The sequence below is a fragment of the Nicotiana tomentosiformis genome, chromosome 8 (assembly GCF_000390325.3).
Source record: "Nicotiana tomentosiformis chromosome 8, ASM39032v3, whole genome shotgun sequence".
Taxonomy (NCBI): domain Eukaryota; kingdom Viridiplantae; phylum Streptophyta; class Magnoliopsida; order Solanales; family Solanaceae; genus Nicotiana; species Nicotiana tomentosiformis.
In genome coordinates this window covers 24,886,086-24,958,174 of record NC_090819.1, presented here as the reverse complement: position 1 = coordinate 24,958,174, position 72,089 = coordinate 24,886,086, and the positions used below count along the sequence as shown (strand labels likewise).

Genomic DNA, 72,089 nt, shown 5'->3' with positions numbered 1-72,089 from the left:
GAGATACGAGCAGGAACTATGAACATAAAAGCGTTCGATGGGTCTCAAAGGGCCACAATCGGAGAAACTAACCTTTGCTTACAAATGGGTCCAACTTAGTTTGATGTTGAATTCCAAGTGCTCGACATATCTGCCTCATACAATCTGCTATTGGGACGACCTTGGATACACGCTGCTGGGGCTGTAGCGTCTACTCTGCATCAGATTGTGAAGTTCGAATGGAATCATCAGGAGGTGATCATTCATGGAGACGGGAGTAACCCTATTTACACCAACCAGATTGTCCCGGTTGTGGAGAATAGAAGGAAGTTAGGGGGAGAGACTTACCATCGCATTGAGCGTGTTAACGCGATCGAGAAGGACAAATGGTAGAGTAGAAAAATAGAAAGCATATTGGCATGGACAGGGTATGAACCCGGCAAGGGTCTCGGCAAGAATTGCCAAGGGATCACCAAACTAATACAGTTAAAACATCACGGCACGACCTTTGGACTGGGATATCAATACACCTAGTACGAGTATCAAAATTGGTCACCACCATGGCGTGGTCCTTATTACCCTCTCGAGCAGCCGATACCACATTTGAGCCAATCCTTCCATTAGGCTGATATGATGTGAGGATCCAAAAAAGATGAAGCACTAGCTAATTTAAGTAATCTATTCTTGGAAGATGAAGACATGGACTACAGTGTAATAGTTGAGGAGGAGGAGGAAGAAGGCCTCGTCATCCAGATAGTGGAGAAGGGATTTGTTCTCAAGAACTGGACTGCCACACCATCAAGGGCCCGCCGAGTTCCGGGGTTTCCTGGCTGCTAGTGTCATTTATTTTGAAAACAATTCTTATGAGCATTTTTCAGTATTTTGTTTTGAAACATTTGTTTGAATCATTAAAAATCGCCTTTGTTTGACATCTTGATAATTATCAATGGTTTGCTATTTTATTATTATTACTATTCTCTACATTTTTCTCTCTACAACATTACTATTTCTTATCATGATGAACCAACAACTGTGACATGTAATGAGACAACGCAACATAAGGATAGTGACTCGAAAGAAATATAAGAAGAGGATATAATGCCTGAGGAAATTGTTAGAGAAGTTGAAGATTTTGAGAACAAGCCTAAGTCCATCCTGGACGAAACTGAGATAGTCAACTTGGGAGATTCCGAAACAGTCAAAGAAACTCGCATAAGCATTCACCTGTCACCATCACAGAAAGAAGAATACACCTATTTCTTGAAAGAATATGAAGACATTTTTGCATGGTCTTATGATGATATGACTGGTTTGAGCACGTCCATAGTGGCTCATAAACTACCCACCAACCCAATGTGTCCACCAGTAAAGCAGAAGCTCAGAAAGTTCAAGCCAGATATGAGTCTAAAAATCAAAGAAGAAGTCACCAAGCAGATCAAAGCTAAGGTTTTCAGAGTGGTTGAATATCCAACTTGGTTGGCTAACATCGTGCCAGTTCCGAAGAAGGATGGGAAAGTCAGAGTATGAGTCGATTATCGGGACCTAAACAGAGCAAGTACCAAAGATGATTTCTCGTTACCCAACATACACATACTGATCGACAACTGCGCCAAGCATGAACTCCAATCCTTTGTGGATTGCTTCGCGGGATATCATCAGATCTGGATGGATGAAGAGGATGCAGAAAAGGCAGCTTTTATTACACCGTGGGGGGTGTACTGCTATAAAATGATGTCATTTGGTCTGAAGAATGCTGGTGCCACTTATATGAGGGCCATGACAACTATTTTCCACGACATGATACCCAAGGAGATAGAGGTATATGTGGATGACGTCATCATCAAATCCAAGAAGAGTATAGATCACATAGCAAACTTGAGGAAATTCTTTGATCGGCTTCGGAGGTATAATTTAAAATTGAATCCCGCAAAATGTGCCTTCGGGGTCCCCGCAGGAAAGTTGTTAGGATTCATCGTCAGCCGTTGAGGAATTGAGCTAGACCCATCAAAGGTCAAGGCTATCCAGGATTTGCCATCTCCAAAGAACAAGAAATATGGGATGAGCTTCTTAGGACGTCTTAATTACATCAGCCGCTTCATAGCACAATCAACCATGATCTGTGAGCCGATTTTCAAAATGTTAAAGAAGGATGCCGCAACCAGTTGGACTGAAGACTACCAGAAAGCTTTTGACAGAATCAAAGAATATTTGTCCACACCGCCAGTCCCTGTTCCGCCAGAATCTGGTAGACCACTGCTACTCTATCTCTCTGTATTAGATGGGGCGTTCAGTTGTGTCTTGGGACAACACGATGAGACGGAAAGGAAAGAACAGGCCATATTCTATCTGAGTAAGAAGTTCACACCCTCCGAAGTACGGTATTCTTTGCTGGAACACACCTGCTGTGCTTTGACCTGGATAGCCCAAAAACTGAGGCATTACTTCTGTGCCTATACCACATATCTCATATCAAGGATGGATCCTCTGAGTACATCTTCCAGAAACCTATGCCTACAGGGAAGCTGGCAAAATGACAGATATTGTTGAGTGAATTCGACATCGTCTATGTGACTTAGAAGGCGGTTAAGGGACAAGCATTAACGGATTATCTTACGAAAATTCTTGTAGGAGGAGAATACGAACCACTAAAAATGTATTTTCCTAGTGAAGAAGTATCATTCGTAGGAAAAGATATCGTCGAAGCCTACGACGGATGGAGAATATTTTTCGATGGAGCCGCAAACTTCAAAGAGTGGGTATTGGAGACGTTTTGGTGTTAGAAACATGTCAACATTATCCGGTATCTGCGAAACTCAAATTTTCGTGCACCAATAATATGGCAAAATGTGAGGCTTGCATATTGGGGCTCAATTTTGCCGTTGACATGAATATCCAGGAATTATTGGTAATTGGTGATTCAGATCTTTTGGTACATTAGGTGAAGGGAGAATGGGCTATAAAGAATACCAAGATATTACCATATCTATATCATGTGCAAGAGATGATGAAGTGGTTCACGAAGATAGAGTTTAGACATGTCCCGAGAATCCAGTATGAGTTCGCAGATGCATTGGCCACTTTGTTCTCCATGATATAGCATCCGGACAAGAATTTCATCGACCCCATTCCGGTAAGGAATCATAATCAGCCAGCTTACTGCGCTCATGTTGAAGAAGAAGCAGACGGAAATCCATGGTTCCATGATATCAAGGAGTACATGGCAAAAGGAGAGTACCCAGAGCATGCAAATTATACTAAAAAACACACGCTCCGAAGATTGTCCAACAATTTCATCCAAAGTGGAGGAATTCTGTACAGAAGGACTCCAGACCTAGGGTTGTTACAGTGTGTTGACGCCAAAGAAGCTTCCAAACTGCTAGAAGAGATACACTCTGGAACTTGCGGACCACACATGAATGGTTTCGTTTTAGCCAAGAAGATATTGAGGGCAGGTTATTTTTGGATGACTATAGAAACAAACTATATCAGGTATGTCCAGAAATGTCATCAGTGTCAAATACACACAGATATGATACGGGTGCCGCCAAATGAACTCAATGCAATGAGTGCACCTTGGCCTTTTGCCGCTTGGGGAATAGACGTCATTGGACCAATCGATCCCGCCGCTTCAAATGGTCACAGGTTCATTTTAGTGGCCATACACTACTTCACAAAATGGGTCGAAGTTGCATCCTACAAAGCTATAATAAAGAAAGTCGTCGCAGATTTTGTTAGAGATCGCATTGTTTGCCGATTTGGGGTTCCAGAGTCCATCATCACCGACAACACTGCCAATCTCAACAGTGACCTAATGAAAGCTATGCGCGAGACCTTCAAAATCAAGCACAAGAATTCCACAGCATACATGCCTCAAATGAATGGAGTCGTGGAGGCCGCAAACAAAAATATCAACAAAATACTGAGGAAGATAGTAGACAACCACAAGCAATGGCACGAGAAGTTACTATTTGCCTTATTAGGGTACCGTACCACAGTCCGCACATCAACCGGGGCAACTCCCTATTTGCTGGTCTACGGTACCGAAGTTGTCATTCCTGCCGAGGTTGAAATTCCTTCTTTAAGAATTATACAAGAAGCTGAACTCAGTGATGCAGAATGGATAAGAAGCCGCTATGAACAATTAGCTCTCATTGACGGGAAAAGAATGAATGCAGTGTGTCATGGTCAACTCTATCAGAATAGGATGTCTAGATCTTTCAACAAAATGGTCAAACCTAGACAGCTCGCACCGGGGCAGCTGGTACTGAAGCGGATCTTCCCGCATCGAGATGAAGAAAGGGAAATTTTTGCCCAATTGGCAAGGGCCCTACATGGTCCACAGAGTACTAACAGGAGGAACACTCATACTCACAGAAATGGACGGAGAGGTTTGGCCAAAGCCTATCAATTCAGACGCAGTCAAAATATATTATGTTTAGAATGTTCGCATTTCTTCATCTAATGTAATTGAACTACGCTTGACCTGATTCCCGTTTAAGAGGGGATACGTAGGCAGCCCTGTGGGTTCGGTCACAATTCAATAAAATTTTCATTTTCCTCAAATCCAGAAATTGGGGCAGAATTTTGAGGAGGACCCTCAAAATTCCGGAGCAAGTCCAACCAACGTCATCATATGCAGAACGGTCAGAGAATCGCCTAAGTAAACTGGGGCAGAATTTTGAGGAGGACCCTCAAAGTTCTAAGGAAGTCGCAATGTCTCTAAAGTATCACAGTCATTGGTTCATCTAATTTATCCGATATTACAGACTAATGTATTTTAAATAACTACATTCATCATATGCATGCACGTTTTCGAAAACTTTATTTTTATGAAACATCCAGAGGCTACCCATGGTAACTCAAGCAGGACTTCGATACAGAGCAAAGCAAAGCAGGCAGGCGGAGGCACGAACCAACCATCCCCCGTAAAACTCACGATTGTCCTTTGGATGCAGGAATAAGAAATATTCTCAAATTCGTGCACACCTCAGAATCACTATCTTCATAACGACAAAGCTGCCAAGCGCAAACACATTTCCAGCTAAGAAATACTCTGCTACCACTTATTATCTATTCATTGCATCAGACTAAGCATTGTCTCCCTCTTTCATGAGGCTAAGCCCCGCCTCCTTAATTACATAAGGCTAAGCACTGCCTTTCCCTGCATGAGACTAAGCATTGTCTCTATTTTGCATAAGGCTAAGCCATGCCTCCTTAATTGCATAAGGCTAAGCACTTCCTTCCCCTGCATGAGATTAAGCATTGTCTCTATTTTGCATTAGGCTAAGCCCTGCCTCCTTAATTGCATAAGGCTAAGCACTGTCTTCCCCTACATGAGACTAAGCATTGTCTCCACCTTTACATGAGGTTAAGCCCAGCCTCCTCAATTGCATAAGGTTAAGCAATGCCTTCCCCTGCATGAGACTAAGCATTGTCTCTATTTTGCATGAGGCTAACCCTGCCTCCTCAATTGCATAAGGCTAAGCACTGTCTTCCCCTGCACGAGACTAAGCATTGTCTCCACCTTTGCATGAGGTTAAGCCATGCCTCCTCAATTGCATAAGGCTAAGCACTGCCTTCCCCTGCATGAGGCTAAGCATTGTCTTTATTTTGCATGAGGCTAAACCTTGCCTCCTCAATTACATAAGGCTAAGCACTGCCTTCCCCTGCATGAGACTAAGAATTGTCTCCACCTTTGCATGAGGCTAAGCCATGCCTCCTCAATTGCATAAGACTAAGCATTGCCTTCCCCTGCATAAGACTAAGCATTGTCTCCCGCTTGCATGAGGCTAAGCCCTGCCTCCACAATTGCATAAGGCTAAGCATTGCCTTCCCCTGCACGATACTAAGCATTATCTCCCACTTGCATGAGGCTAAGCCATGCCTCCTCTTGCATGAGACTAAGCATTGTCTCCCATCTTACATAAGGCTAAGCCTTGCTTCCTCCTTGCATGAGACTAAGCATTGTCTCCCATTTCGCATGAGGCTAAGCAATTGCCTCCCTAGTCGCATAAAGCTAAGCATTGCCTCCCTAGTCGCATAAGGCTAAGCTCTGCCTTTCTTTGCGTAATCCCAAATGCTATGCTACTTGAAATCTAGCACTATTCTCCACCTCGGGGCTAAGCTCTTCCCCTGATCTTACACAAGACTAAGCTCTGTCTTGTTTTGTTTCGCATAACCAAACGTCATGTCTTTGCATCTCATGGGCTGAAATACCGCCATTTTTGTCAGAAGGCGTCATAGTCCGAAGGCATTATCCTCATAGACGGAAAACACCATGCCATGGCCTAAGGATCTCTTAATATCGCACATCATTATTCAAAGGTGCCATAGTTCAGAGGCACCATTGTCATGGCCCGAGAACATCATTTCATGGCCTGCGAATCCCTTATCACGCAATTCATGGCCCAGGGCATCATGGTCTAAGGACATCATTCCAATCGTCCAAAAACAACTTTCATGGTCCAAAGGGAATTTGCATCATGTTTAAATTATCACAATATACACCTGCATGCATTGTATTTAAGTTTTGCAGGTAATCCAGGAGGTAACCGTTCTCCCAACGGGAGCAATCTTCGCTCCAGTTTCTATTCAATATTCACACCCTGTAACTAACCTCAAATACATCCAACCACCATCTGTTACCCATTTTCACTTGATGACCGTTCAAATACCTATAACCGTTCCAAGGTACATTCATTCACATCTCCGATATTGTCCTATCTAGAAGAACATGTCCATTCCTACAACAACTCCATCGACTCAGTTCATCGCTAGATCCAGTACTACACACGGCCTGATTCCCGTAAAACTAGGAATATGTAGGCAACTCAGAAATCGGAGTTCGGCCTCCATTTTTTAAATCACCCCATTTGGTCAAAATCGGTCATCATTTCTTTACCCGACAACTCTTTCATCATTCCCGGGTAAAGAGAGGCAGTTGTTGATACCCAATTTTTCTCTCATATTTTTAAAATATATATATACTTTCAAAATAGTATATTTGTATTATAATTTAGTTTATAAACCTATAAAAGCATTTTTTTCATAATTTTCCATAATTTTTAAAGGCTTTAAATCAATTTTTTCTGTATTTTATTGTATAAATATCCAATAATTATCCTTCAAATTATTTTTATGATGATTAAATCATCCAAACTTATCATTTACACCAACATGTATGTTTTTAAATATTTTACTACATTTTTTATAATTATATTTACATTTTTAGGCTAATTGCACATTTTTGCAATAATAGCCCATATTCATGTATAATTACATTATTTACGCAAAAAATAACTTTTTATATTTTTATAATGTAAGTTATTATTTTTAATCATTTTAGTGCAAAATTAATATTTTTGTTATTTATTAATTACTTTTATAAATTATATGTTTGTTAAAATATTGGGTATTTAAAAACTAGCCCACTCTTGAACTTATTTTCGGACCAAACAAAGGCCCAAAGCCTAATACACTCTACCAAACAATCCCCAGCCCAAACCAAATTAACCCAACCCCTAACCCGGTCGCGACCCATTTCTAATAACCTGACCCAACTACCATTTAATCGTGGTCGTTGATCTTTGAGATCAACGGCCCATATCAAACCCTCCCCTTTAAACTAACCCAAACCCCAACCCTAATCCTATCCTCCCCTGTCCGCCTCCCTAATATCCCCCACCTCCCTTCTCCCTTCTAAGAACCCTAGCCGTCGCCCCTAAATCCTCTCATAATCCCGTCTAATATGGGATTCTATGGCTACTACTTGCCATATATGACCCCCTCCGGGTATTGGTTACTCTCCTATACTTCTTGCCTAAACATGGTAAGCATATCTCCACAAGATCGAACCAAAATAGGTTCAAATCACTGATCTTTCTGCTATTCTGTCTACGTTCATCCTTTTGTTCTATTGTGAGTACGAATATTTGTGCATTTTTTGTTGATTATTACTTACCCTAAAACTAGGCTTTATTTGTGTCTATACTCGTCCTATGCTACCGTTTCTGTGTATGTTCCGTTGATATTTATTTTTTTCCTAAAAAACTAGGGTTTACAAATCTCTTCAAATCGAACCAAAATTGGTTCGATTCTCTGATTTTGAGTATTATTTGTGTCTATATTTGTCATATGCTACCGTTTCTGTATATATTCCGTTGATATTTATTTTTTCTAAAAAAACTAGGGTTTACCGGCTTATTCTCCTAATTTGATTTTAAATTGATTTATGTGTTCTTCTTTCCTTTTATGGTCTGATTGTTTGTATTTCCTTACTTATGTGCTGATTTTTACCACTATATAAACCCATTCTCTTTCCCCTTTTTGGACAGACAAAAAAGTCACAAAAAACGCTTACTAAAAATTGAGGTTTCTACTTTGTATTTGTTTACTATTATGTTCTGTTTGGCTCTTGGCCGGCTGAAAGCCAAGGCCACCAGATTTCTACTTTTCTGACCATCTCTTGGGTGTGAGAACTGCCCTGGGTTCTTGAAACCCTTGGGAACTTGATACATTTGAGACTCTGGGTCCTTACTGTTGTTCTTTTCTTGTTTATTGAACAATCACCGGTTAGTTTCTAAACCCTCGCAATGTTTATTCTCTTATGTTAGCATGTTCTTTGAAACTGCACGACTTAATGTATTCCCTTGACTCTCTTTATGTGTGATTCTACCTATAATCACTAGCCTAATAATGCTTTTGCACCTAACTTAGTTAATTTAGACAGAATGAAGCATGTTTAGTTTGGTGTTATTGATAATTCGAATGTTCTGCCTTGATTAGATTGTTTAATCCATGTTCTCTCCCTAATTCTGAACTTCTAGTGATTAATTGATATTATTAGCATGCCTTAACTTGTTTAAGACATTTACTCTAAGTGTAGTATGCTCCTATGACTATGGTTGCCACGCTATGTGTTCTTGCCATGTCCAATTCTGCACCTCTAACAACATGTTATCCTTTAAACTAATCCTCCTTGACTGATGCCCTCTATTATATCTAATCATGTTTGTATTATACTGTTTAATCTTGAGTTTGGTATAATCTGATCCTTTAAGTTCTACACTGGTTGCATTACTTGGTTTTACTAGTCTTATGCCCTTGCCTATTGACTTGCAATCCCAGGCTCTTTGTTTCTTATCATATGTCACCCTGCCCAATGTGTTAGTTTGCTTCTTGAGTTCATTATGTGATTATCTTATAGTATTTGCAAATGCTTTTCCAAACCTATTACTATTTTTCATTGATTGTTTCTTGTTATGAGTCTAATTCTGGGCCGGCTGAAAGCCAAGCCCCCCTCTCCCCTAAATCTTCTCTATCAACCTCCCTAGTGTGAGCACTGCTCGGGGTCCATTTTGATACCCTTGTGAACTCTGACAAACTAGGGTCTAAGGTTCTTTGGACCACTTTGTCCTAATTGCTCAACTTTGCCCCCATTCCCTCCCCCCCCCCCCCCATCTCACCTACTGGATGAACGAGTTAGTTTGTGTAAATGGCTATACCTCTAGGACTTTTGATGGCTACTAGATGTGGGCTATTTTGTGTGAATGGAGATTGTTTCTGGGCTGTTGTGAAACTGTGTTAAAGGCCTAGCTAGGCTAGGTATACATTGGGCCTGCTTCAGGCCTACTATAGCTATTCTGTAATTCTGTAATTTATTTCACTCATTGGGCTTGTAATAATGTTATAATAACAATTGGGGTGTTAGTAAAATTGGGAAAAGGGATTTATTTTAATATTTGCATGAAACGGGTAGAAATCCTGCCTATAGATGTTTACTTTGCTCGAATATGTTCTGCTATTGTATGTGTTAGATAACCTGCCTATAGGTATTTAATTCGTTTAACATATTTTGTTTCTACATTCTAGATGCCATGCTTATAGAAAATAAAATGACCAATGTCTCAATGTGCATTACAGCATATTCATTAGGTGCTACAACCATAGGGTTCTGTTAATTTATGTTCTACCAAATCTGCATTTTAGAAATCATGCCTATAAAGTTTAATTGGTTAATGTGTTGTTGTTATAATTGCTCATTTAGGAAACATGCCTATAGGAGCTAAAATCTGTTTCAATCGCTAATTGTAGAAATCTTGCTTTAAGTGCTAAAATTAAACTTTCAACACTGTTTCATTGCTTAACTCTTTTGCTATTAGAAAGCATACCTATACGATCAAACTGGGTAATTCTGAATATCTCCTGTTATTATCACTGCCAATTAGTGTGTAAATCATCTAGATAGCATGTCTATAGGTTTAATCACATATAACCTGTAATTAGTAGGCAACTGTGTAGTCACTTAGAAATTATACTTTGCATACAAAACTGTCTGCACGTTCTAAATCCAGGTCACATAGAAACCATATCTATAGGGCCTAATGGCTTTAATTTGCCTCAATCCTAAAATTGTCTAACGCTTAATGTGAAAATTCATTTGCGTGCATTTGTTGTCTAAGTGTGGAAGCTAACTTGAGCCCTTAATTGCTTTTACATGAAGTCCAACTTATTTTGTATGTCGCCTAATTTTATCATTTCTGAGCAGCCTAAGCTAAGTCTAGAAACCATCCAAAATAGAGGTCCAAACGCCTCCTGGGGCCATAGACATGGGACGGGTAGTACACGCATAGGGCATGGTTTAGAATCAACTAGTGCGCTTTAGGTAAAAACTTAAAGATAGTAATCGGGTAGCAGGAGATGATAGTCTGTGCCCGCTGAATAATACGAGTAACACCGCACCTCGAGGGAGTTATGAAGTATTATTTATGTTGCACGGGGTGATCCTTTAGGCTAAAAAACTTAGGACCCCCCATCTTGTCTTTAAACCAATTATCTGTGTTTACTCAAGGACTTTCTAATAATGATTTTGTTTCAAACTTTTTGTTTTTCTCTCTGACTATTTGACTAATTCATATAATTCAAGTTCGGCAGGGACCCACAGTTGTGAACCTCGAAGAGTGCCTAACACCTTATCTTCGAGGTAATTTGAGCCTTTACCCGATCTTTGGTGATGCAAACTGGTTAAACCAGATTTATTTGCAAATAGGTGCCCTAACGCACCTCAAACTCGTTAGGTGGGGACTATCTCTTTTAACACCTTCCTTTAAAAGAATTGTCACGTATCGAAACCCGATTTCGCGAGAAAGAGGGGTGCGACAATCAATATCAATCCTCTCTTATTACACCTATTACGGCGTGCAACCCGATCTATAAGCACAGATCAATAAATGAAAGCAATTTAACAACTCAAATCACAAGAATCTCTACGATCAACGAATATGAAAGCAGAACCATAAAGGAAATCTCGTACCAAATCAAGAATTTGCTATAATTAATATTAAGCAGCAAGACAAGTCAAATAAATGACAATTAAAGGGTACAAGTAAGTCAATTAAGACAAGTAGCAGTTAATCATGGAAGTATGGAAGAAACTAGCATTTCATTGCGAGAACAATAAATGACAAGTAACCAATTAAGGCATAGGAAGCAATTAAAAGCATGAAATAGTTAAGACATGGAATAAAATAATTAATAAAATACGAAAAAGTATGGAAACAAGTATTTTGACGGCATATATACACTCGTCACCTCGCATATACACCGCTATATATGAATTTCATATAGCACATAACTCAAGGGTTCCTAATTCCTTCAAATCAAGGTTAGACCCAACACTTACCTCACTCCGCAATCAACTCAATGTTGAACCACGGCCTTGCCTTTCGAACAAGCCTCCAAACCAGCCAAATCTAGCAAATTATTGACCAAACGATTCAAAATAAGCTTTAGAAACTACTCACAAATGAAAGAGGTTAAATTTAGGTCATTATTGAAAAAGTTAACCCCGGACCCGCTTGATCAAAACTCGAGATTCAGATCAAAACTCGATTACTCATTCACCCCCGAGCCCGGTTATGTCATTAGTTTCGAAAGTCGACCTCAATTTGAGGTCTAAATCTCTAATTCTACCCAAATCCCTAATTTCTACCATGAAAATCCTAGATTTGACGTTGAAAACACTTAAAAAGTAATGGATAATTGAAAAGAAGTAGATTAAAGTCACTTACTAATGAATTTAGAAAGAAAATCTCTTGGGAAAATCGCCTCTAAGGTGTTTAGGGTTGAGAGTTTGAAAGAAATGAGCTAAATCCCATTTCCCCCCTCTTTTGTCTAGGCGCAGATGTCGCAATTGCAACTAGGGGTTCGCAATTGCGAACCTCGCAAATGCGAGAAAATCATCGCAATTGTGAAGGACTCCCATCTCTGCTTTTATCGCATTTGCGATAAATTGTTTGCAAATGCGAACTTGGACATGTCGCAAAAGTGACCCACTGATCGCAATTGCGACCAACTCCCAGGCCAGGCCAGGCCATCATCGCAAATGTGATGGGGAGTTCACAAATACGAACTCTTCATGCCACTGTGCTCTTCGAAAATGCGAGCATGAAGATCGCAAATGCGACTGTCGCAAATGCGATCAATGTCTCGCAAATGCGAGACCTGAGCACCACCAAAAATCTGATCTCTCTTGAATTCTCCGAAACGCGTCCGTAACTCACCCAAGCCCTCGGAGCTCCAAACCAAACATGCACACAAGTGTAACAATATCATACGAACTCGCTTGCGCGATCAAAATATTAAAATAACACCTAGAACTACGAATCGGACACCAAAACGAATGAAATTTTTAATGAAACTTAAGAACATAAAATTTCTCAACCGGACGTCCGAATCACGTCAAATCAACTCCGTTTTGCACCAAATTTTGCAGACAAGTCATAATTACTGAAACGAACCTATACCAAGTTCCGAAATCGAAATCCGAATTTGGTAACAACAAAGTCAACTCACGGTCAAATTTATGAATCCCTTAAACCTTTAAATTGCTAGTTTTCAGAAAACTGCGTTAATTCAAGTTAGGGACTTTCGAATTCGATTTCGGACATACGCCCAAGCCCCAAATCACGATACGGACCCACGGGACCGTCAAAATACTGATCCAGGTACGTTTACACAAAATATTGACCGTAGTTAATTCAAATGAGTTTTAAGGCACGATTTCACATTTTTGTCAATTTTCTCATAAAAACCTTCCGAAAAAAGGCCACAGATTGTGCACGCAAATCGAGGAAGGCTAAACGGAGCTATTCGAGATCTCGAAAACTATAAATGACCTATCGGGTCATCACAATGTATGTGAGTGTATTTACTGAAATTGTTTTCATGAAAAATAACTTTCATTGTACGCTCATTCAGCCCTGAAATCCTATAAAGTACATGTTTATGCCCAGGTTTTATGTTGATATTCTTCCTATTATATATGCTAGCACGTTAACAGCGCCTGCGACATTTTATATTTGTTGCCGTTTGACAAAAATAAAAGATAATATGGTTAAATTGAATAAGCTCTGAAAAGTCAAATTTGGACTGCAGGAATATATATCTTCCAATTTTTCATAGATCATAAGCTGGAATTTGATGACTGCTAGGCTGTTATTCAACACAATAAAGAGAATGGACCATATTCTGTCACTTCTGTTCTTGTATGGTGGAATGAATTTGGTAATTTTATTTAACGTATGATTGTTGAAGTACATATTTAATTACGTAAATTAGAGTTAAATGTAGTGATTGTTTTGGTTAACATTTCATGTTAGTTAGTTGGCTATGAGTTTTTGATTGTACTCATAATAGGAGGGGGTTTCTACATTTTTATTTTTACTTTCTTTTATGAATCTTAGTACCTAGTACTCCTTTATTATCAAGGTTGATCTTTGTGACATTTTGGTGGTAAAATAATATTTTGTGTGCTAAAAGTCAAAATACAGCTAGAAAGGAATGAAAAATATACTTCCATACTCAAAAAGTATATATATATATATATATATATATATATATATATATATATATATATATATATATATATATATATATATACCTCTCCCAAAAATAATAGCCGGCAAATATATTTTTTTGTTTATTAATGTATAATATACATATTTTATATATATATATATATATTTGACTAACATATCGGTCAATCCATATTCTACATCATGCAACAAGGGCATGGCTGGTCAATCCATATTTTACATCTTTGCATGACACCCATTACTCTTAAATTTAATTTTTACTATTTAATAAATACAAATTATATATATCGACAGCGTAGAAAAATTTATATATCATAGTGTAATTTAACCTACTACATAAAATATTTTTTACACTATTGCATTTATGAAAAGAATTTAAACTTGTACAGTTAATTTCTACTATCAATGAGCTTTGCAAAGAGCCAGAGTGGGGGCAAGGGAGCAAGTTAGACCGGCTAATAAATGTTTTAGCAGACTTTTATCCAAAAAGATCCCATGAATTTTTCTTTCTCCAATTGACAATACTCTTCAAATTACATAAGGTTGAGGTTTGTGAACGTCGTACCATTTTCAAAAAAATAAAATAAAAAATGCACCTGTATCTTGTACTGATTTAACTCTTTCCCCATGATAATTGTATACTATATTTTTGGTCTACAAGGTCAAGGACTGGATAACTGGATATCGAACATTACATTTATAAGATACAAAGCAACAGTTCTGTCAATGAGTTATCATTCAATTTTCAAAACTTATATTTAATTTTCGGCCCTTTTGTTGTACTCAGTTAAATGGTTAGCTTTCAACGTAGGACTTTTTTATAGTCAATGACTATAGAAATTTTTAATTTTAATTTTAGTATACACAATTTAAGTATACACAAGAATATACTAATTTAGATTTTGTATACGATAAAAATTGGTCTGAAGTTGGGTAAATTAGGAAGCAATACGTGTTAAGGATGACCATTAGTAATTCAACGATGGTGAACCGGACACAAACCTGTGGTCGGATAAGAAGCAATTCAAGATGTGACCGTTACAGAAGACCACAAGATTCCTCCGGCTGTTATTAGCCTTTATTACCCCTTATTATTCTTTATCATCTTTTAATTATCTTTTATTATATTATTAATATTGGTAGTTAAGGGGGTATGGTTTATAATCATAGCTCTAGTATAAATAGAGACTTTAATTCTACCGTAAGGAGATCAAGAAAGACAGATAGTAAAAAATTAGTATTTTTTCTCTGTTCTTTGAAGCTTTATCCAAGTATTATCAAGATTTTCCATTTTTTCTTGATCTCGGTGGAGGCATTCTGAAGCTTAGGCTTGCCTTTTCTTCAATCATCTTTATTCACCTGTTTGCGTTTTACTATTTTATTTTTTCGGATTAATTTAATTCACGTATTTATAAAACTATATTATAAATTCAACTGTACCGTTTTATCGATTAACAGTAGTAAAAATTCTTCATTGCTTGAACATGAGTACCGGTGAAGTTTCCTTATTTGATTTTTAAACGCGCTCCTTCTTGTAAATTCTGCAGCTAAATGAAAAAAGAAAAGGAAGAAAAATCTAATGTATATAAAGAGATTTAGAGTAATAATTAAGAAAATATCCTTTTCATGTATTTATTGACTTAGTAGCAACTAGGTGTCAACCCCACGTTAGCCCCACAACTACCATACGAGAAAAATCAAACCCCATTATTATTTTCATAGACAGTTGAAATATCCCAACTACTACTGCTTACCCGCCATTTCTACCTCTTCATTTGGCATGAAAAGTCCAAATTCTCTATTTTCCGGTCGCCGGAGATCTAGTTCCGGCACCGGATCTATCTTCTCCAGCTCCATGACCCATTCACGTAGTACATCCACATACTCCTCCACTACTACATCTTCAAACAAGTCAACTTCCGGTAAAAATCCGGTCAAAATCGCCGCCAAAACCGTCGCTGAAGCTTTCGTTTCATGTTTCACTCCGCCTGAGACTAAATCTTCGAATAACAACTTTGGTGATTCCTCTGATTCATTTAAAGCTCCTTCAGGTATGTTGAAAAAGGATTTAAGCTATATATAATGAATTGTTTACACCATCGATGTAATTTAACATGTATAGCAAGTTACTTACGATTTATTTTAGGTTACTAATCGATGAACCCGAAATTACCTTTTAACTTAACTGATTGGTGTAAAAAAATTTTGCACTCTATGAGTTTGATTTTTATACACAACATAAAAGAATATTTTTGACACAATCGGCTCACCTGAAAGATAATTACATGTAACTGTTCGATGTCCATAGTGATCCGGAATATAAGGCAGAGTAGCCAGCTATAACATGTTAAAATGCATCGCTAGTGTAAAAGAAATTTTTTACACAATTAGGTCACCTGAAACATAACTATATATAACTGTCGAGTTATCCATAATTACCTTGAAAATGAGACAGGTAGTCTGGTACAACAGGTAAAAATACATTGGTATTGTGAAAACCTTTTTACTCTGCCAATGTATGTAATTTAAATTTGTCTTCGGTTTGCATGTTAATTAGTCTCTACATCTGTGTGCTTTTGAGGTTGATCAACCCAGTAATTTCATCATTTTGGCATTTGGGTTTGCCCATGAACAAAGAAAGATCCAGCATGTAAGCAGCGGGTGCACGTGAATCCGTTATTCTGCCCATGAACTAAACAATGCATGCAGAAAATTTATCGAAAATTTCATTATGTACCTTGTATATGCATAAAAATTTACACCTCTGACTATCCAACAAGAATACCATACACATGGTTTTTATCATATGGATGTTGAGGCTATGCTTTGAGTGAAAGGAAAATAATGCATTTGACATATTTGACATTCTATATTACTAATACAACAATTTTAGATGGATTCTACAAGAATGTGTTTGACTTCCAAGTTCTATTCCACATTATTGGTTATGGAAAGTTTATGTGTTTCTTATAATAAGAGTGTAAGAAAAGTATAAAATTTAACTTCCTAATATTCAATTTAAAGGTTAATATTATGGAACTCTGCATAGATCAGAACAGGCCATAGGGCATCTCGAGAAGTGAAGAAGTGAAACATTTTGCTTGATGATGTTAAAGAATTTTCTTGTTTTAGGAAGTTAAAAACCAACCTAAGTTCGAAATTGGATGCTTAGTTTCAAATGGAAGAAGAAATAAGCCAATTCCTTGATGCATTGAGGAGGACTGAGAGTTTAATGATGTTGTAATAGATTGCAAATCATGTGATGCCTTTACTGGATAAGGCCTTAGGGGCAGGGGTTGATAGCTTTTCGATCATCAGGGTATACGCACCTAAGGCGCTAGAAAAATTTAGCCAACAATTTGTAAAGGTTCTCAGCCATGATTTCTGTAGTTTATTAATTGGTGTAATTTGCCCACTATGACTTAAGTTATATATACTAATACTGTAAAAGAATTTTACACCAAGTTAAATTCTTTGCCACTATGGAATCATTTGCTTTCCTCTATTGCTTCCCTCGCAATCTCCATTTCAATTTGGCGATTTAAAAATCCAAGAATAGCTTAATAATCGATTTCAAAACTTCATCTGGAGGCATTAAGTAATTACATTTTTTTGTCCTTCCCTTTCTTTTTTTGCCTTGAATTAGGGTCCTTATAAGTAGCTGACTCATCGGGCAGTTGGAGCGGACTTTTTTGGGAAAAAGAACTTGAATAAGTTTGTTTTTATGAAGTAGTTGTCATTTTCTATCAGGAACGCTATTCAGCTGGATTTATTGCTGCAGAAGTTTTTCTGGTTTCATGTTTAAAATTCTCTGTTGCTGCAACCCTTCTTGTTATCCCGTTGACATGATTTTTTATCAAACCCTGATTGGGCACTTATATTGCACACAAAAAATTACAACAGGAGCAGGATATGGCATTGTCTCCCTTATACACATCAATTTGTTTCATTTAACGAAAATTGAATGACAGAATTTGTGTACAGTCGTGAGTTAAGAATTAGCTAGTTTGTTTGAATCCAGGAGCTGAAAGACTGCTGAAACTCCACTTAGTTTGTTTTTATTCAGTAGGAAAAGGAATTTCACTAATTACTGCAGAAAGATTCTTCACAATTTCGTTGGTTGGAAAATTTTCAGTTGCATCAGATGGCAGAAATGAGAGAAGACGCAGTAGAGGTCGAAGCATCTATGCTAGTGAAAATAATTCAATCCACGCAAAAGTGGCAGGAAGTGTTAAATTCACCATGGAAGAAATCTACAAGGCCACAAGGAACTTTTCCCCAAGCCTTAAAATTGGTCAAGGTGGTTTTGGGATAGTTTACAAGGGTCGCCTTGAGGATGGAACAGTTGTTGCAATCAAACGTGCCAAAAATGTGAGCTTACTATTAATTGTAAGCTTGTTCCTGTATATGTTCAAGAGCTTGAATATTGTCAAGAGTACTTAATTGCCTTGTATTTGCAGACCATACATGATAAACATTTGGGAGTTGAATTTCAAAGCGAGGTTCAAACTTTGGAAAAAATAGAACATCTGAATTTAGTAAAGTTTTATGGGTACTTGGAGCGTGGAGAAGAAAGGATTATCGTGGTTGAGTATGTTCCTAATGGAACTCTTAGAGAACACTTGGACTGTGAGTTCTTGGTCTTACTTCTGCAATTCGCAATTCCATCAATGTTTGGCTCCGGCATTTTTAATACTTATCCTTCATATTGATGACATTTAATGATGCAGGTGGTCCTGGAAATGTTCTTGATTTTGCATCAAGACTAGACATTGGAATAGATGTTGGACATGCAATTACATATTTGCATATGTATACTGGTAAATTTGTGTTATGAGCTTTCAGGTTTTCTTGATTCTTGGCTCAGATTTTCTATTCTTCCAGTATATCATAAAATAAAGATCGCTTTGGATGCAGATCACCCTATTATCCATCGAGATATCAAGTCTTCTAATATTCTGCTCACTGAAAACCTTCGAGCTAAGGTGGCTGACTTTGGCTTTGCAAGGCTAGCAGCTGACACTGAATCCGGAGCCACGCATGTCTCTACCCAAGTTAAAGGGACTGCCGGCTATCTAGATCCTGAATACCTCAGTACCTATCAACTTACTGAGAAGAGTGATGTCTATTCATTTGGTGTTTTACTTGTGGAACTTGTAACTGGAAGGCGTCCTATTGAGCCAAAAAGGGAAATCAAAGAGCGAATTACTGCAAGATGGGTATGCTTTTTTCCTAAGTTCATTGCAAAAAAGAGAAGTTTATTTAGTTATGATAATTCTTAATTGTTGGTTGAATGAAATTTTAATGGATATGAATTGACGTAGATGCTTATGTTGGACCATTCTCATTTCTTTTTTCGTCGAAAGAGTAGTTTAAACCTATCTACTTTTGATTTTTTTGGGGTCCTTCCTCTCTTCAAACAAACGAAAAGGGATAGAATCTGGCCGATTCCCAAAATGTCTTTCTGGCTATTTCTCAATGTCCCTGCTATTTATGGAACGTGAGAAGCAGATGATCAAACTATTGCCTTCCTGCTAATCGCTTTGAAGAGAAAAGGAAACAAAACAATAAATGTTCACTTTCATTGGTGCTTCCCCCTACACATATGTTGGAGTGAGGGCAGGAGCTAGCTTTTGGGGACAAGATTGATTGACTCACTCACTGGAATTGGTCTAGAATAGTTTGGAGGGGAGGTTACATCACTTCTTTTCTTTTCCGGCTAAATTAAAGGGACATACTTTCCACAGATGATTGATCATCTGTTTTCAGAGGTAAGCATCCCGTAGTAAGAGTAGTAGTTTCTGAACCCTGTAGACCAGCCCGCATGGCGGAGGTGAAGGTAGAACCAAATTGGCAGTAAACAACCCACAACCCCTTTGGGAAGATGCTAGCATTGTATCTTTGATTCAATCATCCCAATTCCTATCTCATGCAATTTTGGATTGATAGGTGAAATCACAAGTTATATCTTATAGCAAAAAATCTCTCAAGACCCTTTTTAACTGTATTTTCTTTTAGCTAGATAGGTTTATAAAGTATGTTTTTACACCATTTGTTCACCAATGAAGTGTTTGACAAAAGTTGGTTGATAAACAGGCAATGAAGAAGTTCACAAATGGAGATGCAATCTTAACTTTGGATCCAAGGCTAGAAAGATCTTCTGCAAATAGTTTGGCCATGGAAAAAATTTATGAACTAGCTTTGCAATGTTTGGCTCCTCATCGACACAATCGGCCTACTATGAGGAAGTGTGCTGAGATTCTATGGAGCATCCGCAAAGATTACAGAGAATTAGCAGGATGAAATACGCGCTCACTCTCTCTCGACTTGCAGAGCAGCCTATCAATTATAGAAGAATGAACGGAATGTATATGGTGAGAAAGATATCAATCAAAAGAAGACAAGATATATTTTGTGTCTGGTGTGATAGTTGCATAAACATTGGAATATAAAGATAGCTACTAATACATTTGAGGAAGAGATAAGTACATTGCAATTAAAGGAAGTTTGGGATTTTGGCAAAGACTGTGAAGGGGCAACTCCATACCATTGGCTTGTATATAGTAGTAATCTATTTAAGAAGGAAACTCAACAATTTTTTGGTATCTTTCTAGGGACTATATTTGAGTACATGCTTCGAAAATTTCATCCCAAGGAAAATATCATTTCCTCCCTTTTTCTTCTGATACAAAATTGTCATGGTTTCAACCACAAGGGTACAATATCTCTAGGTCGCAAGTTCAAATCCCGGTGTAGTTTTTTTTTTTTCCTTTTTTAAATAAAATTTCCCTTGTTAAAATTTCTGGTGTCGCCGTTGCTTGTCACATAAAATATTTGGGAGGATGAGTGAAAATATTCTCTATCAAAGCTGTGCTAAGTCTAGTAATTTTAACTTGCTTATAGTTTAAAGCTAATTGCAGCCAATGCTAATGCAATGGATCCTGCAAGTAGATATCTCAATTGAAAATATTCCTCCCTAAATGCCTTTGACAAAATTATGAGTCCATGCTTTATGCTCTTTATAAATATTCGCTGCGTCCAATTGTCATGCTTAGATTATAAGAAATAGATTTGAACAAGTAATGGAATAGAAAGTTATTACCAATAATCTCTGGGAATGAGGATGGAGGAATCTGTTTTTGATATTTCTCAAATTTTCAGGTGGGGAAGGGGGAAGAATATCGGAAACAGCCTCTTTACCTTCAAGGTGGGGCAAGGTCTGCGTACATATTACCCTTTTCAGACTCCACTTATGGAATTATACTGGGTTTTTTGTTGTTGTTGTTGTTGTTGTTGTTGAAAAGGAGAACTGAGAAGAACGGGGGATGATATTTGCTATTAATTCATCCAAACTCAGTATTGACTTAAATTTTATATATGTATGAAAAATCACTAGATAAGCATAAGTAGAAGTAATAATTTTGAGCCTAGTAAACTAGACGGAATGAGGTAGAATTAAGTTCAAATCATGAATAGAATTTTGACACAATATAGTCGCCCAAAAGAATAGTCGGTAAATATATATATACACACAAAAATATTATTGTATATATTTTTTAGATATAGCTAGAGGTGTTTAACGGGCGGGTTGGGACGGGCTGTACACAAAAAAAATTAGCCTGTTCGTTTAACGTTCCGGGTTGTTAGCGGGTTGAATTAGCGGGTTGTTAGCAGGTTGTACTTTTTCGGGGGTTTTTTGGTCCGTCCGGATTCGGGCTGGGACCGACCGAGCGATTTTTTTTTTTTAATTTTTAAAGTAAATTTTATTTTTCTTATTCAATGTTATTGATACTTAAGTGTTTGCAAACTTTTAAGGCTCAAATTTAAAACTAATTTTAAAATTCAAATTTGAAAGTAAGTGGCTATAAAACATTATTTAATAAGACCAATAGGCAATATGTAAGAATCAAGCTCTGAAGGCTTTCATTTGATATTTTTATTGAATAATATATAATACTTCAAATTAAGTTGCAAGTTCTTTTTTGATTTTTTTATTTTTGAACTTGCAAATTAAAAGTTTACAACAATTATAAAAAATAAGAAATAGTACATCAGAAACTGAACTTGAAGGAATATTTGCATCTACAGCAGAAGAAGCATCAACAATGTTAGCATAATAATTATATAATGTTTTTAAATGTTTGTGTAGATCATAAATACAAGTGTCAATATTAGGAGTTTCCGTTGGTCCAATATCCATATAAGAATGTAAAGCACTGATTAATTAGCGATAAGTGGCCATTTTGATAGAAGAGTTTAAAATAGCACCAATTAGGTAAATAGGGGAAATTGGGTAGAAATATTTTTTAAACTTTTCTAGCATAGATTCAACAACAGAAGTATATCCTTCTTTCTTCTTCAAATTATGTAGTAAAAGAGAAATTTCAGCAATATGAATTAAACCATTTGCAATAGTAGGATAATAAGCTCCAGAAAACTCAAGTGTAGCCACATAAAATTTTTGTAAAAATTTTACAACATCTTCAATGACATCCCAAGTTCTAGATGTTAACAAACGGCTAGGATCGGTACAATGAGAATTAGCAACTTCAGTTATAGGCATTCTATATTTATAATAATATTTTAAGAATAAATAAGTATAATTCCACCTAGTAACTATTTCTTCAGGCATGAGTCTTGGTTTTAGTCCATATTGTACACATTTTTCTTTAAATGCATTTAATTTAGCACTTCTATTATCTCCTTGATACCGGGTTGAACCGGACTATAGCCCGTTAAAAACTCGTTAGCGGGCTTAGCGGGTTCCGGTGCATCGGTATGAAAAAACTATTCGTTTAAAACCCGCTCCCCGCCCAACCAGTCCCAGCCCGCCCCAATGCTACAGTACCGGCTGACCCGGGTTGTAAACGGGTCAGCCCGGTCCGATTAACAGGTATAGATATAGCAAGTGTTTGTAATTATTTTTGACTCACCAATCAAATGTGTTAAAAGCCCAATCCTGAATCTACCTCCGTGGAAAAGAAGAACAGTAAGGGGTGGGGGAAGAGGGGAAGGGGAAGGAGGGGAAGAAAATATTTAATTTGTTATATTTTTTTTCCTATTTTTCTTTTCTAATTACATGTGATAATTTTTAAATTTACATGTCTCAGTATTTTATTTGTTCACTGAACACGTCAACATCAATTATTTTTTTTCAATCTTCTAATGTCAACTTTCTAGTAGGCCAATGGGTCTCTACTTGATTGGTCATAATTGTATGAGCGATCTAACGAAGACTCATATGTAAATCTATGAAACTACAGCCGAATCAAATAGAAATTCTAGGTATAGGAAAAGGTTGTGGAGGGATGAGAGAGTAAATGCCAAACCAATGTGTTCATGTGATACTAAATAGTCACTACGAAAGTGGAAGTGTCTATCTGATGGTTCATGTCAAGTTTGAGGAGCTATCTAGTAATTTAGCCTTATTTAATCAATATAAAGTTGAAATCAGGTAGAGAAAAACTCAAAAAGGATATGTATCACACGTGCATTTCTTGTGAAAGACCAAAAATGCAAACAATCCTAAAAATACAAAAAAGAGTCAAAACTTTGTGCCAAGAACAAAAAAGGGGATAATATGTATTGGGAGGAAAATGATGGGTCTATCTCATTCAAAAGCTAAAGTAATAGGCATGTGCCTAAAGAAAATTTGTTAAATTGTCAACATTGAAGAAAAAGAAGGAAAAGTGTGTGCAAATTATCAAATATAGTAGGTTTTAGAGAGTGAGACTTCGGCTATAAAAGGAGAGCTTCAGCTCTCATTTCTATACACTAACAAAGAGAGAAAGAAAGAGTGAGGTTTCACAGACAAGGTATAAGAAAATAGTCTGTGAGAAAAATAAAGAGTGAGCGATATTATAGTGAGGTGGGAATATCAAAAAAGAGTTATTTCTTTTGAGTGTTGAAGTGGTCTTTGGAGTATTTTACTCGGACCTACAAAGTATAAAATTTCTTGTTATAGTGATATCAGTTGCTCGTCTCGGGGCCGTGATTGTTTTCCTTATTCAAAAGGATTTTTCACGTAAAATCTTTGTGTCGTAATCACTCTTTTATTCTTGTTAATTATCATATCTCGGTGCTACGTTATTATTTCGCTTTTATTACTGTGAATATTATTTCTGTAGGGGATTTATTCCCAACAACCGGTATCATAGCACAGGTTCTGCTCGGCTCACAGAAGTACTATTCACTGTCGGTCGTACTATACTCGGTGGAAAAAAAAAGTCCGGAGTAAAGTACGAGGTAGCAAAATTCAACAGAGATAACGGTTTCTCAACATGGCAAAGAAGGATGAGGGATCTGTTCATCCAACAAGGATTACACAAGGTACTAAATGGTGATGCCAAAAAGCCTGATACCATGAAAGTTGAGGATTGGGCTGACTTAGATGAAAGGGCTGCTAGTACAATCAGGTTGCACTTATCAGATGATGTGGTAAATAACATCATTGATGAAGACACCGCACGTGGCATTTGGATAAGGTTGGAAAGCCTATACATGTCCAAAATACTAACAAATAAATTGTACCTGAAGAAGCAGCTATACGCCCAACACACGGGTGAAGGTACAAATTTTTGTTTCACATTTAAATATGTTTAACGGACTAATCACACAGCTCGCTAATCTCGGAGTGAAAATCAAGGACGAAGATAAAGCCATCTTACTATTGAACTCGTTGCCATCTTCGTACGATAATTTGGCAACAACTATCCTGCACGGTAAGACTACCATTGAGTTGAAAGACGTCATGTAGGCTCTTTACTCAATGAGAAGATGAGAAAGAAGCCTGAAAATCAAGGACATGCTCTCATCACAAAAGGTAGAGGCAGGAGTTATCAAAGGAGTTCGAGCAACTATGGTAGATCCGGAGCTATTGGGAAGTCTAAGAACCGATCCAAATCAAGAGCTAGAAATGGCTATAATTGTGATCAACCAGGTCACTTCAAAAGAGATTGCCCAAATTCAAGGAAGGGCAAAGGTGAAACTAGTGGCCAGAAGAATGACGACAACACAACCGCCATGATGCAAAACAATGATAATGTTGTATCTTTATAAACGAGGAAGATGAATGCATGCACTTATCAGGTCCAGAGTCGGAATGGGTGATTGATACATCAACATCTTACCATGCCACATCGGTAAGAGATCTTTTTTGCAAATATGTAGCAGGTAATTTCGGCCTTGTGAGAATGGGTAAGACAAGTTACTCAAAGATTGTGGGAATTGGTGACATTTGTATCAAGACAAATGTCGGATGCACATTGGTTCTGAAGGACGTGCGACATGTACCTGATTTGCGGATGAACTTGATCTCGGAAATTGCTTTAGACCGAGATGGATACGAGAATTATTTTGCATATCAAAAGTGGAGACTTGCCAATGGATCATTGGTGATTGCAAAGGGAGTTGCTCGTGGCACGTTATACAGGACAAATGCAGAAATATGCCAAGGTGAATTTAATGCGGCACAAGATAAGATTTCTACAGATTTGTGGCACAAAAGAATGGGTCATATGAGCGAGAAGGGATTGCAAATTCTTTCCAAGAAATCACTCATTTCTTATGCCAAAGGTACAACGGTAAAACCTTATGACTACTGTTTATTTGGTAACCAGCATAGAGTCTCACTTCAGACATCATCTGAAAGAAAATTGAATATACTTGATTTGGTATATTCTGATATTTGTGGTCTAATAAAAATTGAATCGATGGGCGGTAACAAATATTTTGTACTTTTATTGATGATGCTTCACGAAAATTATGGGTTTATATTTTGAAAACCAAAGATCAAGTGTTTCAAGTTTTCCAGAAGTTTCATGCTCTGGTAGAATAAGAGAAAGGCCAAAAGCTAAAGCATCTCCGAAGTGACAATTGAGGTGAGTACACTTCAAGGGAATTTGAAGAGTATTGTTCGAGCCATGGGATCAGGCATGAAAAGACAGTTCCTGGAACCCCACAATACAATGGCGTAGCCGAAAGGATGAACTGCACCATTGTGGAGAAGGTGAGAAGCATGCTAAGAATGGATAAACTACCTAAGTCATTATGGGGTGAAGTAATTCATACAACCTGTTACCTGATCAATAGGAGTCCATCAGTTTCGTTGGCGCTTGATATCCCAGAGGGAGTTTGGACCAACAAGGAGGTGTCCTACTCGCATCTGAAGGTGTTCGGTTGCAGAGCTTTTGCACATGTACCAAAGGAGCAGAAAATAAAGCTGGATGATAAATTTATTCCCTGCATATTCATCGGATATGAATATGAAGAGTTCGGATACAGATTGTGGGATCCTGTAAAGAAGAAGGTCATCAGAAGCAGAGAAGTAGTCTTCCAAGAAAGTGAAGTTGGAACTGCTGATGATATGCCAGAGAAGGCCAAGAATGGTATAATTCCTAACCTTGTTACTATTCCTTCTACTTCTAACAATCCCATAAGTATAGTAGGACCAACGAGGTTTTTGAGCAGTGGGAGCAACCTGGTGGGGTTATTGAGCAGGGGGAGCAACTTGATGATGATATCAAGCAAGTGGAGTACCCCACTCAGGAAGAAGAACAACCTCAACCTCTGAGGAGATCAGAGAGGCCAAGGGTAGAGTCGTGCAGGTACCCTGCCACAGAGTATGTCCTCATCAGTGATGAGGGGGAGCCAGAAAGCTTAAAGAGGTGTTGTCCCATACAGAAAAGAATCAGTGATGAAAGCCATACAAGAAGAGATGGAATTCTGCAGAAAAATAGCACGTACAAGTTGGTTGAACTTCCAACGGGTAAAAGACCACTCAAATCTAAGTGGGTCTTTAAACTCGAGAAAGATGGAAATGGCAAGCTGGTCAGATACAAAGCTTGATTGGTGGTTAAAGGCTTCGAACAGAAGAAAGGTATTGATTTTGACAAAATTTTCTCGCTTGTTGTCAAAATGACTTCTATTCGAACAATCTTGAGCTTAGCAGCTAGCCTAGATCTTGAAGTGGAGCAGTTGGATGTGAAAAATGCATTCTTCATGGAAATTTGGAAGAGGAGATTTATATGGAGCAGCTAAAAGGATTTGAAATAGCTAAAAAGAAACACATGGTGTGCAAATTGAATAAGAGTCTTTATGGATTGAAGCAGACACCAAGGCAGTGGTACATTGAGTTTGACTCATTCATGAAAGTCAAACATACATAAAAACCTATTCTGATCCATGTGTATACTTCAAAAGATTTTCTGAGAATAACTTTATTATATTGTTGTTGTATGTCGATGACATATTAAATGTAGGAAAAGACAAGGGGCTGATCGCAAAGTTGAAGGGAAATTTGTCCAAGTCATTTGATATGAAGGACTTGGGCCCAACACAACAAATTCTGGGTATGAAGATAGTTCGAGAGTGAACAAGCAGAAAGTTGTGGTTGTCTTAGGAGAAGTATATTGAAAGTGTACTGGAACGCTTCAACATGAAGAATGCTAAGCCAGTCAGCACACCTCTTGTTAGTCATCTGAAGTTAAGCAAGAAGATGTGTCCTACAACAATGGAGGAAAAGGAAAGCATGACCAAAGTTCCTTATTCCTCTGCCGTCGGAAGTTTGATGTATTCAATGGTATGCACTAGACCTAATATTGCTCACGCAGTTGGTGTTGTCAGTAGGTTTCTTGAAAATCCTGAAAAAGAACACTGGGATGCAGTCAAGTGGATATTTAGGTACCTGAGAGGTACCACGGGAGATTATTTGTGCTTTGGAGGATCTGATCCAATCTTGAAGGGCTATACAAATGCTGATATGGCAGGTGACATTGATAACAGAAAATCCACTACTGAATATTTATTTACATTTTCAGGGGGAGCTATATCATGGCAGTCGAAGTTGCAGAAGTGTGTCACACTCTCTACAACTGAAGCGGAGTATATTGTCGCTACTGAAGCTCGCAAGGAGATGATATAGTTGAAACAATTCCTTCAAGAGCTTGGATTACATCAGAAGGAGTATGTCGTCTATTGTGACAGTCAAAGTGCAATAGACCTTAGCAATAACTCCATGTACCATGCAAGGACCAAACACATCGACGTAAGATATCATTGGATTTGAGAAATGGTAGAGAATGATTCTCTAAAAGTCTTGAAGATTTCTACAGGTGAGAATCCCGCAGATATGCTGACCAAAGTAGTACCAAGAGACAAGTTCGAGCTATGCAAAGAACTTGTCAGTATGCACTCAAACTAGAAGACAGTGCTACCTCATCTAGATGAATGAGACTGGAGGGGGAGATTGATGTGGTCCATCTCATTCAAAAGCCAAAGTAATAGGCATGTGCCTAAGGAAAATTTCTTTGGTTTGGTAGCCAAGTTTATTGAATTTCTTAGTTTGGTAGCCAACTTTGTTGAATTTCTTTGGTTTGGTAGCCAACTTTGTTGAATTGTCAATATTGAAGAAAAAGAAGAAAAAGTTTGTGCAAATATCAAATATAGTAGGCTTTAGAGAGTGAGGCTTCGGCTATAAAAGGAGAGCTTTAGCTTTCATTTCTATACACCAACAAAGAGAGAAAGAAAGAGTGAGATTTCACAGACAAGGTATAAGAAAATACTCTGTGAGAAAAATAGAGAGTGAGCGATATTGTAGTGAGGTGGGAATATCAAAAGAGGGTGTAAGCACGTAATTTTTGACCCGTCACGTTTTTGAGCTATTTTTAAGTGTTTAAAATATTTATTTAACTTAGCTTTAATTTTTATGGAGTTTTAGTCAATTTTTACTTCAAATTACAATTTAAAAACACAAAAAATATTTTCATCTTTAGTTTAAGGTCAATAAGTATATTTATATTTATAGTACTTTAATTTTTGCCATGACTTTAGCCTATTTTCTTTACTTTTACTTTGTTATAACATCTAAAAATACAAAAATAGTCTTGTTTTAGTATGTAGTATTATTTTAATAGTTTACTCTACTTAAATAAGACTAATTAATATTTTGTAGTATTTTAGTAGTTTAGGCTCAATTCGGAATGGCCCACAAGATCTGAGCCCAATACCCCACCAAAATCCTAATCCCATAACTAGAGTCTCACCCGAGTTCCCTAAAAAAGGAAGCGGAGCTAAAAGAAGGACCCTAGAGTAAGAAGGAAAAAGCTGCGCAGCAGCCGGAAAAGGGGAGAGTAACAAAATAGAGCACGAAGAGAGAGGACAAAAATAGAGCGCAACTTAGGACAGAGAGAGGGAAACAACCAGATTTAGATTCCAAAAATGAGTGGTTTCTGGAGGAAAAATCGGACAGAAAATTGAGAGGAAACTAAGGTTTCAAAAATTCTTCAAGCTCCTTTCCTTAGTTTCCGATTCTTTTAAAAATTTCAGAAAACAACAAAAATATTTCTGCTTCTTCACTTTTAATTTCGGATTTCTGTTGCAAAAATGGGGTTTGATTGAGTCCAGCTTGTCGTTGTTTTCGCTCACCGTTCGAGTTCTCCGGTCGGGGTTCTGCTGCTTTTGTTCGGAGGTTTTGTTGAATATTTTGTTCGAGGCTTATTCACTGCTCGATTTTGTTCGACTTAGTTACTGTAATTGCTGAGGTTCATTAACTAAAAGACTATCTCATGTTCATTTCTCCCACTCTCATTTTATTCTATTATCGTGTTTATTAATACATGCTTTCAGTTGTGAAATTCATGTCAATAAATATGGGATCTTACTGTTTGTTGAGTTTTCTTCTTAATTGATTGATTTCTTGATTAGTTAGAAAATTTCTCTCATGTGCTTGTGTTATTCTCTCTTAAGAAGTACATGTAAATGTTAATTTAAAGTTTGTTACATAATTTGCTGGGTTAATTTAATTGGATTTAAGAAAGAAAAATTGAGCCAGGGAATTGGATTGTATTACTGTAGAGGTATCCATGTAATAAACTCTAGATTTAGATTAGAATATTTTTGTTTTCTTTCTTAGTTGATTATTTGATTGGTCTACTGTGATGATGGGGAAGATGGGGTTTGCACTTTAGTTGTCCATTTAAAGTTAATTTTAATTTGTTTTGGTGTAATAAGTGTAACTAAGGCAGAGCATGAATGTCTTACTATTAAATAATAGCCTTTGCACTTTTATCCCTAAATAAGTTACATGGTTTTTAACTTTCACGCTTGATTCCAAACGTAGCAAGATAATAATCTTATTGAATATCGTAGTTCGCTTTAGGCGCGATTAATAAATTATCGTGGTCATGGGTACGGTTCTCGTGGCATGGTCACGAGACGTAAATTCCAATTTGAGTGTGCATTTCATGCAACTCGACCACAACTTCAAATAGTAATAAAAATAAACATATCGTAAATCGCGGGTGCATTTCATGTGGCGCGGTTTGCAATGTGTACCAAAACGACACGTGTACGACATCATGACTTGTTCCAGAAATAATTCCGTAAATACTAAATGCGGTTCAAAAATAAAAAAAAATGCACAATAGGTTTCAAACATGCACTAAATCAGATAATTAGGCCAGTTATTAACAGTTGGGCGACCGTGCTAAAACCACGGAACTCGGGAGTGGCTCACACCTTCTCCCGAATTAACAAAATTCCTTACCTGGTCTTCTGTATTCGCAAACCATAAATATAAGTCAATTTTCGCGATTTGGGATTTAAAATAAATCGGTGACTTGAGACACCATAAATGATTCCAAGTGGCGACTCTGAAATAAATAAATAATCTCATTTCGATTCATGTCACTTAAATTGGAAAAACTCCCTATCCCCCTCGAAAAAAAGGAGGTGTGACAGAGGGTTATTTCTTTTGAGTGTTGTAGTGGTCTTTGGAGTATTTTACTCGGATTTACAAAGTGCAAAATTCCTTGCTATATTGATATAAGTTGCTCGTCTCGGGGCCGTGGTTTTTTTCCTTATTTCAAAGGGTTTTCCACGTAAAATCTTGGTGTCGTAGTCACTCTTTTATTCTTGTTAATTACTGTCTCTCGGTGCTACGTTATTATTCCGTTTTTATTAATGTGAATATTATTTCTATAGGGGGTTTACTCTGAACAGAAAAAAAGTGCAAACAATAATAACCATTTACTCTTTGAAAAACTCATTCCATATTATAGATCATTATTCGGAAACAACATACTAGATATACTTCATTAGATCTACTATATTGAAGTTTCCATTTAGAGACTTAACCAATTAGATGGTAAAGTCGAAGAACTAGTCACATTCATTTCAGGTGCAAAGTTTGGATCTTCTGCGTCAATCACAAACTGCAACTGAGCAATTTCCTCAATCAAATAATCTAAAAGTTTTTCGATTTTTTGATCTAATTTTTCAAACATTTCCAAATCAGTCAGATTGAAATCTTCTGATGGACAGTGTGTGAAAATACTTTCAAGAGCTTCTTCTTTGTCCTTATTTTCTTCTACCTTCTTTTTCTTCTTGTACATTTCCTCCTTTCTTTTGCGACCACTAGTCTTTTGATATGATATATAACCACTTGAGAGGGCTGCAATTGGCTGCTTGGCCTTCAAAAATCGTCGGACAACCGATTCAACATTTGGAATTCCAAATAAAAATGGTTGACCTACAATTGAAAAAATAATGATAGCGATCTCAATGCCGCATAAGGTAGATATCTCCTTTGCTTTCTTACAAAAAGCTTTCTGTATATTGGAGATTGCAGCCTCTTCAGCACGTTTGTCTTTGATAAACTCCCTCTCAATATTCTTTCTTATTTGAGAACTCTTTTTTTCCATGATTATAACAAGAGGAGATGGAAAGAAACGATTTCTTTCCCAAAGGGTGTTTGGTAACTCGAATTAGAATGAGTACATGCTCGAGCCAAACGTGCAAATTTATTGGACAAAAATGATTTCCTATGCCCTCTTCCGTCATAACCCTTTTCATTTTTGAAATTTATTCATTGGCCGATTCAAGTTTTACTATTTACAAAAGCATCCCCCATAATTTGGTAAAGATGAATCTATGTCTTCTCTTTTATGAAATTACTTACAATAATTATATCATTCTATAATCATTAAAAATGACTACCGATTACCTTGAATTTCTTTAAGAAAGGTCAGTTTGTATTATTCTGAAAAATAAAATTTGATTAATTCAAAGGTATATGTGTCATCTTGCAACCAATCATCTTCTTGTGAGTGGATTTTGGTAATTAACCTAAAAGAAAGGGGAGGTCAGTATAAATTTTAAAGCTAGAGAGGGAGATGAGTGTAATTATGTATAACCAGAAGTGTGCCAAGAAAGCAAGGAAAAGGTTGGAATAACCAATGTAAATTACCTTCATCCTCATTTTTAAGTTGATTACCAATATTAAAAAAAAGAATCGAAGCAATTGTAATCCACATAATAATAATAATAATAACATAAAAAAGCTACTGTAATGACAATCCTTTTAAATTAGAATTTAAGTTATCGGATTCAAATTCTAGCAAACGCAACATAGAAAAAGTTAGATTATTTTTTTCCTCTATTTAAACTTTGGTGAATAAAGTTATTCGTTAATTGTACCGGTGAAAAATAATATATATCCAATATAAATGCATAAATTAGCCCAAATATCATTGGTATAAAAGAAAAAACTACACACATTTACTACATTAATGATCCAAGATGATCCTTAAGAATTACCACAATTTGGAGTAAATATTTTCAGAAATCACTATTGTTTAGTGGCTATTAACTTTCTATAACTACCATATATATAATTACTTCCTATAGCTACTATTCAGTTGTTACGGTAGTGTATTCACACGTATTCGCACTGCTGTATTCATGAATACGGCAGCAAAAAGCGCCTAAAATCAGGGCAATCCAACTGTACGCGCATGTATTCACATGTATTCGTGCTATGTATTCATGAATACAACAGTAAAGCGCGCCTAAAATCAGGGCAGTCCAGCTGTACACGCATGTATTCACATGTATTCGCGTTGCTGTATTCATGAATACAACAGTAAAAAATGCCTAAAATCAGGGCAGTCCAGTTGTACGCGCATGTATTCACATATATTCGCGTTATGTATTCATGAATAAATCAGCCAACAACGCCTAAAATCAGGGCAGTCCAGCTGTACGCGCATGTATTAACTTGTATCCGCGTTGCTGTATTCATGAATACAGTTGTACGCGCATGTATTCACATGTATTCGTGCCATGTATTCATGAATACAGTAACATCAATCCCTTAAAAATAGGTATGTCTAGTTGTCTAAAAGAGAGAAAAAATATAAATAGCGTATTTCATGCATCAATGATAGTATATACCATCAAATACTTATTTTGCTATAAAATATAAAAGGTAGCTATAGAAAATAATATTTTTAAAATAATTTTTGTTTATAATAAATAGGGTGTATACCTTTGCTATAAGAGGTAAAATTTCCTTAAATATAATTCCTCCCAAAATAAATAAGGAATCGATTGACTAATATGAATAAAATTCATGACCATATTAATTTGTAACTAATTTATGCACTTTATACAATCTGATCTGTGTAATATATACAATCTGATTCTTGTAATTCATAGCATTTGTTGTGATTACTTTTATATTTTTCATTAAAGATTCTTGTAACTGATTGGTTTAAAAGTATGTGTCAGAACTTGTTAATGAAGTTTCTTGATTATAAAGTCCCACACCACACATAACGGTATTTACTCATCTTTTCAAAAGTCAACTTTAGGAAGTAAGGAGTTAAATATTGAAATATTGACATCTATAGACAAATCTAAAGAGCAACTGGCAGTTACTTAGTCAATAATTAGCATTGGTACATGTAACCCCAAAAAGATTTGACAACAATAACTCCTATTTTGTCTTTCTCTTTCTTCACATTTTTTCTCAACCCCAATCAGATCTCTTCTCCAACAACCCCTTAATAATCCATATAACTTCAATAAAATTTTATAGGTAGTCCTCAATCACCGACTAGCTGCAAAATGTAGCAGGTCACCAAAAAGTTTCATTTTTGGCGTATTTTTTGAATGTATATATCATTTTATATCGTATATATTACAGTATATCAAGCCCAACTTTTCTTCCGGTACATTTTCAATAGTGTATATTATATTGTATATTATTGTATATCACATATCTGATAATTTATGTTATGATATACAATACGATATATACAGAGATATACATAGTGATATACACATTGGTGGAGAATTTATTAACGGCAAAGGACCAAATATACCCCTCTACTTTCGAAAATGATCTAAGAATATCTCTCGTTATACTATTGGGTTATCTATACCCCTACAGTCATACTTTAAGTTCAAATATACCCCTCACTTAAACGGAGGGACACGTGTCATCGTCCTGTTGATCAATTCTAAATATCTCCAAATTAATTAAAAAGACTCATTACACATACCCGAAAATAATTTTTTAAAGCATTTTTGTTTTGTAAAAACTAGAAAAAGTTGAAATTATTTTTACTAAAAACTGAAAAAAAACGAAAATATTTTTTTTTTCCAGTTTTTACAAAAAAACTGCTTTAAAGAAAACTGAAAAATATTTTCTAAAACAATGCTTTTGTAAAAACTGAAAATCAACTTTCTAAAGCAATTCATTTTGTAAAACCTGAAAAAAACTGAATTGTTTTTACTAAAAACTGAAAAAAATGAAAATATTTTTTTTTTCCAGTTTTTACAAAATAACAGCTTCAAAAAAAGCTGAAAACTATTTTCTAAAATAATATTTTTGTAAAAACTGAAAAAATAAAATAAAAAGCAATTTTCTAAAGCAATGATTTTGTAAAAACTGAAAAAACAAATATTTACTTTTTTTCCTGATTTTAGTTAAAAATATTTCAGTTTTTTCTAGTTTTTAATTGCTTTAGAAAATTACTTTTCAGTTTATTTTTTTAGTTTTTACAAAAATATTATTTTAGAAAATATTTTTCAGCTTTTTTAAAGCAGTTGTTTTTGTAAAAACTAGAAAAAAAAATATTTTTGTTTTTTTAAAGTTTTTAGTAAAAACTATTTTTAAATTTTTTCCAGTTTTTACAAAAATAATTTATTTTTCGGGTATGGGTAATGAGTCTTTTTAATTAATTAGGAGATATTTAGAATTGACCAACAGGACGATGACACGTGTCCCTCCGTTTAAATGAGGAGTATATTTGAACCCAAAGTATGCCTGCAGGAGTATAGATAACCCAATAGTATAACGAGGGGTATTTTTAGACCATTTTCGAAAATATAAGGGTATATTTGACTATTTAATAAAGTGTTTAATCTAAGAGTTGTACTCGTGGAACATCAATTCCAAAAAAAGGGGGGGAGGGGGGGGGGGGGGGAAATAAAATTCTTCCAAAGTCCAAAGATTATGACATCATTGGAAGCAATATTCTCTTAATTTGTTGAACCGAATCATCTAAATCAACCCAGTCACGCAGGCTGCCAAGCCCGCAAGTGTTGCCACAAAACACATTTATGGCCTTATCATATCGAAGGAATCGATCATTTTCCTTACCATGCTGATCCAAGCCACTACTAAACTAACCTCACTTCTTCAGATTTACTCTTGACTTGCCTTCAAAATAACACCTCTCTTTACCAGCACACAATGGATCTCGATCAAACACTCACCCCGAGTGACTCCAAATCACAAGACCACGTCGTCTCAATACCCATAAGCCATTTATATCCTCTCATGCACTCAATAGTACCTCCAACTGATATACCCGTTATGAGAGGCCTTCTGCGAATCCGAAGTTGTTTCTTCCATCTCTCTAACACTACCTCACAGACCCGATAATAATATAGAAATACTCCAAGTCTCTTTCACAATCCATTACAATTCTCAGTTCTTGGCTGCACAACAAACCCGAAAACCCTTAGGTACCACATCTTTAATCTTGAACCCACTAAAACCAATATTTAGAGTCTCCCACTCTGATCTAGTCCCGAATAGATAAGCAAACAATCCAAATAACTAGTGCTCTGTTAGCACGTGAATACACCAAGAGAAGCAACCGAATGAATCATTTCCCTTGCACATCACATCCACAAAGGAATATCAAATCTGGGCCATCCTACAACCTCCATAAATCAATAAGGCAAAATGTAAAGCATATCCATCAAATTCCTTGCGCGAGTTACCCCTGATGTCCTCCTCCTCAAGTCATAACTAATCCACCAACGTATCAAAATATGGAGACTATAAAAGCACGTGACCATGTGACCCAATCATTGATGGTAAGCTCCCCCACTTGGCTTTAAGCCACGATCACATAACCCAAGAACCCACAATGACTTTTTCTCTTTAGCTAATATGATCTTGCACTGTTACTCAATTGAATTTCTCACAAGATCATATTGCACTAATTATAGCAGATCCTAAATTTTCAACCCTAAATGCACACTCAACCTCATGAAAGTCGAGCCATCTTCTTCAAGTGATCCAGACCCATATCGTAGTACATGCATCCCATTGGGATAGAAGGTAGAGCATTTCATAGGAACTTCATAAGAAATCATGCAACCCCTAACCTTCTCATATGAAATAAGTTAATCTTTCTGAGTCCACACTCGTTCACTAGCTCTAAGAATCCATTCATTCTATCGACGTCAACTGAAGGTCTAATAACACGTTCAAAACTCGAATCTATATTGTATCCCAAAATGATAATCAAGTATTCACATTCACTTTGCATTCCAAATAACTCCTTTCGTCAAATTTGAACTTCCTAAGTATAGAAGCCACCATCAGAAATGAAATACACAGGCTTAGTTATTTGTCCACCATGACCTACATGACCCTAAACTTTGTCAAAGAAGGTAGCTACCTTAACAAAAAATCCATATGATACGCTCCCACTTCCACTCCGATTTAGCCATCTTCCAAAGCAACTACTCAATCTATGTTGCTCATACTTGACCCGCTAACAATTTGTCACGACCCCAAATTTTCCTCCGTAGGATGTTGTGATGGAACCTACTCTCTATGACTAGGTAAGCCTAACAGTTAATAATAACTTGAGAGAAATAATTAATAAAATAATAAACAAGGCTGAACGACTGATATAAACTCCTGAAACAGAATCTCAACAAATACTCACCCAAAACCGGTGGAATTGAGTCATAAGGTCTACAGAGTAAAACTAGAGTAACTACTATATCGTTGTGTGAAAAAAAAATACAATAGTAAATAAGAATAAGGGAAGGTGACTCTGAGGCCTGCGGACGCCGAGCAGGCATATTCTCAAGTCTCCGTAAGGCAGCTAACATATGATCTCTAACGACCGGTACGAGAAGACGTACCTGGATCTGCACAAAAATGTACAGAAGCATTGTATGAGTACACCATAACGGTACCCAGTAAGTATCAAGCCTAACCTCGGTAGAGTAGTGACGAGGCCAGGTCAAGATACCTACTAGGATATAAATAAACAGTATGAAAAATGTAATGAGGATAAATAATGAAAAGCAGAGAAATAAATGATATGAAATAGTTAACAACATGAACTAATACCGAAATGGTAAGCACGAAAATAACATAAAGAAATCAGTTAATAAGAACAACAATGATCATATACGGACAATAACTGACAAAACAAGGAACAACAAAACAACAAGAAGTGTTTCCACCAAAACTCTTGTAACATGAGACAAACAACAAGAAACAGAATGAGGTACCACCTCGTGTACAATAAGAATCACCACTGAGATACCGTCTCGTGTATAAATATCAAGAATCAAAACCGAGGTGGTGCCTCGTATTCACAATTCACAATCTTTTCTTATACCGCCGCGTGAGCCTTACATTTGAAAGAGGTTTTGAAAATAGTTTTCCCGAAATAGCTACACGCACTTTAGCACATCTTATGACACCGTGTGGCTTCATGTAGTTCCCCTACACGCAACACGCACATAAGTCCCGCCTTATACCGCCGCATGCATATTAACCCCAAGCCATATGCCGCTGCATGCGCGTCAATATCACATCACAATCTCAACTCGCTCCACAAGTGCCCATATATCACAACCTAGGGTGTACATGGACCGGATTGGTACGGTTTTTATCACAATCAAACCAAACCAACTATATCGGTTTAGATTGGTTCGGTTTTGTCGGATTTTTCGGGTTTTTTGTTACTTAAATATTATTTTAATCTTACTTTGGTAAATTTTTGATAAGTAAATATATGTTTAGTAAAAATATAAAAAATTAACAAACATATTATCTATTAAAATCTTCTTATGGGAGAATACTCTTAGTAACACATAATAGTTATTTATTTAGTCGTCAGACAATAATATTTTGTTGATGTACACTTTAAGGTTAACCAACTTTAGTAATTAAACATAAAAATTAATATGTTACCAAAATAATAATAATCACTTCACATTCGAAAAAGATATAAGAATTTAATAGATCTTAACATATGATCTGAATATGGAAGAACAAAGATATTGATACATTTCAGTAACACTTGATGGGTTTTTTAATCCGTTTGGTTTGACTTTTCGGTTTGGTGCGGTTTTTCGGTTTGGTTTGTACACCCCTAATCACAACTTGCCAATAATAAAAAATATTAATATTTTCACAATAACAGCCCATAGCTCCACCACAATGGGTGCACGAATATTAACAACAACAATGAATGTAAAATGCTCAACAAGGAAGAGGTTTCAACAATTATAATTTTGCCTCAACGTGATAACGGCTTTGACAACTTCAACACCAATAACTCAACAATGCGAGAGATAGTGTATAACCACAATATTAGATAAGAATAACTCATAATGGAAGAGATAATGTGTAGCAATGACTTAAAATAATGAAAATCAACAATGAAAGAGATAACATAAAAAATAACTTCAAATAATGATAATCAACAATGAAAAAGGTAACATGAACAATAACTTCAATTAATTATAATCAATAATGAAAGAGATAACATGTATAACGACTTCAAATAAAGATAATCAACAATGAAGAGATAACATGTAACAATAAAAGAGGAAACAAGTTCAACTAAAGCATGAGAGCAATTTATCAATTAGGATGTAGAACAAGTGTGAACGAAATTATTTAAGGCATGTAAGGATAGACTAACACAATTAAGAATAGATTGACTTTGAGAATTTAGAACATGGTACGACAACTCAATTAAATCATGGATAGAATCTAAGTAGCCTAAACCGATCAAATACCACGTACAACCCCTGTACCCACTCGTCACCTTGCCTACACGACTTTCACATAGCATAAATGGATCAATCAATACCAATCCTAAGGGGTAGTTCCCCCATACAAAGTTAGGCAAGAAACTTACCTCAACTAGGCCAATTCAACACTCGAAAATAGCTTTTCCCCTAAATTCACCTCCACACGGCTCAAATCTAACCAAAATCGACTTAATATCATCAAACAATGCTAGGGAAATCAATTACAATAGATAAATGTAAGATCTTTACACTTTTTCCAAAAGGTCAACAAAAGTCAACCCGGGGCTCGCCCCATCAAAACCCGGGGCCCACCCCATCAAAACCCTGGTCCAATGGTACATTCCGACTTCCCATGACCCCACGAGTTCATATATGTGGTTAGTTTCAAAATCCGAGTCCAAATCAATTCTCCAAACTCAATTTCTTATTTTTCAAAAACTTGACAAAGTTGCACAAATTTTCACTTTGATTCACATGATTTTGATGTTAAAATCTAAGATATGTTGATGGAATATGATTAAAAATAGATTAGAATCACTTACCCAAGGTTTGTAGGTGAAAGCCCCTCTTCAAATTGCCTCCTACCAAGTCTAGGGTTCAAAAATGAGAGAACGAGAGATGAAATCCCGACTTTCAGCCCTTATGTTCAGCTTCAGTTATCGCAATTGCGAACCCTCACATTTGTGAAGAAAATCTCGCAATTGCGGCACTGACAGTCCTGGGAAGCTCTTCGCAAATGCGAAGATGGGCTCGCAATTGTGAACCCTGCTTCCCTCGCAAAAGCGATGATGAACATCATAAATGCAAACTAACCTAGGGCAAGACCTCTTCACAAATGCGACCCAGGCACCGCAATTGCGATACCTGTGGTTTCCCTGCTAAGGTCGCAAATGCGACCTTGGTGTTCGCAATTGCGACACCAGAGGCACCAGACACTAGAGTTTTGCCAATTTCAGTCCAAACCACTCCGGAACATGTCTGTAATGCATCCGAGCTCTCGAGGCTCCTAACTAAACCTCCACACAAGTCTAAAAATATCGTACGAACTTACTTGCGCGATCAAAATATAAAAATAACATCTAAAACTATGAATCAAATACTAAAACGCATGAATTTCAAAGTAAAGTTAAAGAATTTCTAAAATTACAACTAAACGTCTGAATCCTATAAAATCAAATCCAAACGACACCAAATTTTGCACGCAAGTTCAAAATACCATAACGGACCTATTCCAAGTCCCAAAATCAGATTTCGAGCTCGATAGCTAAAAGTCAACCTACGATCAAACTTTTCAACTTGCAAATCAACATAAATCAACCTACTGACTTCCAAAATTAATTCAGGGCATACACCCAAGTCCGAAATCACGATACGAAGTTACTGGAGGCATAAAAACAGAGTTCCAGGATCGTTTTCACAAAAGTTAAAGTTTGGTCAACACTTTCTAATTTAAACATCTTAGTCAAGAATCAAGGGTCCAAATCAACCCGAAAGCTTCCTGGAACGAAAGTAACCAACCCCGCAAGTCATAAAATCATAAACACACATGTGTGAAGCATAAAAAAGGGGTAACGGGACACAATTACACAAAATGACTGACCGAGTCGTTACATTCTCCCCCTCTTAAAACAAACGTTCGTCCTCAAATGTGCATAAGCACATACCTGAAGTGATGAATAGATGAGGATAACAACTTTGCATGTTGTGCTCGGTCTCCCAGGTCACCTCCTCGACTGGATGACCTCTCCATTGAACCTTCACTGAAGCAATATTCTTTGATCTCAACTTTCGAACCTATCTGTACAAGATAGCCACAAGATCCTTAATAAAAGTCAAATCCTCGTCTAATTGGATTGTGTTGAAGTTTAAAACATGTGGAGCATCAAAACATAGAACACCGGATGTACCACAGATAAACTAGGTGGCAATGCAAGCTTGTAGGCCACCTCACCAATCCTCTCAAGGATCTCAAAAGGTCCGATATACCTAGGGCTCAACTTGCCCTTCTTCCCGGACCTCGTCATACCTTTCATGGGTGAAACCCGGAGCAAGACTCGCTCTATAACCATGAATGCAACATCACGAACCGCCCGATCCGCAAAACTCACATGTCTAGATTGGGATGTACGAAGCCGATCCTGGATAATCTTAACCTTTTCCAAAGCATCGCGAACCAAATCTCTACCTAATAACTTAGCCTCTCCCAGCTCAAACCACCCAACTAGAGAACGACACCATCTCCCATATAGGGTCTTATAAGGAGCCATCTAATTACTCAATTGGTAGCTATTATTGTAGGCAAACTCCGCAAGTGGCAAGAACTGATCCCAAGCACCCTCAAAATCCATAACACAGGCGCGAAGCATATCCTCCAATATCTGAATGGTGCGCTTGGGTTGTCCGTCCGTCTGAGGGTGAAATGTTGTACACAACTCAAACCGTGTGCCTAACTCATACTGTACAACACTCCAGAAACATGATGTGAACTGTGTACCCCGGTCAGAGATGATGGATACCGATATGCCATGAAGTAGGACAATCTCGCGAATATAAACCTGAGCCAACTACTCTGAAGAATAGGTAGATACTACCGGAATGAAGTGAGCCACTTGGTCATCATGTCCACAATCACCCATACTATATCAAATTTCTCCCGAGTCCGTGGGAGTCCAACAACGAAGTCCATGGTGACACGCTCCCATTTCCACTCGGGAATCTCAAGTCGCTGAAGCAAAAACACCCGGCCGCTGTGCTCATACTTCACCTGCTGACAATTTAGGCACCAAACTACATTCTCCACAATGTCCTTCTTCATCCTCCTCCACCAATAGTGCTGCCTCAAGTCCTTATACATCTTAGCGGCACCCGGATGAATGAAGTACCGTGAACTGTGGGCCTCCTAAAAAATCAAATCATGTAACCCATCTATATTGGGCACACATAATCGGCCCTACATCCGCACACACCGTCATCTCCGATAGTAACATCCTTGGCATCGTCATGCTGAACCGTGTCCTTAAGGACAAGCAAATGGTGGTCGTCATACTGACACCCTCTGATACGATCATATAGAGAAGACCAAGAAACCACGTAAGTAAGAACTCGACTGGGCTGCGAAACATCCAATCTAACAAATTGGTTGGCTAAGACCTGAACACCTAATGCTAATGGCCTCTCTACTGCCGGTAGATATGCTAAACTACCAAAACTCTCCGCCTTTCGAGTTAAGGCATTGGCCACCACATTGGCCTTCCTGGGATGATATAGAATGGTGATATCATTGTCTTTAAGCAACTATAACCACCTCCACTGCCGCAAGTTAAGATCTTTCTGTTTGAGCAGATGTTGTAGACTCCGGTGGTCAGTAAAGAACTCACATGGGACACCGTATAAATAATGTTGCCAGATCTTCAACGCATGAACACCATGCCTAATAATGTTGACAGATCTACTATCTTGCACCAACACCTCACCAAGGCCAATATGTGATGCATCACAATACAAGTGTAAGACACCGACCCGTAGGCAATACCAACACTGGGTCTGTAGTCAAAGTAGTCTTGAGCTTTTGAAAGCTCGCCTCACACTCCTCGGACCATTTGAAAGGAGCAACCTTCTGGGTCAATCTGTTCATAGGTGCAGCAATAGATGAGAAACCCTTTACGAAACGATGATAATACCCCACCAAACCAAGGAAACTCCGGATTTAAATAGCTGAAGACGGTCTGGGCCAATTTTGTACTGCCTCAATCTTCTTCGGATCTACCTTGATCCCCTCACTCGACACCATATGACCCAAAAACGCCACTGAATAAAGCCATAATTCACACTAAAAATTTTTCATACAACTTCTTCTCTCACAAGGTCTTGAGCACTATACTCAAGTGTTGCTCATGATTTTTCCGACTGTAGGAGTACACCAAGATGTCATCAATAAACACAATAACGAATAAATCAAGATAATGCTGGAACACACTGTTCATCAGGTGCATAAATGCTGATAGGGCATTGGTCAGCCTAAATGACATCACAAAGAACTCGTAGTGACCATACCAAGTCCTGAAGGCAGTCTTCGGAATATATGGATCTCGAATCTTCAATTGATGATAACTTGACCGTAAATCAATCTTTTAGAACACTCTGACACTCTATAACTGATCAAATAAGTCATCAATGTGTGGCAATGGATACTTGTTCTTCATTGTAACCTTGTTCAACTGTCGGTAATCAGTACGCGTGCGCATAGAACCATCATTCTTCTTCACAAACAAGACCGGAGCACCCCAAGGCGATACTATAGGCCGAATGAAACCCTTATGAAGCAACTCTTGCAACTGCTCCTTTAACTCCTTCAGCTTCGCTAGGGCCATACGATGTGGTGGAATAAAAAATGGGTTGTGTGCCTGGCAACAAGTCAATAGCAAAATCGATATCCCTATCGGGTGACATGCACAGAAGATCCACTGGAAATACATCTAGAAAGTCTCTCACTACCGGAACTGACTTAACGGTAGGAGTATCAACACTGACATCTCTCACTAAGGCTAGATAAGCATCACACCCCTTCTTAACCATCCGTTGAGCCTTGAGAAATGATACAACCCTGCTAGGAAAATAATCCAATGCACCACTCCACTCTAACCGTGGTAAACCTGGCATAGCCAGCATCACAATCTTGGCGTGACAATTTAGAATATCATGATAGGGAGACAACCAGTCCATGCCCAAGATAACATCAAAGTCTACCACCAATAGATCAACTATGGTCTCAAAACCACTAATAAAAACTAAACACGACTAATACACACGGTCAACAATAATAGAATCTCATACAGGCATGGACACATAAACTGGATAACTCAAAGAATCACGAGATATATTCAAATACGGAGCAAAGTAAGATGACATATATGAATAAGTGGATCCCAGATCAAATAAGACTGATGCATTTCTATGGCAAACCAAAACCAAACCTGAAATGATTGAGTCTGAAGAAACCGCCACCATCCTACTAGAAAAAGCATAGAATCTGGCATGGCCTCCCCCTCTAGGGCGACCTCTACCCACCTGTCCTCCACCCCTAGCTGGTTGTGGTAGAGCGGTAACTGGGGCAGCAATCATGGCTTGAGAAGTCTGTGGACCTGACTGAATCCGTAGAGCTTGAGTATTCTATGGAGGTGCACCCCTCCTGAGTCTGGGGCAATCTCTAACCATGTGGCGGGTATCACCAAACTTAAAGCAAGCTATCGGTAGGCGTGGTTGCTGGGACTGGGTCAGACCTGGTCGGCTGGACTAACCGCTGAAGGAACCCTATGCAGGAGGTGTACTAGAAAGTGGATGTGCAAAGTGTCCAACCTAAGATCTCAGAATACCCGGAGCACCACTAGAAGCTAGAAGTGCTGAGTGAACTGGACGGCTCACATAGCCTATACCATAAAAGGTTGTAGCTGCAGCGTGACCACCACTAAATCCTCTAGTACCTCGAGGCCTCTTGGCCTCCCTGTCCTCTTTCTCACGGCCCCACATACCTTTCAACCTCCATGAAATCTCAACCACCTGCTGATATGGGGTATTTGTATCTAACTCTCGGGCCATGCTGAATCTAATACCATAGTTGAGCCCCTCAATGAATCGACGAACTCACTCTATAACTATAGAAACCAAGACAGGTGCATGTTTGGACAGATCACTGAATCAGACAGCGTACTCTGCCACTGTCATAGTACCCTAGCGCAACTGCTCAAACTCTATGTGACATGCATCCGAAGGGTCTGAGGAACAAACTCTCTCAAGAATAACTCTGAAAATCGATCCAGTGTAAGTGAAGTTGCATTGGCTGGGTTAACCTCATCCATACACTCGCCAATACTGATATGCCGCCCCTGACAACTTGAATGTAGTAAAAGCAACCCAACTCGTCTCCACAATACCCATGGTGCGGAGAATACTGTGGCACTCCCCGAGAAAACCATGTGCATCTTCTAAAGCTAAACCACCGAAAGTAGGAGGGTGGTACTTCTTGAACCTCTTGAGTCTAAGCTGCTCCTCGTCATATGATGTTGCCCTAACCACGGGGTGAACCGGAACGATAGGTTGTATCAGTATAACCTCTAGGACCTGATTAACCTAGACCCGTTGCTATAGGGTACGGGCCGCGGGAGACTGAGCTCCTCCCCCATCCTGAGATATGGCTGGTGTAAGTGGAATCAACCCCGCCTGAGTTAAGGTACCGAACATGCTCAAGAACTGTGTGAGGGTCTCCAGAAATGTTGGGGAGGCAACAGGCGCCTTGGGTACCTGTCCCCCAACTAGAGCTACTGGTGGCTCCTCTGTCGCAGCTTGGGCAGGTGCTCTAGCTGCATCACGTTCCCCTCCTCGGCCTCTTCCCCAGCCCTAGCCTCTCGCTACTCTAGTAGGGGCGTGGGTGTCTGATTGTCAAATCCAGCAGTGCGTGTCTTCACCATCTTTGAGAAAATAGAAAGTCAAAGATTCATTTTTCGAAGTCAACCAATTCGCACCATAAAGAATCAAAGAAGTGATGTTTTCCTAACAGTTTCGTAGCCTCTCGAAGATAAGTACAGATGTCTCCGTGCCGATCCGTAAGACTCTACTAAACCTGCTTATGACTCGTTACACCTATGAACCTAGAGCTCTGATACCAACTTGTCACGACCTCAAATATCCCTTCGTAGGATGTCGTGATGACACATAGGCTCTATGACTAGGTAAGCCTAACAGTTAATAATAACTTGATAGAAATAATAAAACAAGGCTGAACGATTGATATAAACTCCTCAAATAGAATCTCAACAAATACTCTTCCAAAACCGGTGGAATTGAGTCATAAGCTTTACAGAGTAAAACTAGAGTAACTACTACATCACTATCTCAAAGAAAATACAACAGTAAATAAGAATAAGGGAAGGTGACTCCGAGGCCTGCGGACGCTGAGCAGGCTTACCTTGAAGTCTCCGTAAGGCAGCTAACAGATGATCTCCAAATGACTGGCACGAGAAGACGTACCTGGATCTACACAAAAATGTGCAGAAATGTAGTATGAGTACATCACAATGGTACCCAGTAAGTATCAAGCCTAACCTTGGTAGAGTAGTGACAAGGCCAGGTAAAGATACCTACCAGGATCTAAATAAACAGTATGAAAAATGCAATGAGGATAAATAACGGAAAGCGAAGAAATAACTGATACGAAACAATTAACATCATGAACTAATACCAGAATGGTAAGCACAGAAATAACATAAAGAAATCACTTAATAAGAACCACCATGATCATATACGAACAATAACTGACAAAACAAAGAAGAACAAAATAACAAGAAGTGTTTCCACCAAAACTCTTGCAACATGAGATAAACAACAAGAATCACAACGAGGTACCGCCTTGTGTACAATAAGAATCACCACCGAGGTATCGCCTCGTGTATAAATATCAAGAATCAAAACCGAGGTACCGCCTCGTATTTACAATTCACAATCTCAATCACAATCTTTCTTTATACCCCGCGTGAGCCTTATATTTGAAATAGGTTTTGAAAATAGTTTTTTCCTGAAATAGCTACACGCACTTTAACCCACCTTATGACGCCGTGTGGCTTTACCTAGTTTCCCTACAAGCAATATGAACATAAGTTCCTCCTTATACCTCCGCATGCACATTAACCCCAAGCCTTATACTGCCGCATGCACGTCAATATCACATCAAAATTACAACTCGCACCACAAGTGCCCATATATCACAACTTGCCAACAATCAACAATATCAATGTCTCCACAACAATAGCCCATGGCTCCACAACAACGGGTACAAGAATATCAACAACAACAATGAATGTAAAATTCTCAACAAGAAAGAGGTTTCAACAATAACAATTTCGCTTCAACGTGATAACGATTTCACAACTTCAACACCAATAACTGAACAATGAGAGAGATAATGTATAACCACGATATTAGATAAGAATAACTCACAATGGAAGAGATAACGTGTAGCAATGACTTCAAATAATGGAAATCAACAATGAAAGAGATAACATAAACAATAACTTCAAATAATGATAATCAACAATGAAAGAGGTAACATGAACAATAATTTCAATTAATGATAATTAACAATGAAAGAGATAACATGTATAATGACTTCAAAAATGATAATCAACAATGTAGAGATAACATGTAACAATAAAAGAGACAACAAGTTCAACTAAAGTATGAGAGCAATTTATCAATTAGGATGTAGAACAAGCGTTCACGAAAGTATTTAAGGCATATAAGGATATACTGACATAAGTAAGAATAGATTGACTATGAGAATTTAGAACATGATATGACAATTAAATTAAGGCATGGAAAGAGAGTAAGTAGTCTAAACCGGTCAAATACCACGTACAACCCGTGTATCCACTCGTCACCTTGCATACAAGGCTTTTACAGAGCACAAATGAATCAATCAATATCAATCCTAAGGGGTAGTTCTCCCACACAAAATTAGGCAAGACACTTACCTCAACTAGGCCAATTAAACACTCGAAAATAGCTTTTATCTTAAAATTTACCTCCACGCGGCTCAAATCTAAAAAAATCAACTTAATATGATCAAACATTGCTAGGAAAATCAATTACAATAGATAAATCTAAGATCTTTATACTTTCTCAAATAGTAACAAAAGTCAACCCGGGGCCCGCCCGATCAAAACCCGAGTCCAATGGTATATTCCGACTACCCATGACCCCACGAGTTCATATATATATGGTTAGTTTCAAAATTCGAGTCCAAATCGACTCTCAAAACTCAATTTCATAGTTTTCAAAGACTTGACAAAGTTTCACAAAGTTTCACTTTGATTCACATGATTTTATTGTTAAAGTCTAAGATATGTTGATGAAATATGATTAGAAATAGAGTAGAATCACTTACCTAAGGTTTGTAGGTGAAAATTCCCGCTCGAAATCGCCTCCTACCGAGTCTAGGATTCAAAAATGAGAGAATGAGAGATGAAATCCCGGCTTTCAGGCCTTATTTTTAGTTGCAGTTATCGCAATTGCGATACGGGTTCGCAGCAATTGCGAACCCTCACAATTGCGAAGCAAATCTCACAATTGTGGGACTGGCAGACATGGGAAGCTCTTTGCAAATGCGAAGATGGGTTTGCAATTGCGAACCGTGCTGCCCTCGCAAAAGCAATGATGACCATCACAAATGCGAACTAGCCCAGCCCAAGGCCTCTTCGCAAATGCGACCCAGGCATCGCAATTGCGATACCTGTGGGTTCCCTGCATACATCGCAAATGTGACCCTGGTGTTCGCAATTGCGACAACAGAGGCACCAGACACCAGATATTTGCCAATTTCAATCCAAACCACTCCGGAACATGTCCAAAACTCATCCGAGTCCTCGGGGCTCCAAACCAGACCTCCACACAGATCTAAAAGCATCATACGAACTCACTCGCGCGATCAAACTACTAAAATAACATCTAAAACTACGAATCAAATACTAACATGCATGAATTTCAAAGTAAAGTTAAAGAATTTTAAAAATTACAACTAAACGTCTGTATCCTATCAAATCAACTCCAAATGACAGCAAATTTTGCAGGCAAGTTCTAAATACCATAACGGGCCTACTCCAAGTCCCAAAATCAAATTATGATCTCGATAGCTAAAAGTCAACCTACAGTTAAACGTTTCAACTTCACATTGCCAAATTTCGACAAATCAACATAAATCAACCTACGAACTTTCAAAATTAATTCTGGGCATATTCCCAAGTACGAAATCACAATACGAAGCTACCGGAACCATAAAATACGGTTTCGGGGTCGTTTCCATAAAAGTTAATATTTGGTCAACACTTTCTAATTTAAACTTCTAAGTCAAGAATCAAGGGTCCAAATCAACCCGAAATCTTCCCGGAACGAAACTAACCAACCCTACAAGTCATAAAATCATAAACACACATGTGTGAAACATAAAAGGGGTAACGAGGTACAATTACACAAAACGACCGATCGATTCGTTACACAATTCAACCACCGCGAGACATATGCAATAATGTCCTTTTTCATCCTCCGCCACTAATAACACTGCCTCAAATCACGACCCATATCCGTAGCACCCAAACGAATAGAATTTTGTCAACTCTAAGCCTCCTCAAGGATTATATCCCTTGAACCATCAACACTAAAAACACCGATATGACCTGAAGTCACAACACACCGCCATCTCCGATAACTTCTCCTTAAGCACCACTTCGCAATATTGTATCCTCAAGGATAAGCAAAATGAAGACCACCATACTGACGAGCCTTAGTGCGCTCAACAAGGACAACTGCATAACAACATAAGGAAAAACCTACCAAGTTCGAAAACCCCAATCTCGCAACCCGTCGTCCAAAGCCAAAACATCCATAGCCCAAATGACTCTCTTGTGCTGGAATAAATACCAAACTCCCAGTCATGAACCGAATAATCCTCCTCCCAAAGCATTCACTACCACGACACATATGTAAACACCCTACCATGTTGTATCATTATCATGCGAAGATTAATACATGACACATCATAATACGCTATGTATAGCCCTGAACCCGTGGGCGGCACCAACACTAGGCTGAAATGACCGAACACTCCTCTACAAGGCGACGATAGTAGTCCGCCTCATCAAAGTAGGGAAAACATCCTGCAACACATCTGCAACATCACCACTACTCATCGATGCCCAACTGATATCGAATGCTCAACATCGCGTATGAATGAGTAGGAAGGAACTAAAGACATAAACTTCAACCAAAATTAAGTTGCACAACAAGGAATCAAGAAAGGGAAGTTTTCCTAACAATATTGTAGCCTCTCTAAGATAAGTATAGACATCTCTGTACCGATCCACAAGACTCTACTAGACTTGCTCATGACTCGTGAGACCTAAATTGAACCTAGTGCTCTGATACCAAGTTATCGCGATTCAATTTCCACCATAGGCTATGATGGTGTCCAACACTGCCGTTAGGCAAGTCAAAAAATAAAGTAACACACCGATCATTAGTCCACAACACATTTTGAAACAAGTAATGAAATAGATAAGATTAATTGTTCTATTTTCATAGTAAATACTGATATTATCTTAAATGTTCAAATGTAGTCGAAATATAAATTTGAATATCTTAACTGAAATGTAACCAAGAACAAAATTTAAATCCCCAAAATCCGGTGTCACAATTGTATGGGCTTCTATTAAAATATTGTACAATACTAGTACAACAATTGTCTGGGATAGAAAATAGACAGAGAACAGTAAATGAATAGGATACTGACTCCATGTGCTGCGGATCGTAATGTAGATGGAAGCTCACCACAAAGTCTCCTCAGCAACTACGTCTACGTATTTATATGACCACCAAATGTACTTGTCTCAGTACATGCACATTTAATGCAGAAGTGTAGTATGAGTACATAAATCAATGCATACCCAGTAAGTATCTAGTCTAACCTCGAAGAAGTAGTGGCGAGAGATCGACATCGATTCTTATTAGTGGTTCAATAACAATGTGCACAAAAGTAGACAGGTACGAAACACAACAAGTAGCAACGAAACAGATAAATATAAATAACATGATTCTCAACGTAAGAATAATTACGAGATTATCAAATACCATAACTGCCGAAGAAAAAAATAATAACCAATATCAGATATAAAGTCAAATCTCAAGTTATGAAAAGCTCATGTGTACTCTGACTCCCTGTCGAATGTTACGCACGAATATGTTGAGGTCATACGGCCTGATCCATAAGAATAATGTACACCATCGAGGTCTTACAGCCCGATCTATAGATGCATATCATAATACTGCTGAGGTCGTACTACTCGATCTATGATAGTGATGCTGAGGCGTTCAGCTTGATCCCATAAGAATGGTAAAATTTGTGACGGGTCATCAACCCAACTCGCGAATATATGTGCAAGTTATGAACTCAAGAAACTTTTGGACAAATATTACAATGTGAGATGAATTTGTAAGAGAAAGTATAATTTCCGGGGCTAATCAATTAGCGCATCAAGTTTCTAGAATAGCAAAGTTCGATACTCTATGCAAGTCTTGTCTCATGCAAAAACATAAATTAAAGCATTTAAACATTCAAGAATAACTCAAGTAGTACAATTAAAGTATGATGCAAGTGTAAGTCTACCCGGACATAATCAAGAATCTAGAATACACATGGACACTCGTCACCTCATACGTGCATACATCTCATAACACATAGCACATAACAAATATAGTACCTACCAGGTAAATTTACTCTTACAAGGTTAGACAAGAGACTTACCTTACTCCAAAAATCAATAATCGACTCCAACGCCTCTCTAACACCTCAAACCAATACCAAACAATCCGAAACTAGCTAAAGGACGTACAAACCAATCAAAACATACTCAGAAACTCGTAATTTAACAATTAGAACAATCCTTATCTCCACACGAAAGTCAAAAAAGTCACCCCCCTAGCCCACACACCCATATTCCGAAAATTCTCATAGATAAATATTACACATAGCACCATGAATTCAAATTTATAATTTATTCCAAATTCCATGCCCACATTCATGGTCAACAACAACAACATACCCAGTATTATCCCACACTGTGGGGTTTAGGGAGGGTAATCTGTATGCAAACCTTACCCCTACCTTGAGAGGATAGAGAGGTTGTTTCCAATAGACCTTCGGCTCAGGAAAGCATAAGCACCACATTAATAAAAATATAGACAATAAGGGACAATACCAAAAAGCCATATAAAAGCAGAATAAAAATAATAGGACAGTAAGGTAATCAAGAATGAAAGAAAACAACGGTTAGTCATAAAAACCTACTACCAACAGAAAGCGAGACTATGTGTCAATACTACTGTTATGAACACTCTAGAATACCTACTCTACTACCCTAATCCTGGACCTTCATACCTTCCTATCAAGGGTCATGTCCTCGGTCAATTGAAGATACACCATGTCTTGCCTAATCACCTCTCCATACCTCTTCTTTAGCTTACCTTTACCTCTTCGTAGGCCCTCCAATGTCAACCTCTCACACCTCCTCATCAGGACGCATGTGCTCCTCCTCCTTACATGACCAAACCACCTAAGCCGCGCTTCCCGCATCTTGTCCTCAATAAGGGCCACATCCACCTTGTCGCAAATAACCTCATTTATAATCCTATCTAACCTGGTGTGCCCGTACATCTATCTCAACATCCTCATCTATGCTACCTTCATCTTCTAGACATGAGCGATCTTGACTAGCCAACACTCAGCCTCATACAACATCGTTGGTCTGACCACCACTTTGTAGAACTTACCCTTAAGTTTCGGTGGCACCTTCTTATCACACAAAACACTGGAAGCGAGTCTCCATTTTATCTATCCCGCCCCAATATGATGTGTGACATTTTCATCAATCTCCCCATCCCCCTGAATAATAGACACAATGTACTTAAAACTCCCTCTCCTAGGGAGGACCTGCGAGTCCAGCCTCACTTCCCCTTCCCCTCCTTGAGTCTCGCCGCTGAACTTACACTCCAAGTATTTTGTCTTGGTCCTGCTCAACTTGAAACCTTTAGATTCCAGGGTCTGCCTCCATACCTCTAATTCTGTATTCACACCATCTCGCGTCTTGTCAATCAATACAATATCATCTGCAAATAGCACACACCACGACACCTCTCCTTGGATGTGGCGCATCAGTACATCCATCACTAGAGTAAATAAAAAAGGGTTGAGTGCTGACCCCTGATGCAACCCCATCATAACTGGAAAATGGTCCAAGTCCCCACCCACCGTCCTCACTCGTGTATTTATTCCATCATACTTGTCCTTAATCAATCTAACGTAGGCAACGTGTATACCTCTAGCCTCTAAACATCTCCACAAAACCTCCCTTGAACATTATCGTACGCCTTTTCTAAGTCGATGAACACCATATGCAAGTCCTTCTTTCTCCGGCAATCTCCTAACAAGGTGGATGGCTTCTCTAGTCGAATGCCCCGACATAAACCCAAACTGGTTCTTAGAAATAGACACACTCTTCCTCACCCTTAGCTCTACCACTCTCTCCCAGACTTTTATAGTATGGCTAAGAAGCTTGATACCCCGGTAGTTATTACAATTTTGGATATCACCCTTGTTCTTGTATACAGGAACCATTGAACTCCACCTCCACTCTTCGGGCATCTTCTTCGTTCTAAAAATGACATTAAATAACCTTGTGAGCCACTCCAAGCCTGCCTTGCCCACTCTTCCAAAACTCCACTGGGATTTCATCCGGCAGTCGCTTTGCCTCTGCTCATCTTACGCATAGCCCCCTCAACTTCATCAACTCTAATCCGTCTAGAATACCCAAAGTCACAACGACTCCTGGAGAGTTCCAAATCACCTAGTACAATGCTCTTGTCCCCCTCCTCGTTCAAGAGACTATGGAAGTAGGTCTGCCATCTCCGATGGATAAGCCCTTCATCCAACAAAACTCTACCTTCTTCGTCCTTGATGCATTTCACTTGGTCCAAGTCACGCGCCTTCCTTTCTCGCGCCTTGGCTAACGTGCACAACCTTTTATCCCCACCTCGGACCTTGAGTTTCTCCTACAAACGACTAAAATATACAGTCTTGGCCATCGTAACTACTAGCTTTGTGTCATGCCCCAACCTCGGGGAGCGCGATCGGCACTCAACCGAGTGAACCCGACCGAGCAAGCCTGTTAGATTTCCTTCTACCCAAACTCATCCATGAATAAAGAGGAGATGCACTCCATTAATCAAACACTGAAAAGATTTCATTAACAACTCCTATTTTATTTTCATTAGCAGCTTCATTTATAATTTCCAAATTATTACAAGTTTATTGATATAATAAAAAACATGTTTGCCAAATATCAATATTTGTAGTTCAATTCCCAGCATCGAATACCACCCACAACCTGCCTACGGAGCCTCTAAGTACAACATAAGTGAAGAATGGAAGTGCCGGTAATAAGGCCCCAGCTATACCTCAAAACACAATGTACGACTTAAACGATATCAGGCCCGGAATAGAGTAGGGCTCACCAAAACCTGCTGAATAGAGAGTGACTGCTAACGAGGACCAAAGTTGCCCCGCTGATGAACCACCTGCATCCGTTGAAGATGCAGCGCCCCCGACAAAAGGGATATTAATACATATAGAATAGTACTAGTATGTAAAGCTAACTGTCCTCTTTCAAAATAGAATGCCAACGTAAAAGGAAAACCATGGAAACAATAATCAATAATCAATGATATCCAATTTGCAAGTTAAAATATATTATTTTCCAAAATACAAAGATACTATTATTTTTGGTTGGGAGATCTTTAGCACCGATATACCACTGTTCACAATATCACCGTTCACAATACCAATGTTCACAATACCAATATCACCATACTTTTAGCACGGAGTCCGATCACGACTCGATCGGCTAGGCCATCTCATCTGAGACATCAACCACAATCACAATTTCAATTACAATTTTCAGCACAATCACCACCATGTGTGCGGCATGGTGTCCAATCACGACCCGATCGGCTAGGCCATCTCACCACAATTCCATGTGGATCGGCATCAACCATTTTTATCTATCATATCATCCCAATTAAGGGAATAATTTTATCATATCAATCTCATCCCAAATAAGGGGAATAATCATAATCCACTCATACACCGGCACGTGTAGTTTCGGGGTTAGGTTATTTCAACTTACCCTTCCTCGGTGACTATTGATACTCCCAAAAATATTATTGATATGCTTACAAAGGAAACAACAATACAAATGCATTTACCTCATAACCTTTCATACCGTATATAGCCTCATTATCACTTTCAACAACTTTCAACATCATTATTTCATTGGCTCTCTTGGCCATACATATGATTCTTCATTCATAGCACAATGGCCGTATTTCATATTCTACACTTTCATTTCTTTCCTTTCATGGATCGTCATCATAAATATCAACATATATAATATTCCAGAAATCACAACTTTAAGTTAATTAGAAATGAAGATTTTAAGAATAATATATTTCTTTCCAAGAAATGGAGTAAAATGATTAGCAATCGAAGCACAAGTTAAAATCATAAACAGGTAACACACCATTTATTCTTGAATTACTTTTCCCCAAAAAAGGCAATACACAATTTCCACTCACGAATATGTAAGAACGCAAAACATATTGAAAATACTCATAAAGCATAGCATTAGTTAAAACAGTCACATTGGGGCATGACTTGAGGACATAAGCTTTTAGACAAATCTACTTTTGAAGTAATTTTGGAACAGTTGAGTCAAGGCTCATTTCATAATTTTTCTCACATCATCTCATTTCATTGGCATCATTGGCCACAAGTATAACTTTCACTCTTGGCACGTTGGCCACACTTTATATTCTCAATTTACTTATTTCACTTCCAACCATCTTTATAGATGATCAACAATAAGATATTTCCAATCAAGCCTTTAGGTACACATAAGAGAAATTAAGAGTCTTAAGCATATTAAGATTTTCTCACACAATTTGGGATCATAACCTTCATTTGAAACATGACTCAAAGACATAACATTTTAATACACCTATCATTCTCGAACACATTCCCAAAGGATAACATAATGTGATTGGAATATTCGGAACACATTTTGAATACATACATCTTTCGACACTTTGCTTACTCGGGATAATCGAATTTATTGGGAATAACTCGGAACATGGGAATAAGGAACTTGACCCAACCATAATTGAAACTTACGGGAATATCATGGAATTCATTTCTAAAAGAGTAGTTTAACCAACATAGCTCAATTGAGCTTCCTTAAACTCTAAAATATTTCGGGATTCTTAGCAACTTCAATCTATTTTAGAAATATAACAAATTGAACCAAAATTAGGAGGATAATCATGGTTCTAGCTCATTTGAGCATTTTATCAAATACTAGGTATGCATTAAGGTTTCAAGGTGCTCCTATGGTGGATTCCATCATCCCAAACCCATTATCTACCATTCTTAGCTCAACAATCTTCTTACACCCTTTGATAACACATGCATGCAATATGAACAACTCCCATGCCCAAACATTATCTTACTAATTACCCAATTCTAGATTAAATTCTAGATTGAGGGTTAGGGTATAGAATCTTACCTTTAGGATGAAGACCTTGTGGGTTTTCCTTGTTAATCTTCCAAGATTTGAGCAAGAATTGAAGAACAATTGTTGAGCAACACTTTTCCACTCTAGGGCACTCTCTCACTCTAAATATATCAGGTTTTAGCTCAAGAAATGACTTAACCCCTCTCTCTACCCGACCTTGGGGGTATTTAATGGGTTCCTACGTGCGCGACAGTGCATATGGCATAGGTCCGGTAAAATAGCCATAACTTTCTGTAGAAATATCCAAATGATAAACGGTTTGATGCGTTGAAAACTAGACTCAAAGAGCTTTAATTTGATTGATAGATCACCTCCTAAGTATGTATTGTGATGGAGTTATATTCATTTGAAGTTAGGTCTTGTGCCAATTGAAATATCCTTTCCACTTAATGTATCCAACTTGTTCCACACAAGTTCTTGCCATTCACAAAACTCCTCAGTATCTTCCAACACACCTTAGACACACATTATCATTTCAAAATGATGTGGCTCTATCCCATAGGTCTTCTTTAATACTCAAATATGTTATTCCCAGCTACTGTTGGCGCACTTAAAAATCTTAAATCATTAGAAAATTTTTAATGGGGCCTTACATTCTCCCCCGCTTAGGATCATTCGTTCTCGAATGAGGAGTAGAGTCCGCCCCGAACACCTAACATAACTCGACTCTTCTTTCAAACATTTTAAGCCTCCAAATTTGACTAACTCCAAAAAAATTCAGAAATTTGGCAGAGTTTCCCCTGTAATTGGGGCCTATCCACCTGCCAGAGAATCATCAAAACCACCCTAACAACATATCCATAACTCAACAAAGTATCACAGTATATATTAATAACACTGATCTCAACATTAAGGGCATTACATTAACAGAGGTGGTATCTAGACATTAGTTGCACATATTTAAATCATAACACATAACAAGTACCCTTAGGTCTTCTTTAATACTCAAATACCCTTAGGTCTCCTTAGTATGTTCCAACACACCTTAGACATATATTATCATTTCAAAATGATGTGGCTCTATCCCATAGGTCTCCTTTAATACTCAAATACATTATTCTCAACTACCGCTGGCGCACTTAAAAATCTTAAATCATTAGAAAATTTTTAATGGGGCCTTACATTTTGCTTCTTTCTTAGCCAACTTATAATGCTCCCTATTCGCTCTCTTCTCCTCTTCGTCTATACTTTTCAACTTCAAATACATTGCTTTTTTGGTTTTCACTTTTCCTTGCACCTCTCCATTCCACCACCAGTCTCCCTTGTGGCCACCAGAGTAACCCTTTGAGACAACTAATACCTCTCTTGCGGCTTACCTAATGCATTGTGCAGTCGTGGTCGCTTACTCCTGTAAGCCCCCATAGTCACCAGCTTGACCCCCAACTCCTGCGCTTTAGCTTCTGTCAAGGCTCCCCACTTTATCCTATGTTGGCTATACATCGCCCTCTTCCTCCTCTTCCTCGTGATCTCAAGGTCCATGATCAGGATCCTATGAAAGGTTGAGAGATTCTCATTCGGGATGACCTTGCAATCCGTGCAAAGAAATCTATCTGACTTCCTGCAAAGTAAATAATCAATCTGAGTCAAAACCCAAAAATACCATTTCTAGGTTTTCTTCCAAGATCCCACAATTTCTACTATTTTCATATTTAAATTCATATATAATCCATGTATTTAGCTCACATAGTGGGAATTACATACCTTGTGATATATGATGAAAATGACCCTACAAAATCCCCTAAAATCAGCTCCAAAAGGGAGAAGTGAGATGAAATGAGCAAATTCCCGATTTGCTAACTTATACACTGCCTAGTCGGGCCTCGTTGCGATCCCGGAAGAACCCACACAATCATGAAGGCCGAACCAGCCTCACCCAAAAATCCTTCTTCGCGAATGTGAGGTCCCACTCGTGATCGCGACACTCAGCCTACCAAACCTACGCGAACGCGAGCCCCGCTCAATGAATGGGAAGGCCAATCATTCTGGCCTCACCTACTCGTCTTCTGCTATCGCGACAATCCTTACGCGTTTGCTTAGAGTGACATCCAACACATGCTAGACCAACTAACACATCGCCTTCACGACCCTCACTATGCGAACGCGAAGAACAACTTGACGACCAAATGCGATCGCAATACCTTTTCGCGATCGCGAAAAAACAAAGTCTTCTCCATCTCCATTCAAACCTTTGCGATCACGATACCTCCTACGCGATCGTGATGCATACCCCTAACACTAAAAACTAGCAACTGCAATCAAAGAGAATTGGTCTGAAACCGTCCCGAAACACACACGAGGCTTCCGGGACACCGTCCAATCATACCAATAAGTCCCCATATCTTATCCAATTTTTTCCAAAGGCTCGAAATGCTACGAATATTATCAAAATCACAAATCGACGATCAAAATCCTTCTCTTAACTTTCAAACATTTAAACTTCGTAGAACGCGTCCGAATCACATTAGACATTCTAGATTACGACCAAACTTCACACAGAAGTCTCGATCAACTAAATGAACGTATCCAAAGTCCTAAATCACCATCCGTAGTCTGATAACCCTAAAGACCACTCCAAGCCAAATTAGCAAATTCAAAAACCTTCAAAATGCAAACTTCCGACAATAAGCATTGAATCGCTCCCGGACCACCCGATATTCAACCCGAACATATGCTCAAGTCCGAAATCACCTTATGAATCTATAGAAACCTTCAATTCCCGATTTTGAGGCTGTTACTTGGTCAAGTCTTGCAACTTAAAGCTTCCGAATTGAGATTTATTCTTCCAAATCAACTCTGAACTTCTCGAAACTCACAACCAACTACACATGCAAGTTATAATACATAAGGTGAAGCTACTCAAGGTCTCGATCCACCGGACGGATGCTAGAGTTCGAGACTGTCGGTTGGATCGTTACAGAAACAGATCATTGTAATTACAATATTGTGTAATTATCACCCTAGTAATTACACCTATTCCAATTATATGGTGACTTTCCAAACAGATCCTAAATGAAAGTGATTAGTTAATTACAACAAAGAAATGTAACTCTTTGTGACTTGTTGTATTTTGTCATAATATATTCAATATGAATTGTTTTGGAAGAAACGACTGCTAGGAACAAATATCGTTCGGTTCGAAGTTGGAAATTGATAGACGAAAGAAATGATTGCTTATTAGGGTATTGATTTTGGAATCCGTATATTTTTTTTACTAATTACGTTATATTATCCAATAAATTATTTATCTATAAAGGAAGAATATGAACTTTCTACTTGTGGTCTTCACAAATTGTATTATAATCAAACCGCTTTGGTTGCTTACGAATAGTAATTGATAATTGCACAGTTCGCTTTAATAATATGCTCACACAAATATCATGCTATATTTAGGACTGAATGTTAAAGTAATTTATTATATGCCAAAAATTAATATTTTTGACTCTAACAATGTTATTGCCCTTCTAGAGCTAGTCCAAGATTTGTAGAATCGTTGGTCAGCTATCTCTAACCCCACATGTACAAACATTATTCCCTCCCTTTATTCATCTTCAAAGCTTGAAAAGTCTCTCACAGCCACCCGCGCAGACACGGAGAACGTTCTCGAATTTGGACTACGGATATTCAACTCTATTTTCTTAATCAAACATTCACAAACACGCGAAAGCTTGTTTGCTTATTTATCTTTTTTCTCTTTTCCCATTGATAGGAAAAAGGATTTTAAGCTCTACAGTCTACCCCAACCGTGAAATTTGAACTACTCAATAGTTGTTCCAATGGCTTCGTCGGAGGCTCAAATGGAGAAAATGAAAATCCGTCAAAATTTTCGAAATCACTGGCACACCGATCTGCTCCGTGCTCCTCAGTCTGATCCTCTTTGTACGTGTCACTTCACATGAAATTTCATTAATTTTTGCTCAATTCTTTTCGATATTGCTTAATAGTTTTTGAAGGCAGTTTCATATATTGTTACTGAATTTTATCTACTGTAATAGCAAAGTCATATAATTTGTTTTGTCACATTGAATATAATAGTATATCCACTTTGCATTACAATAAGTGAACTTTATAATACTGAAGTCACAAAATTTTATCCACTGTAATTGTAAAGCCATCTTGATAGTACATTTATCGCCATTGGGTAAATTTTGTGGCTTTATTTTTTTTGTGAGCAAAGTTGAGTTACTTTAATGTGACAAAAAGTAGTTTTGTAACTTTATTCTTACTACTCTTAATGTTTGGTGACTATGGCTTTACTGTTATGTTATAGTAGATAAAAGTCAAACTCTAAATTTTGATATATTCCCTGATCATAACGGTGATCTCGGTTTTTTTTTGTTACCTTTGCAGTTTGCTGTTTCTCTCTTTGGTGGTGAGTTGATTTTACATAACATTCTCCTCTTTTACTTTATCTTATGAATGCTTTAATCCATACTTCTCGAAGGTCCAGCATTTGCTATATAGTGTGACGCTTAATTTGAACTGTTAATTCGTTATAAAAGGATTTAAATATATGTAGTAAAAATTCAATAATTTTTATTGGTTTTAAATAATCTGATTGTTAAGTATCTTTCACACGGTCAATCCGTAAAACTTAGATTCTTGATGTAATAACTTAGAAACTGAAAAAACAGGATTGACTTGTAATTATCGAGAGCAGACATGGTCGAATGGACTAAATTGAAGTTACTTTTGTGAGAGAAAAAAAAGGAAAGCAGCTTTAAAAATTGCATCTAAATTGCACTATTGCTGCTTTCTTTTCTTTTCTTTCTTTTTTTAAATGGAGTTTAGGTCACTTCTGTTATATTCTTTTGCTGGAGCGGTGGAAACAAACACTAATACTTGCATTAGGGTAGGCTGTCTACATCACACCCTCGGATGCCGCCCTTCCTGGACCCTGCATGATCGCGAGATGCATTGTGCACTGGGTTGCCTTTAGTAAGCAGTGATTTGAAGCCGCAAGCGTTTCTCAGTCCTTTTTTAGAGTTGTACAGTACTATTGGAAGTTTAGCCACATCTCTGTATAGTAGCATGGGTGCATATACTAAGAATATTGTGTATTCTGATTTGTCGTGTCTATTAATCAAGTTTCTATCAGATGAATAAGAAAGAATAGGGATTGATTGACAATGCTCTTCTATATATGCAAAATCAATAGAGTACTCTGTATAAAACTTTGAAATTCTGGGGAGTATATAGGTATCACGACTGTCCCGAGTGTAGAGAATGCATCATTTATTTTTCTACCGAATTTTCCAAGCAGATGTGTTTAATGCATCAAAGGCAGATTTTTAATACAAATACTCCTTTTTGTCATCTATTTAATTGCTGTTGATATCAAATACTTGTATGTTGATGCTTCTGCTTATGCAAGTACTGTTCAAAATTGTTTATCAGTTTACCTTTGAATGTTTTAGCGGTCCTTGTGCGTCATACATCCTCCGAAAACGAGCTCTATACAATGATATGTCAAGGTAAGCATTGTCTTTTCTCTGTTTGGGTATTCAATATAATTCGCTACATTTCTTTATGAATTAATCCATGTAATTTAAACTATTTTGTGCTTATAGGTATACATGTTGTGGAGGCTATATGCCTTGTAGTGGCAGATGTGGAGAAAGTCATTGCCCTGAGTTATGTCTTTGCACAGAGGTTTGGTGTTACCGGACTTATTCCCCTTCAGAATTTTCATCAATCTCAAAATTTATATTGTATAACGAACTTATTTATAAAATCAATTTCAGCACTTGATGCTTATTAACTACTTTTAATCAGCTAAGTGAAACGGGCTCTATGAGCTTTTTCTTCGATTCTCCTACTTAATTACCTACTCATGTGCTACTGTTCAGGTGTTTCTTTGCTTTGCAAATTCAGTTGCCTCAACACGGTTTATGTTGCAAGATGAGTTCAATCTGCAGACGACAAAATGCGATAATTGCATAATCGTAAATTCAACTTCTCTTCAGCTTTGCAAGTGATTTATCTAATTATCTTCTTGTTTTTTACTATCTCAGCTAATGTTAATTGGCTTTGGTTGTAGGGGTTCATGTTTTGCCTCCAGCAGGTAGCATGTATATTTAGCTGCATTGCTTGTATTACAGGAAACGATGATCTTCAAGAGGCTTCTCGGGTTCTCAACTGTTGCTCGGACATGGTTTACTGCACGTAAGACACTTGACTTAGTATTATTACAAACACAGATTTAACTTATATCTACTGACAGTGTAAATTGTGATTGTAATATCCATCTCTATTAACTTTTCTTTTTCTTTTGGCAGGGTTTGTAGCTGTATGCAGGTAGGTGATAACTTGAACATATTCTACATCTGAAATACATAGCATATCTATGCCAAAAAAGAAGTCTGATAAGATTATCTAAGTAGAAAATAACTCAAATTCATGTTTTTCAGATACAAAAACTAAAAGTATTTTGATATCAATCCAATTTTTTGGTTAAGTTATCCAATTTTTTGGATACTCTCCTCTGTTTTTCTTAAGTCATAAAATTTCTTGGTGATTTCTTGCCTCTAGCTTGTGCTATTTTTTTTATGTATAAATTGATATATTACTCTTTACCTTCATTTTTTTTTCTCTTGAAATATTATGGTAACAGTGCATCCTTATAATGTTTACGTAGTGAAAGTTGAATTAATAACCTATGTTGCTTGAACTTTCCAAAAATGCTCACATATATGTCTGATCCATCAAAATTGCACTATCGGATCTTCCAAAATTGCACTATTTTAGGAAGATCCGATAAGCACACGGTATTTTGGAAGAGTCCTGGCTATGCTAAGTGATAGTTGTGTAAAACTTATTAATTGCTATATGTTCTTTTGATTAAAAATACGTTTATTCTTCAAAATAAATTTGCAGACACAGCACAAGGTAGAAATGAATAAAAGAGATGGTAAGTTTGGGCCAAGGCCAATGGCAGCACCAGCTGTTCAACAAATGTCTCGTTTGGATCAGCCTTTTCCTCCAACCATTGGATATGCACAGCCACAGCCACAAGCTTATCCACCAAAGCAGCTACCCCATGGGTACCCACCACCCCAGCACCCACCTATGTACCCACCACCACACCAGCAACCCTATGGATACCCACCACCACCAGGTGTTGGATACCCTCCAACTGGTTATCCACGGTGAAGGTAGTCCGGTGCACTAAGCTCTTACTGAGCGTGTGGTTCAGGGAATGATCAGACCATATTGGATCTGATATAAGCAGCCTTACTTTCTATGTCTACAAGAGACTATTTCCGATTCGTAGAACAAGTCGAAATAAGTATATATTCTATGTGATGGTTTAGAATTTTTAGACAAAATGATCATATATTTCAAACATCAGTTAGCAAATTCATTGATCTTTGTAGTATAAGTCGGCCATAGAAAATTAAGGTTTGTGGACTCTCAATTGATGTTTCTAAGTAAGGAAATAAAATTTGTCAAAGTACTATTTATATTTGAAAAAGAAGGCAAACATGTTTTTCTTCCCCTTGACAGTGACATGAAAACTCAATCAGCAAAGCGTAACAAAGACGTTGAAAATGTGTATGTAGAGTGTTGAAAATGTTGAAATCACCAACTGAAGCTAATAGACTCAAAATGTAGGTTGGCTGAAAACCAGATAAACATATGTTTGCAGCTTCATGCCTCATCTTCTTTGGTCCACACACAAGAACTCCAACACTTGATTCTTTCCTCACAAACAGGCACTATAACATAGTACATTTATAGCTCTCTAGCTATATATCTAAATTTTGTGGCTAGTACCTAACAATATCAACAAAAATTTAAATTTTGTGGCTATTTATAAATTCGTAAAATTTCTCAGTGTCACGACCATAATTTCCCTTCGTAGGATGTTACGATGACACCTAGTCACTTAAACTAGGTAAGTCTAACACTTACTATATTATATGACAGAATCTTAACCAAAAACAACTATTAAGCACGAAACTGAAGTTTCTATAGTAAACCAATAATCCCAAGCGCAATACAATACCCAAAACTGGTAGTACAAGTCATAAGTTCTACTGAGTTTACTAGGAAAATCTTATAAGTACAATTGTTCCGGAATAGTAATAGACAATACAAGTACAATATCAGAAGATGACTCCGAGGCCTACGAACGGGACGGCAGGTATACCTTGAGTCTCCATAGCAAAACCCGAACAGCTAGCTAGTAATCAACCAACTCCGAAGTACCTAAATCTGCACAAAAATATACAGAAAGCGTAGCATGAGTACACCACAACAGTACCCAGTAAGTATCAAGACTAACCTCATTGGAGTAGTGACGAGGGACAGTCAAGACACCTACTAGACTTAACAACTTGTACAAGTATGAATGTGAAACTAACGGGGAAACAATGTCAATATAAAGCTAGTCATGGTAAAGATAACAGAACAACACTTGCAATAAAACACTAGAAACAATGATTAGCAACGAGGAACAACCATGTAATAATGTCGTAGAGTAAGCTGAACACAGTTTAAGTCCGGTGAAACCAAGTAAAGGGAATAAGTAACAACTCAATAAGAGCAACCGCTTTCACATAAAATTTGTTCAAGGGTTTCCCCGAGGTACTTCACCTTATAGTTATATTTCACGGGTCCCAATTCATGAACCCTAATCGCTTGGCATCTTGTTCCCACATTACAATTCATAACCGCACGGACGGCTCACGTGCCAAGGGAGTGACAATATCTCATATCCTCACGGACAACTCACGTGCCAACAATAACAGTGATCTTTGACCGAACGGACAACTCAAGTGCCAATAGAGCAACTCTCACACAGAAGGCAAGTAAACGAGAGTACATGTAAATGGTTCATAACATCAGTATTCGTCCTCTTAACTCGACATGGGCGATTAATTACGTGTATGCTTGTGCAAATGTTCTATCACAACTCAAATCAACAAGTACAAGTAGAGACAACGAATGATACATAGGAAACGATCACCACGAAATGTACAATGTATAACTCACACAAGGTAGGCACACAACTACACAAATATCGTCAATAAAAATGCCCCCAGGCCATCACAAATCATTCCCCGACATAGCCCACCTTGTCTCGCCACGTGCGCAATAATAAAGTAAATGCCCGCCTTGTCTCGGCGCACGTGCATAATAATATTCTCACCTTATCTCGCCACATGCACAAACTCACATATATAGCCCGCCTTTTCACGCCGCATTTGCAAATATCATAAAAAATAATAGCACAGACAACTCACGTGTGAACACCCCGATAATCCTCTCAATAATACCACATGTGCCAAAAATATAACAACACAATATAAGGTCTTTCACCATATGCGCTCATATGCCACAACTATTCCTCAAAATAATTTCAATACCACAACCACGCATAGACCTCGATTCAACAACACTGAGTACAACAACAATAACAATAATACGAGAGTACAACAAGTAAATCAACACAAGGACTACATAACACAAAGAAACGGAAGAAGGAGCTCACAATCAAAGACGCAACAAGTAATAATGGTTTCAACAAGAATAGCTCAACAAGGGGAGAGATAATGTGTAACAATAATTCCACATAAGTACAACTCGACGATAAGAGAGATAACATGAATCAATGAATCCAAATAAGGACAAGTCAACAATGAAAGGGATAACAAAAACTTCAATTAAGGTTAAGCAATTACGGAAGAGATAATAATAACTTTAATTAAGGTTAAGCAATTACGGAAAAGACAACAATAACTTCAATTAAGGTTAAGCAATTACGAAAAAGACAACATAGCAATAAAAGAGGCGACAACTTCAATTAAGGCACATAAGAGTTTATTGGCAACAAGGGTAGTACATGAATCAATCAACTCCAAATAAGACACGTAAGGATGAATTCAGTAAATGAAGGATTTAACATGATAAAACAACTTACTTTTTTTTAATGAACATAAGAACCTAAGAGCCTAAAATGGTCAAATTCCCACAAGTAATCCCGAGTACGTACTCGTCACCTCGTGTACACCTTCACATGACACAATTAGCACAAATGGCTCAAATCCTAAGGGGTAGTTCCCCCATACAAAGTTAAGCAAGATACTTACTTGTAAGAAGCTAGACCGATACTTTAAAATGACCTTCTCGTATGAAACAACCTCTCGACGGATCAAATTTAGGCAAAATAACTTAATATCATAAATAAAATTATAGGAACCGATTCCGGATAATAAAGCTTCGATCTTTAATAAAAACTAAAAAGTCAATCTCGGGCCTGCACCTCTGAACCCGATAAAATTTACAAAATCCGAACACCCATTACGATACTAGTCCAACCATACCAAAATCATCCAATTTCAATATCAAATCATCATTTTATATTTTGAAAGTTTTCACAAAATTCTCATTTCCCCCCAACTCAAACCACTAATTTAATGATAAAAACAAGGATGGAATCATGAAATAAAATCAAATCCAGGTAAAGAACACTTACCATAAACCAACCCGTGAAGAACCCCTCAAAAATCGCTCAAATCCGAGGTCTCCAGCTCAAAAGATGATAAATGGAACAAAACCCTCGATTGGGAATTAATATTTTGCTGCCCATGCATCCCTCTTACGCGATCGCAGAACAATCCTCATGATCGCGAAGAACAAAATGTTGCCCAATAAATAAAGTTTCGCGTTTGCGGCACACACCTCGCGAACACGATGAACAATGCCAACAAGCTAGGTGAACACACATAGAGACACGCAAACGCGATGAGTAAAAGACTACCAGCTCGCAGCTCCACTACGAGAACACGAATAAACAAGTACGAACGTAGACAACTGTCTGCCTAAGCTTCGCGAACGCGGAAACATCTATCCGAACGCGAAGAAAAACCACGCCCAGTTCCCACAACACATCGCGATCGCGATAGAAAACACGGGATCGCATAGAGTACCTGAAGCATCAGAAAACCAACAACTCTAAAACATGACGAAATGGCCTGAAGCCCATCCGAAACACACCTGGGCCCCCCCGGGACCCCGTACGTACATACTAACAAGTTCTATAACATAACACGGACCTGCTCGATGCCTCAAATCACATCAAACAACATCAAAATAATGAATCACACCCCAAATCGAACTAAATGAATTTATGAGCTTTCAACTTCTACAACTCGTGCCGAATCATATCAAATCAACTCGGAATAATCGCAAATTTTGCATGCAAGTCCCAAATGACATAACGCAGCTAATACAACTCTCAGAATCATAATCTGAACCTGATATCAACAAAGTCAACTCCCAGTCAAACCTCTCAACCTTCCAAACCTTCAACTTTCAAATGTTTCACCAAAATGTAGCAAATTAACCTAAGGACCTCCAAATGCAAATCCGGACACACGCCTCAGTCCAAAACCATCATACGAAGCTATTGGAATCATCAACATCCGATCATTTCGTAAAGACTCGATTCCCACATCAACACACAGTATCAACCTCAACCAGCCACAACACCTCATGCCTACACCCACAAGGGAAAACCACATGATGTAACATGTCAAATATATGCCCATAACAACATCTCTAACCACCATAGTTGCCCATAATCAAATCCAACACCGGCAATTAATCTCATATCGGCTAGAACCCCGTTCCAAACCTCCACAACACTGACAACGATGCAAGAAACATGAAGATACCATGAATATTCACTCAAAGCAACAAGTCACACCCAACACCACTTGGGCACACACCTCGCAAGCTAGAACCCAATAAGCACAGTACGAATGTGACTGGATATTAAAAAAGAAACAGATGAGAGAACTATCAAACAAACCCAACAGGCACAACTCCCTATTAGTACCATACTACTAAGCTATTCCACAAGGGAGAATCAAAACATATGAACTAGCCACAAGGATATCATCCTAATATAACCCCACCGTGGCACGTAGCCCGATTCAAACATATCAAATCGCAAGAAAACGCGAGGATACCATCCTCAGGTCTAAATCACAAGTAGAATATACATCATACCATCTGAAACCTTCCACTAATTCCATTTCGCGATACATAATTACAGCACGTAACTAACTCCCATACTGGTAGAGCATCTAAATCACAAATCATAACCAACCATCTAGAAATCACATCAAAACCTAACGTAATGGGTAACAAAAAGTCACTTCTAGTCTCATAGCTCTCAATAATGAATAAAACAAAACGATAGACACAAGTTACCACTAAAGAATCTCCCAACAGGGGTAAACACATTGCAGAGTACAAAATCATGAAACTCACCCATATGTGAAGAAAGATAAGAGGACTCACCCCGATGAGCAGAACCAAATCAAAATAAGAATGATTCTCCCCTATAACAATTGAAACTATACCTGTAACGACACCATCTGGTGCAGCGGCCTAAGCCCTACCGTAGAAAGAACATCAACGGGTCGGGCCTCCCCTTCTTGGGCGCCCTCAACCTGCCTGACCTACACCTTTAGCTGGCGGTGCAGGAAAAGCAGCATCTGGAGCAGAACTCATAGCCTGAATACCCAGCTGTGACACATATGTCCGCAGTCTGGGACAATCTCTCACCATATGGCTGGTATCTCCACACTCAAAGAAACCCCTCCGCTGGCGTGGCTGTGGAAGCTGTCCAGTGTGGGTACTCTGAGATTCATGGGTATTCGAAACACCGCGGGAAGCCTGGAGTGCAAACTAAACTAGCTGACCCACAAAACCTCTACCATGCAGTACCCTGCCTCCAAAATAGGGACTAGTAGATTCTCCCAGTTTGCGAGGCCTCTTAGTCTCCCTAACATCTCCCTCTTAATCCCACATAACCTCTAATTTGCGAGCGATGTTTTCCACCTATTGGAATGGAACATCCGTCTCCAACTCTTGATCCATGCTTAATCAGATACCATGAGTGAGTCCCACAATAAACCTACAGACTCTCTCCTTAACTGTAGATACCAAAGCAGGTGCATGTCTAAACAAATCACTAAATCTAACGGCATACTCTGACACTGACATAGTGTCGTGGTGCAACTACTCAAACTTTGAACGCCATTCATCCTGAAGGTCTGGGGAACAAACTCTCTCAAGAACATCTCTGAAAATTGAGTCCATGAAAGTGAAGCTGTATCGGCCGGGCTACCCAACTCGTACGGTTTCCACCACTGATATGCCGCCCCCTTAAGTTGGAATGTAGTAAAAGCAGCCCCACTCATCTCCACAATACCCATAGTGCGGAGAATACAGTGGCACTCCTTCAGGAACCCATGGGCATCCTCTGAAGCCAAACCACAGAAGGTATGAGGGTAATACTTCTTGAACCTCGCAAGTCTAAGTTGTTCTTCCTCAGATGTTGTTGCCCTAACCACGGGCTGAACTGGAACAACAGGTTGTATCGGCATGACACCTGGAACCTGACTAACGTGGACTCGCTGCGCTGGAATACGGGCGGCGGGAGTCTGAGCTCCTCCCCCGGTCTGTAAAGTAGCTGGTGCAACCGGAATCAACCCCGCCTGAGCCAATATGTCAAACATGCTCAGGAACTCTGCTAAAGACTCCTGAAGTCTCGGGGGTAACAACAGGCGCCTCCGGTACCCGTCCCCTAACATGAGCTACTGGCGGCTCCTCAACTACTACTCTGACAAGTGCTCTAGCTGCAACACATGCTCATCCTCGGCTTCTGCCTCTGCCTTTGCCCCGTCCCCTAGCAACACCGGCTCTGGGGGCAGCATCATTAGTAACTGTAGCTCGTGTCCTCACCATCTGTGAGAGAATAGAATGACATAGGCTTAAACTCTGAGATCAATAAAATCACACGATAGGAATGAAAGAAGTGAAACTGTCCTAATAGTTAAATAGCCTCTCAAAGCTAAGTACAAGACTCTACTAAACTCACTTATGACCCGTAGCACCTATGAACCTAGAGCTTTGATACCAACTTGTCATGACCCCAATTTCCCTCTGTAGGATGTCGAGATAGCACCTAGTCACTAAGACTAGGTAAGCCTAATACTTACTAAATTAAATGACAGAAGTTTAACAAGAAACAACTATTAAGCATAAAAATGACGTTTTTATAGTGAACCAATAATCCGGGTAGTACGATTCATAAGCACTACTGAGTTTACTAGGAAAATCTTCTAAGTACAACTATTCCGGAATAGAAATAGACAGTACAAGTACAATATCAGAAGGTGACTCCAAGTCCTGCGAACGCGACGACAGGTATACCTTGAGTCTCCACAACAAATTCCGAACAGCTAGCTAGTGATCAAATAACTTCGAAGTACTTGAATCTGCACAAAAATATGTAGAAAGCATAGCATGAGTACACCATAGCGGTACCTAGTAAGTATCAAGACTAACCTTGGTGGAATAGTGACAAGGGACAGTCAAGACACCTACTAGAGTTAACAATCTGTACAAGTATGAATGTGCAACTAACAGGAAAACAATGTCAATATAAAGCTAGTCATGGTAAAGATATTAGATTAATACTCGCAATAGAACACTAGAAACAACGATTAGCAATGGGGAACAACCAGTTAATAATGCCATAGAGTAAGCTGAACATAATTTATGCCCGGTGAAACCAAGTAAAGGGAACAAGTAACAACTCAATAAGAGCAACCGCTTTCACATAAGACTTGTTCAAGGGTTTCCCCTAGCTACTTCACCTTACAGTCACATTTCATGTGTCCCAATTCATGAAACCTAATCACTTGGCATCTTGTGCCCACATTACAATTGATAACCGCACGAATGACTCATGTGCCAAGGGAGTGACAAAATCTCATATCCTCACGGACAACCCACGTGCCAACAATAACAATGACCTTTGACCGCATGGACAACTCACGTTCCAATAGAGCAACTCTCACACAGAAGGCAGGTAAACGAGAGAACATGTAAATTGTTCATAACATCAGGATTTGTCCTTTTAAACCGACATGGGCGATTAATTACGTGTTTGCTTATGCAAATGTTCTATCACAACTCAAGTCAACAAGTACAAGTAGAGACAACGAACGACATATAGGAAACAATCACCACGAAACGTACAATGTATAAATCACACAAGGTAGGCACACCACTACACAAATATCGTCAATAACAATGCCCCCAGGCCATCACAAGTCATCACAAATCATTCCCCGACATAGCTAACCTTGTCACCACATGCGTAACATTAAAGTAAATGCCCGCCTTGTCTCGCCGCACGCGCATAATAATATTCCCACCTTGTATCGCCACATGCGCAAACCCACATATATAGCCCGCCTTGTCATGCTGAATATGCAACTATCAATTATAACAATAGCACGGACAACTCACGTGCTAACCACCCAACAATCCTCTTAACAATACCATGTGTGCCAAAAATATAACAACACAATATAAGGTCTTTCACCACATGTGCCCATATGCCATAATGTTTCCTCAAAATAATTTCAATACCACAAGCACGCATAGCTCTTGGCTCAACAATACTGAGTACAACAACAACAACAACAACAACAATAATAACACGAGATTACGGCAAGTAAATCAACACAAGGACTACAGAACACAAAGAAAAGGAAGAACAAGCTCACAATGAAATACGCAATAGGTAATAATGGTTTCAACAAGAATATATCAACAAGGGGAGAGATAATGTGTAACAATGATTCCACATAAGTACATCTCGACGATAAGAGAGATAGCATGATTCAATGATTCCAAATAAGGATAAGTCAAGAATGAAAGGGATAACAAAAATTTCAATTAAGGTTAAGCAATTACGGAAGAGATAATAATAACATCAATTAAGGTTAAGCAATTACGGAAAAGACAATAATAACTTCAATTAAGGTTAAACAATTACGAA

The 72,089-nt window shown here is 38.1% G+C and overlaps 3 protein-coding genes across 3 annotated transcripts; 2 read left to right on the top strand and 1 right to left on the bottom strand.

Moving 5' to 3' along the window:
• Positions 1–15,570: 15,570 nt before the first annotated feature.
• Positions 15,571–20,526, top strand: LOC104112687 (calmodulin-binding receptor-like cytoplasmic kinase 2). The gene is made up of 6 exons (XM_009622681.4): positions 15,571–15,904; positions 17,989–18,224; positions 18,314–18,482; positions 18,584–18,673; positions 18,771–19,072; positions 19,950–20,526. Exons 1-6 carry the CDS (start codon positions 15,634–15,636, stop codon positions 20,154–20,156), a joined length of 1,275 nt encoding a protein of 424 aa, XP_009620976.1. The 5' UTR covers positions 15,571–15,633; the 3' UTR covers positions 20,157–20,526.
• A 10,447-nt stretch (positions 20,527–30,973) lies between these two features.
• On the bottom strand, positions 30,974–31,552 carry LOC104112689 (agamous-like MADS-box protein AGL29). Its single transcript, XM_009622683.1, has one exon. It carries the CDS (start codon positions 31,550–31,552, stop codon positions 30,974–30,976), a length of 579 nt encoding a protein of 192 aa, XP_009620978.1.
• Positions 31,553–59,775: 28,223 nt separating this feature from the next.
• Positions 59,776–63,674, top strand: LOC104112688 (uncharacterized). The gene is made up of 8 exons (XM_009622682.4): positions 59,776–60,097; positions 60,569–60,590; positions 61,636–61,692; positions 61,789–61,870; positions 62,068–62,163; positions 62,259–62,383; positions 62,497–62,515; positions 63,095–63,674. Exons 1-8 carry the CDS (start codon positions 59,995–59,997, stop codon positions 63,368–63,370), a joined length of 780 nt encoding a protein of 259 aa, XP_009620977.1. The 5' UTR covers positions 59,776–59,994; the 3' UTR covers positions 63,371–63,674.
• The last annotated feature ends 8,415 nt before the right edge of the window (positions 63,675–72,089 follow it).

Bases quoted from the DNA above. Each gene is read 5' to 3' on its own strand.
- LOC104112687 (XM_009622681.4), top strand. From the start codon at position 15,634: ATGAAAAGTCCAAATTCTCTATTTTCCGGTCGCCGGAGATCTAGTTCC. The intron at 15,905-17,988 runs GTATGTTGAAAA...GAAAATTTTCAG, and splicing joins TTCATTTAAAGCTCCTTCAG to TTGCATCAGATGGCAGAAAT. The intron at 18,674-18,770 runs GTAAATTTGTGT...CTTTGGATGCAG, and splicing joins ATATTTGCATATGTATACTG to ATCACCCTATTATCCATCGA.
- LOC104112689 (XM_009622683.1), bottom strand. From the start codon at position 31,552: ATGGAAAAAAAGAGTTCTCAAATAAGAAAGAATATTGAGAGGGAGTTT.
- LOC104112688 (XM_009622682.4), top strand. From the start codon at position 59,995: ATGGCTTCGTCGGAGGCTCAAATGGAGAAAATGAAAATCCGTCAAAAT. The intron at 60,098-60,568 runs GTACGTGTCACT...TTACCTTTGCAG, and splicing joins TCCTCAGTCTGATCCTCTTT to TTTGCTGTTTCTCTCTTTGG. The intron at 61,693-61,788 runs GTAAGCATTGTC...TTGTGCTTATAG, and splicing joins CTATACAATGATATGTCAAG to GTATACATGTTGTGGAGGCT.